The sequence below is a fragment of the Salmo salar genome, chromosome 11, assembly GCF_965601325.2.
Source record: "Salmo salar chromosome 11, fSalSal1, whole genome shotgun sequence".
NCBI lineage: Eukaryota > Metazoa > Chordata > Actinopteri > Salmoniformes > Salmonidae > Salmo > Salmo salar.
In genome coordinates this window covers 94394003-94462239 of record NC_138301.1, presented here as the reverse complement: position 1 = coordinate 94462239, position 68237 = coordinate 94394003, and the positions used below count along the sequence as shown (strand labels likewise).

Sequence of the window (68237 nt, the reverse complement as noted above, 5' to 3'; positions counted from 1 at the left end):
TAAATGGTTAAAAAAAGTAAGGCCCATGTCCGTAGAGACACATACCAGCTCTACTGGTAGTACTGCTACTACCAGCAGTACTACACCTGCACCTGTCGACGACACAAGTTGTTCTGCTTCCACAAGCACATCCAATGCTAGCATCAGTAATTCTACATTTGTTGTTAGCCCAGCTAGCATAGTATCTGTACTGATGGTGCAAAAGCCATGACAGGGAGACATAGTGTAGTGGTAACGTGCGTGCAAGCAGTTGCTCCCAACAACACTTGTGTACACTGCAGCATCCACCGAGAGGCTCTTGCTGCCAAAGGAATGCCTGACGGCTTGAAAGACGTTTTGGACACTACAGTGAAAATGGTTAACTTCATGTATTTTCTGCACTATGCAATGATATGGGCAGCGACCATGTAACGCTTTTACAACATACAGAAGTGCGCTGGTTATCAAGGGGTGAAGTATTGACAAGTTTCTTTGAATTGAGAGATGAGCTTAAAGTTTTCTTTACTGACCATAATTTTCACTTGTCTGACCACTTGCATGATGACGAGTTTCTCAAATGACTGGCCTATCTGGGTGATGTTTTTCTCGCCTGAATGAACTGAATCTAGGATTACAGGGACTCTCTGCAACTATATTCAATGTGCGAGACAAAACTGAGGCTATGATTAAGAAGTTGGAGCTCTTCTCTCTCTGCATTAACAAGGACAACACACAGGTCTTTCAATCATTGTATTATTTTTTGTGTGCAAATGAACTCAAGCTTACGGACAATATCAAATGTGATATAGCAAAGCACCTGAGTGAGTTGGGTGTGCAATTACGCAGGTACTTTCCCGTTAACGGATGACACAAACAACTGGATTCATTAACTCTTTCATGCCCTGCCTCCAGTCCACTTACCGATATCTGAACAAGAGAGCCTCATCGAAATTGCAACAAGCGGTTCTGTGAAAATTGAATTTAATCAGAAGCCACTGCCAGATTTCTGGATTGGGCTGCGCTCAGAGCATCCTGCCTTGGCAAATCGAGCTGTTAAGACACTGATGCCCTTTGCAACCACGTACCTATGTGAGAGTGGATTCTCGGCCTTCACTAGCATGAAAACGAAATATAGGCACAGACTGTGTGGAAAATTATTTAAGACTGAGACTCTCTCCAATACAACCCAACATTGCAGAGTTATGTGCATCCTTTCAAGCACACCCTTCTTATTAACCTGTGGAGAGTTATTCACCATTTTCCATGAACAAATAAAGTTTTATATGTAAGATGGCCCTATAAAGAGCAAAATTATAGATTATTATTATATTATTATTTGTGCCCTGGTCCTATAAGTGCTCTTTGTCACTTCCTACCAGCCGGGTTGTGACAAAAACTCACACTCATTCTTATGTTTAATAAATGTATCGTATAGTGTGTGTGTGGCAGGCTTACAATGATGGCAAAAAACAACATTTGCGAGTGCGCTGACCCTGGTGCTAGAGGGGGTACGCAGCTGGAGGTTGAATGTTTGAAGGGGTACGGGACTATAAAAAGTTTGGGAACCACTGCGTTAGAGGATGGAAGCCCTTCTTTTGATCCTAAAATGAACACCATTGGCACAAAATGCATCACCGCCTGGTATGGCATCTGCTCGGCATCTGACCGAAAGGCGCTACAGAGGGTAGTGCGAATGGCTCAGTACATCACTGGGGCCAAGCTTCCTGCCATCCAGGATCTATATAATAGGCGGTGTCAGAGGAAGGCCCAAAAAATTGTCAGAGACTCAAGTCACCCAAGTCATAGACTGTTTTCTCTGCTACCGCACGGCAAGCGGTACCGGAGCGCCAAGTCTAGGACCAAAAGGCTCCTCAAAAGCTTCTACCCCCAAGCCATAAGACTGCTGAACAATTAATAAAATCGCCACCGGACAATTTACATTGACCCACCCTCCCTTTTGTACACTGCTGTTACTCACTGTTTATCATCTATGCATAGTCACTTCACCCCCACCTATATGTACAAATTACCTCAACTAACCTCTACCCCCGCACACTGATTCGGTACCGGTGCCCCCTGTATATAGCTTCATTATTGTTATTGTTATTGTGTTTTTTTTTTAAACTTTTTATTTTAGTCTACTTGGTAAATATTTTTCTTAACTCTTCTTGAACTGTACTGTTAAGGGTTTGTAAGTAAGCATTTCACGGGTAAAGTCTACACTTGTTGTATTCGGCACATGTGACAAATAAAGTCTGATTTGATTTGATAGGCTAACTTTTAAACGAATAACCTATCAATTTATATTCCCGTGTCTATTCTCTTCCTTAGTTGTCTGTCAATGTTGTGCAATGTTATAACTATAGTACATGTTTATGAATCAATGATTTGCGTATAGGCCTGCAGTTGGATCAAGACATGATTGTAGGCCTATGCTGCGGATTGCGAACTAAACCATAATGATGCAATGCATTGGACTTGACTGTTGATGATTGAATGTGTTAATGTTTAAAATAAATACATTGTTTTAATGTATGTATTTACAGTGGAAGTCGGAAGTTTACATACACTTAGGTTGGAGTCATTAAAACTAGTTTTTCAACCACTCGACAAATTTCTTGTTACAAACTATAGTTTTGGCAAGTCGGTTAGGACATCGACTTTGTGCATGACACATCATTCCGCTCAGGAAGGAGACGTGTTCTGTCTCCTAGAGATGAATGTACTTTGGTGCGAAAAGTGCAAATCAATCCCAGAACAACAGCAAAGGACCTTGTGAAGATGCTGGAGGAAACAGGTACAAAAGTATATCGACATAACCTGAAAGGCCGCTCAGCAAGGAAGAAGCCACTGCTCCAAAACCGCCATAAAAAAAGCCAGACTACGGTTTGCAACTGCACATGTGGACAAAGATCATACTTTTTGGAGAAATGTCCTCTGGTCTGATGAAACAAAAATAGAACTGTTTGGCCATAATGACCATCATTATGTTTGGAGGAAAAAGGGGGAGGCTTGCAATCTGAAGAACACCATCCCAATCATGAAGCATGGTGGTGGTGGCAGCATCATGTTGTGGGGGTGCTTTGCTGCCTGAGGGTCTGGTGCACTTCACAAAATAGATAGCATCATGAGGCAGGAAAATTATGTGGATATATTGAAGCAACATCTCAAGACATCAGTCAGGAAGTTAAAGCTTGGTCGCATATGAGTCTACAAAGTCAAGGTATTGGAGTGGCCATCACAAAGCCCTGACCTCAATCCCATAGAAAATGTGTGGGCAGAACTGAAAAAGTGTGTGTGAGCAAGGAGGCCTACAAACCTGACTCAGTTACACTAGCTCTGTCAGGAGGAATGGGTCAAAATTCACCCAACTTATTGTGGGAAGCTTGTGGAAGGCTACCCAAAATGTTTGACCCAAGTTAAACAGTTTAAAGGCAATGCTACCAAATACTAAACTTCTGATGTACTGGGAATGTGATGAAAAAAACAAAAGCTTAAATAAATCATTCTCTCTACCATTATTCTGACATTTCACATTCTTAAAATAAAGTGTTGATCCTAACTGACCTAAAACAGGGAAGTTTTACTAGGATTAAATGTCAGGAATTGTAAAAAAATTTGTTTAAATGTATTTGGCTGAGGTGTACGTAAACTTCCGACTTCAACTGTATTTGTTAGGGACAGATACAATGATTCAATGTTTTAATTGTAGGCTATCCCAAACAGATTCCGCAATTCTTATCTAGGCTACTTAGCCTTTCTATTATTATTAACTCCACTGCCTAAAACTCTTATAGGCCTAAACCATTGTAATACAAATTAAAAATGTAACAGTTTTAGTTAAAAGCCCATCTTTTATTTAAGGAGACTTTAACATCTCCACACTAGCAGTGGTTGGGAGGGAGAAACGGGAGTGGTTAGGTCAGTTAGGTTACTCGGCCTGTCTAACTCTATCTGCGGCCTCCTCCTCTGCGATGCCAGGACAACCTGGGTCGGCGGCGCCTGCGGACAGGGCGGCTGGTGGATGTTCTGCGTCTTCTGGGCATTATGATGGATAAGACTATGTATGACTTTTAGATGGACAGGGGGCACCTTTTATAGGCCTGGAGGGGGCGGGAAAGACGTCATGTGATTAAATGAATAAATAATTACTCATGACAGTTTAAATTTTTAAAACTACTGTCTTCAGTGATGTCATAGTAGCTTTGGCAGGATGATGCAAAGCTATATATATATATATATATATATACACACAGTGGGGAGAACAAGTATTTGATACACTGCCAATTTTGCAGGTTTTCGTACTTACAAAGCATGTAGAGGTCTGTAATTTTTATCATAGGTACACTTCAACTGTGAGAGACGGAATCTAAAACAAAAATCCAGAAAATCACATAGTATGATTTATAAGTAATTCATTTGCTTTTTATTGCATGACATAAGTATTTGATACATCAGAAAAGCAGAACTTAATATTTAGTACAGAAACCTTTGTTTGCAATTACAGAGATCATATGTTTCCTGTAGTTCTTGACCAGGTTTGCACACACTGCAGCAGGGATTTTGGCCTACTCCTCCATACAGACCTTCTCCAGATCCTTCAGGTTTCGGGGCTGTCGCTGGGCAATACGGACTTTCAGCTCCCTCCAAAGATTTTCTATTGGGTTCAGGTCTGGAGACTGGCTAGGCCACTCCAGGACCTTGAGATGCTTCTTACGGAGCCAATCCTTAGTTGCCCTGGCTGTGTGTTTCAGGTTATTGTCATGCTGGAAGACCCAGCCACGACCCATCTTCAATGCTCTTACTGAGGGAAGGAGGTTGTTGGCCAAGATCTCGCGATACATGGCCCCATCCATCCTCCCCTCAATACGGTGCAGTCGTACTGTCCCCTTTGCAGAAAAGCATCCCCAAAGAATGATGTTTCCACCACCATGCTTCACGGTTGGGATGGTGTTCTTGAGGTTGTACTCATCCTTCTTCCTCCAAACACGGCGAGTGGAGTTTAGACCAAAAAGCTCTATTTTTGTCTGATCAGACCACATGACCTTCTCCCATTCCTCCTCTGGATCATCCAGATGGTCATTGGCAAACTTCAGATGGGCCTGGACATGCGCTGGCTTGAGCAGGGGGACCTTGCGTGCGCTGCAGGATTTTAATCCATGACGGCGTAGTGTGTTACTAATGGTTTTCTTTGAGACTGTGGTCCCAGCTCTCTTCAGGTCATTGACCAGGTCCTGCCGTGTAGTTCTGGGCTGATCCCTCACCTTCCTCATGATCATTGATGCCCCACGAGGTGAAAACTTGCTTGGAGCCCCAGACCAAGGGAGATTGACCGTTACCTTGAACTTCTTCCATTTTCTAATAATTGCGCCAACAGTTGTTTCCTTCTCACCAAGCTGCTTGCCTATTGTCCTGTAGCCCATCCCAGCCTTGTGCAGGTCTACAATTTTATCCCTGATATCCTTACACAGCTCTCTGGTCTTGGCCATTGTGGAGAGGTTGGAGTCTGTTTGATTGAGTGTGTGGACAGGTGTCTTTTATACAGGTAACGAGTTCAAACAGGTGCAGTTAATACAGGTAATGAGTGGAGAACAGGAGGGCTTCTTAATGAAAAACTAACAGGTCTGTGAGAGCCGGAATTCTTACTGGTTGGTAGGTGATCAAATACTTATGTCATGCAATAAAATGCAAATGAATTACTTAAAAATCATACAATGTGATTTTCTGGATTTTTGTTTTAGATTCCGTCTCTCACAGTTGAAGTGTACCTATGATAAAAATTACAGACCTCTACATGCTTTGTAAGTAGGAAAACCTGCAAAATTGGCAGTGTATCAAATACTTGTTCTCCCCACTGTATGTATGTGTGTGTGTGTGTGTTTAAGTAGTGTTCTGTTTCTTTGGCCAACCCATTGAACCCTTATCACTCAGGGCTTTATTTAATGGTAATTTGGAATGTCAAGTCAATGAGCAAGATGGATTAAAATAAATACATAACACAGCGGAATATAAAGTGGCCAGCCGGATGTAAGAGGACCACGTACTTCTTTTGAGCCAGAAATGAAGAAAATCACGCAAAATTGTAGGAGGAGATTCTCCCACAGCTTAAAATGCTTAGCGTAGGCTATTATAACATAGATTTGTAGGGTCTGAAATCATGGTGACTTTTGTAGTTGTATTCAAATCCAAGGCTTTACTTGTAGACTACTTTAGGTGGGTATCTCAATGAGTATAAGAAAGGTATGAATTCCTTGAGTTTATTTTTTTCCTTCACTTCATCCTTCATTACGCCTAATTAAGGAATGACAGCGCTCAATGCCATCATAACTGCTTCAATTCCTTGATCCATCATTCATCCTTCCAGTGCCTAACTTACTTAGCTACTGTGTTGTGTTTGTTGTATTTTGGTATGTGCTTTTGTATATGCAATGCAGCTTTTAGCTGCCATGTATAGAAGACATTTTCTTTTACAAAAAAACAACAAGGAATGCACTGCAGCCACAATGACTGCTTCCTCCATCATACAGAGAATAAATCAAATCAAACTGTTAAGCTAGAGAGCATTTTCTCAAATATCCCAAAGGTTTTAGTGCAATAAAATCTTGAATGCTAGCTTGAGCCAGTGATTTTAATGCTCTGAACAGTGAAGATCTTTCCAGCACTCCTGAAGCACTTATTTCAGAGCAGAGAGCTAGCTTTTAAATTGGCAATGTCATCCCTTCGCTCTTGGCTTTGTTGTAGAATATGTTGATTTTCCACAGTGTTTCTACTGTGTATACCTTCAGCTGGACTTCCCAGAAATTAGAGAGAAGCAGATCAGCAGGAGAGCATAAATACCCCACACTTTCTTAAAATATGCAATGCTTGTTTCATCATGTTTTTAAACCTGGACTGAGGGCTGGGTATATTCTGGATTTGCCTGTCTGTTTTAGTCAGAGCCAGCTCAACCATCGCTGCCTTGTTTGGCATTACAACGACAATAGTCCTGGCTAATGCTGAATCAAATTGGAAGCCAGTCTATGCTGTTCTTTAGCTTTTATGACACATGGACATTACAAAAGGCCTGTTATGAACCAGGCTCCCACTGGGCACAGACATCATTTCAACTTCTAGTTTCGATTTACATTTGGTTGAGTTTAACTAACATGAATTCAACGTCAAATTAACAAAACATTTCACCATGTCATTGGATTTAGGTTACAAGTTGGCTGAAAAAAAGATGAAATTCCCTTACATTGATAATTTTTTGCAAATCCATTCAGTATTCCATGTTGATTCAACATCATCACAATTGTTTTTAAATGACATGGAAGCAACGTTCATTCAACCAGTTTTTGCTCAGTGGGCTAGTTTGAATCTTATTGATGAGTGGTCAATAGCTGTTGCAATCCTGAGAAGACAAGTCGATGGGCCTCTCAAAAGTGTCTCTTGAAGGTAGATGAGTTTCTCTGAGCTGTGGGATAAAACATACTGTCAAATGGATGATTTCAATCAGTCGATTCTCAAATTCTGTGTCGAGCACAAGAATGTTTACTTTATATGTGTGCTATTATGAATGCTATTTTATGGGTAATAACCTACATTTATTCTGTCTGGGCTTAGCCACTTACAACCCTGTTGATGTAGCACTTATAGAACAGGCTGAATAAAACCGATGTTGTCAGATGCCCTCTGTAATCTCCATCTGAGATGTATTGTTTTTTTTTATATTAAATAAATGGTCACAAGTTCCCTTTATTGCAGTCCAAGACTGGAATATGAAATATCAATTCAGATTTCACTGTCATTCATCTCCCCATAAATGGCCCTCTTTGTGACAAAAGCTTTAAAATCCAGTAACATTTTCCCATTCTCTCGTCTGACCGAATTAAACGGGGTTACATAACTTTTCAACTGACACCTCGACAGTCCTTCATTCATGTCCTGGACATCGGTTGTAATGATACGACCTAAGGGAGTTGAATGCCCATCTCTAAAGACTGCTCCAGGATACTGTGGCGGGGAGTGTTCTACAGCTGGATCAATCATTCAGTTTCAGTGTCAGGTGCCCTTGTCTGGCTCCACGGGGCTGTGTGACATCATCGCCCACCGCCCGCCCATCTCTAAAGGAGGCATCGGCTGGTGAAGGGGCTCGTGAATAATTTAGGAGCTCTAGTGCACTTTATAACCTGGCCTGCAAGGCTGCTTGGGGCATTCACTGTAAGTGCATTAGTATGATAGTAGTAGGGGAAAACAAGCCTTTATTGACTAATTTAATCAATAGCACCACTTCTGTTGAAAAGGACTGGGGGTGCGCTGGACAGATGATTATATGGGCTAAGATTAACTACAGAGCATTGGTGAATTAGTTTCCCATATTCTGTTGAATAGGCCTACCAATGAACAGACAATAAGAAAAGTTATTTGTGTTGATTCACACTGAGTCATTTACCATTCATTTCCTTGTCTGAGCGAAGAGCCATCTGTGACAATATCCACACACAACATCCTCATGGCAACGAGATTACTTTTCCAACAAGATAAAACTCCCGAGTGGCGCAGCGGTCTAAGACACTGCATCTCAGTGCAAGAGTCACTACAGTCCCTGGTTCAAATCCACGCTGTATCACATCTGGCTGTGATTGGGAGTCCCATAGGGCTGTGCACAATTAGCCCAGGTTTAGCCGGGGTAGGCTGTCATTTAAAATAAGAATTTGTTCTTAACTAGTTAAATAAAAGTTAAAATTAAAAATGATAAAAAAATGTGCCGAATACAAAAATACATACAAAAATATTTACAAAATAAACTAAAGTAAAAAATAGGTAACACAATTAAATAACAATAACGACGCTATATACAGAGGGTACTGGTACCGAGTCAATGTGCAGGGGTACGGGTTAGTCGAGGTAATTTGTTCATGTACGTAGGGGTAAAGTGACTATGCATACATAATAATACAGTGAGTAGCAGCAGTGATAAAAGCAAAGGGGCGGGAGTGTCAATGCATATAGTCCGGGTGGCCATTTGATGAATTGTTCAGCAGTATTATGGCTTGGAGGTAGAATATGTTAAGGAGCCTTTTGGACCTAGACTTGGGGCTCCGGTACCGCAGAGAGAATAGTCCATGACTTGGGTGACTGGAGTCTTTGACAATTTTTTGGGCCTTCCTCTGACACCACTTAGTATAAAGATCCTGGATGGCAGGGAGCTTGGACCCAGTGATGTACCGGGCTGTACGCACCACCCTCTGTAGGGCCTTATGGTCGGATGCTGAGCAGTTGCTATACTAGGCGGTGATGCACCACACTGCCAAGTCTCTGACCTCCTCCATATAGGCTATCTCATCGTTGTCGGTGATCAGGCCTACCACCGTTGTGTTGTCAGCAAACTTAATGATGGTGTTGGAGTTGTGCTTGGCCACGCAGTTGTGGGTGAACAGGGAGTTCAGGAGGGGACTAAGCACGTACCCCTGAAGGGTACCCCTGGGGGCGCCCCGTCAGGAAGTCCAGGATCCAGTTGCAGAGGGAGATGTTTAGTCCCAGGGTCCTTAGCTTAGTGATGAGCTTTGTGGGCACTATGGTTTTGAACGCTGAGCTGTAGTCAATGAACAGTATTCTCACATAGGTGTTCCTTTTGTCCAGGTGGGAAAGGGCAGTGTGGAGTGAGATTGAAATTGCGTCATCTGTGGATCTGTTGGGGCGGTATGCGAATTGGAGTGGGTCTAGGGTTTCCGGGATGATGGTGTTGATGTGAGCCAGGTCCAGCCTTTCAAAGCACATCATGGCTACCAACGTGCCAGGGGTCGGTAGGCATTTAGGCAGGTTACCTTTGCTTTCTTGGGCACAGGGACTATGGTGGTCTGCTTGAAACAGGTATTACAGACTTGGTCAGGGAGAGGTTGAAAATGTCAATGAAGACACTTGCCAGTTGGTCTGCGCCTGCTCTGAGTACATGTCCTGGTAATCCATCTGGCCCCGCGGCCTTGTGAATGTTGACCTGTTTAAAGTTCATGCTCATATTGGCTACGGAGAGCGTGATCACACAGTCGTCCGGAGCAGCTGGTGCTCTCATGCATGCTTCAGTGTTGCTTGCCTCGAAGCGAGCATAAAAGTATTTTAGCACGTCTGGTAGGCTCAGGTCACTGGGCAGCTCGCAGCTGGGTACATGATAGTTTGCAAGCCCTGCCACATCCGACGAGCGTCAGAGCTGGTGTAGTAGGATTCAATCCTAGTCCTGTATTGACGCTTTGCCTGTTTGATGGTTCATCTGAGGGCATAGCGGGATTTCTTATAAGCGCCCGGATTAGTATCCTGCTCCTTGAAAGTGGCAGCTCTAGCCTTTAGCTCGGTGTGGATGTTGCTTGCAATCCATGGCTTCTGGTTGGGATATGTACATACGGTCACTGTGGGGACGAGTCGTCGATGCACTTATTGATGAATCCGGTGACTGAGGTGGTATACTCCTCAGTGCCATTGGATGAATCCCGGAACATATATATTTTTTTAATGTATTTCACCTTTATTTAACCAGGTAGGCCAGTTGAGGACAAGTTCTCATTTACAACTGCAACATGGCTAAGATAAATCAATGCAGTGCAACAAAAAACAACAACACAGAGTTACACATGGGATAAACAAAAGTACAATCAATAACACAATAGAAAAATCTATATACAGTGCGTGCAAATGGAGTAAGGAGGTAAGGCAATAAATAGGCCATAGTACCGAAGTAATTACAATTTAGCAAATTAACACTGGTGCTAGATGTGCAGATGATGATGCGCAAGTAGAAATACTGGTGTGCAAAAGAGCAAAAAAGTAAATAAAAACAATATGGAGATGAGGTAGGTAGTTGGATGGGCTATTTACTGATGGGCTATGTACAGCTGCAGCGATCGGTAAGCTGCTCAGATAGCTGATGCTTAAAGTTACATTTTTGCAATTCATTCCAGTCATTGGCAGCAGAGAACTGGAAGGAAAGGTGGCCAAAGGAGGTGTTGGCGTTGGGGATGACCAGTGAGATAAACCTGCTGGAGCGCGTGCTACAGCTTTCCAATCTTTAGGAATTTCGGACGATATGAAAGAGAGGTTGAAAAGACTAGTAATAGGGGTTGCAACAATGGTGGCAGATAATTTTAGAAAGAGACGGTCCAGAATGTCTAGCCCAGCTGATTTGTACGGGTCCAGGTTTTGCAGCTCTTTCAGAACATCTGCTATCTGGATTTGGGTGAAGGAGAAGCTGGGGAGGCTTGGGCAAGTAGCTGCGGGGGGTGCAGAGCTGTTGGCCGGGGTTGGGGTAGCCAGGAGGAAAGCATGGCCAGCCGTAGAGAAATGCATTTTGAAATTTTCAGTTATCGTGGATTTATCGGTGGTGACAGTGTTTCCTAGCCTCAGTGCAGTGGGCAGCTGGGAGGAGGTGATGTTATTCTTAATGGACTTTACAGTGTCCCAGAACTTTTTGGAGTTAGAGCTACAGGATGCAAATTTCTGTTTGAAAAAGCTAGCCTTTGCTTTCCTAAGTGACTGTGTGTATTGGTTCCTGACTTCCCTGAAAAGTTGCATACCGCGGGGACTATTCGATGCTAGCGCAGTACGCCACAGGATGTTTTTGTGCTGGTCGAGGGCAGTCAGGTATGGAGTGAACCAAGGGCTATATCTGTTCTTAGTTCTACATTTTTTGATAGGGGCATGCTTATTTAAGATAGTGAGGAAATTACTTTTAAAGAACAACCAGGCATCCTCTACTGACGGGATGGGGTCAATATCCTTCCAGGATACCCGGAAAGGTTGATTAGAAAGGTCTGCTCGCGGAAGTGTTTTAGGGAGCGTTTGACAGTGATGAGGGGTGGTCATTTGACCATCCTGATTGAAAACAGCAGAGGTGTATTTGGAGGGCAAGTTGGTCAGGATAATATCTATGAGGGTGCCCATGTTTACGTATTTATGGTTGTACCTGGTGGGTTCCTTGATGATTTGTGTGAGATTGAGGGCATCTAGCTTAGATTGTAGGACGGCCGGGGTGTTAAGCATATCCCAGTTTAGGTCACCTAACAGAACAAACTCTGAAGATAGATGGGGGACAATCAATTCACATATGGTGTCCAGGGCATAGCTGGGAGCTGAGGGCGGTCTATAACAGGCGGCAACAGTGAGAGACTTATTTCTGGAGAGATTCATTTTTAAAATTAGAAGCTCGAACTGTTTGGGCATAGACCTGGAAAGTATGACAGAACTTTGCAGGCTATCAATGCAGTAGATTGCAACTCCTCCCCCTTTGGCAGTTCTATCTTGACGGAAAATGTTGTAGTTGGGGATGGAAATCTCCGAATTTTTGGTGGCCTTCCTAAGCCAGGATTCAGACACGGCAAGGACATCAGGGTTGGCGGAGTGTGCTAAAGCAGTGAGTAAAACAAGGGAGAAGGCTTCTGATGTTAACATGCATGAAACCAAGGCTTTTACGGTTACAGAAGTCAACAAATGAGAGTGCCTGGGACACACAGGGCCTGGGTTAACCTCCACATCACCCAAGGAACAGAGGAGTGGGATGAGGGTACGGCTAAAGGCTATCAAAACTGGTCTAGTGCGTTGGGGAGAGAAAATAAAAGGAGCAGATTTCTGGGCGTGGTAGAATAGATTCAGGGCATAATGTACAGACAGGGGTATGGTAGGGTGCGGGTACAGTGGAGGTAAACGTAGGCATTGAGTGACGATAAGAGAGGTTGCATCTCTGGAGGCACTAGTTATGCTAGGTGACGTCACCCCATGTGTGGGAGATGGGACAAAATAGGTATCTGAGGCATGTTGAGTGGGGCTAGGGGCCCCGCAGTAAAATAAAACAATGATAACTACCCTAAACAACAGTATACAAGGCATATTGACATTAGAGAGAGACATAAAGCGAGGCATAAAGCAATCACAGGAGTTGATTGGGAGAGCTAGCTAAGACCACAACGTGTAAGACAGCAACAGCTAATCAGCTAAGACAACAACAGGTAAAATGGCGATGAATGGGCAGAGAGGGTCAGTTAACTACACACAGGGCCTGAGTTCGAAGGCTGGGGCCAACAGATAAACAAAATAAACAAAATGGAATACCGTGATTAATGAACAGTCCAGCAGGCATCATCTATGTAGCCAGGTGATCATAGGGTCCAGTGAACAGCAATAGATGAAACAGGGAAGTCGTTACTACACTAGCTAGCGGGAGACACGGCGTTCATAAAGTTAGCAGGCCGGGGCTAGCAGAAGCGTCTTCACCGACATCCGACAAAGGCCGGTTGAGGGCACATTGGACAGAATTACGTCGGCAGACCAGATGTGATGGATCGGCGGGGCTCCATGTCGACAAAGGGTCCAGGCCAATTGGCAAACAAGGTATTGTAGCTGGAGTAATTTTGTTTGCTAGCCGGGAGATGCGCCTGGTTCGAGGCTAACTGGTGCCAGCTTCAGGACAAGGGCGTTAGCCACTATAGACACTCGGTAGCAGCTAGATAGTTGCGATGATCGGATGCAAAGGGCCAGAGCTTACGGCAGGAATCCGGCGGTGTAGTGGCTTCTAGTCGTGTTAGTGAAGAGTCCAGGAGGCATCAGCTGTGTAGCCGAGTGATCATAGGGTTCACTGAGCAAGCCGGGAGATGGGCCTGCCTCAAAGGCTAGCTTTGGGGCTGGGTCACTCGGTAGCAGCTAGCTAGCTGTGATGATCTGGAGTAATGGTGGAGAAAAGCAGTCCGAAATTCTCAGGGTTGATATCGCACTGTGCAGACTGGCGGGTATTATCCAGGGTAAAAGAGGCTGGTGTCTGAGCTAGAGGTAAAGGCCACTAACAATGACTAAATAGCTAGTAACTAATTAGCTGGTTAGCATCTGATGGCTAGCTTCTGATGGAGGTTTTAGCTACAAGGTCTAAAAAATAGCAGATCAGCATCACATTGGGTGAGGCGGGTTGCCGGAAGGTATATTTCATTTAAACATGGAAAAAGAGATTGAAATATATACAAAAAAAGAATGAAAAAAGACAATTTACACAGGACAACGACAAACACGTCTGCACTGCTACGCCATCTTGGATAGGGTATTCAAGTCTGTGCTAGCAAAATAGTCCTGTGGCGTAGCATCCGTGTCATCTGACCACTTCCGCATTGAGCGAGTCACTGGTACTTCCTGCTTTAGTTTTTGCTTGTAAGCAGGAATCAGGAGGATGTAATTATGTTCAGATTTTCCAAATGGAGGGCGAGAGAGAGCTCTGTACGCATATCGGTGTGTGGAGTAAAGGTGGTTTAGAGTTTGTTTTCCTATAGTTGCACATGTGACATGCTGGTAGAAATGAGGTAAAACGGATTTAAGTTTGCCTGCATTGAGGTCCCCGGACACAAGGAGTGCCGCTTCTGGATGAACATTTTCTTGTTTGGTTATGGACTTATACAGCTCGTTGAGTGCCGTTTTAGTGTCAGCGTCGGTTTGTGGAGGTAAATAGAGGGCTGAAATGAAAACTCTCTTGGTAGATAGTGTGGTCTACAGCTTATTATGAGGTACTCTATCTGAGATGAGCAATACCATGAGACTACCTTAATATTAGACATCATGCACCAGCTGTTATCGACAAATAGACACACACCCCCACCCCTTAGCTATCATGTCCTGCCGATGCACAGAAAACACAGCCAACTGTATATTATCTGTATCGTCGTTCAGCCACGACTCGGTGAAACATAAGATATTACAGTTTTAATGTCCCGTTGCTAGGATAGTCTCGAACGGAGCTCATCCAGTTTATGCTCCAGTGACTGCACGTTGGTTAGTAGAACGGATGGCAGAGGTGGGTTACCCGCTCACCGACGAATTCTCACAAGGCACCATTCTCACAAGGCACCCATCTCCTTTTTTCATGTGAATGACGGGGATTTGGGCCTTGAATTTCCATCTTTTCTTCAAGCGAATGATGGGGATTTGGGCCTGGTCTCGGAGAAGCAGTATATCCTTCGCGTCCGACTCATTAAATAAAAAATCTTAGTCTAGTTTGAGGTGAGTAATCGCTGTTCTGATATCCAGAAGCTCTTGGTTGTCAGACAGAGAAATCCCGAAAATCAGTCTTCTCACAAAATCATCTGTAGCACCCGAACGGTTTGGCCTACAAACTATTATGACCCCTCTACGGAAAGATGAGACTCTCAGGAACACCATGGTGTACTCGTCTGAAGTCGGTACAGCTGATCTGCCAACTTCTGTCTGTAGCGTTTGAACAGTTTGGGTTACACACTAATATGACCCCTCTATGGAAAGGTGAGACTCTCACAAACACATACCCAAGGCATCACAAGACTTGTCTTAAGATTCTTGGTACCAGTTTAAAAAAATGAATGGAAGTATATATGGAGACAGTTTAGTGCCAAGAAAATAAAATAAAAATCCTGATCTTTCATACAGCTCTCAGATATAGGACAGACACTTCGGAACAAACTTCCTTTAGATTTTTTGCGAGGGTGTCACGTCCTGACCATAGAGAGTCCTTATTTTCTATGGTGGAGTAGGTCAGGGCGTGACTGGGGGTTGATCTAGTTTATTTATTTCTATGTGGGGTTCTAGGTTTGATTTTCTATGTTGGTGATTTGTATGATTCCCAATTAGAGGCAGCTGTGTTATGGGATATTGTTTTGAGTTAGTGCATGTTGCATTCTCTGTAGTCACAGTTCGTTGTTAGTTTATTGTTTATTTGTTTTTGTCTATGCTTAGTTTTACTTTCTAATAAATCATGTGGAACTCAACATTCGCTGCGCCTTGGTCCGTTTCTACAAACGAACGTGACAGGGAACTGTTTTTCTATATAGTTCATCAGTGACTCAATGCGTTTGTATGAGCTAATAGCAGTAAAATAAAATGTAAAAAGTATCAAATAATTGCTGGAAATATTATTTTATACTTTAGGGTCTTAAAATTCAAAATCAAATAGCTAAATGATCATTGATTGCTATGAACTTCTTAAAACAATTCCATATAGTCCATATATATAAGCTAGAGCTGCCCCGGTCAACTGTAAGTGCTGTTATTGTGAAGTGGAAACACTAGTGGCCCTAGTGTTGTACTGGGCTGTCAGCACCACCCTCTGTAGCGCCTTGTGATTGAGGGCGGTGCTATTACCATATACCAAGCAGTGATGCAGCCAGTCAAGATACTGTCAATGGCACAGCTGTGAACTTTTTGAGGATTTGATGGCCCATGCCAAACCTTTTCAACCTCCTGAGGGGGAAGAGGTGGTGTCTTCACGACCTGTTTGGACCATTTTAAGTTCTTAGTGATTTGGACACTAAGGAACTTGAAGCTCTTGACCTGCTCCACTGCAGCCCCATCGATGTGGGTGTGCTCATCCCTGTTTCCTGTAGTCCACGATCAGCTCCTTGGTAATACTGACGTTGAGGGAGAGGTTGTTGTTCCGGCCCCACACTGCAAGGTCATTGACCTCCTCCCTGTAGGCTGTCTCATCATCGCTGGTGATCAGGCCTACCTTCCTCGTGTCGTAAGCAAACTTGATGATGGTGTTGGAGTCTTGCGTGGCCACGCAGTCGTGGGTGAACAGGGGGTACAGGAGGGAACTAAGCCCGCACCCCTGTGGGGCCCCATGTTGAGGATCAGCGTGGCGGAGGTGATGTTGCCTACCCTCACCACCTGGGGTCTTGTCGGCCGGTCAGGAAGTCCAGGATCCAGTTGCAGAGGGAGGAGTTCAGTCCCAGGGTCCTAAGCTTAGTGACGAGCTTGGATGGGACAATGGTGTTGAACGCTGAGCTGTAGTCAAAGAACAGCATTCTCACATAGGAATTCCTCTATAGGTGGGTGAGGGCACTGTGGAGTGCACTTGAGATTGCGTTGTGTATGGATCAGTTGTGGCGATGTACGCAGGAGTACGGAGATCTGATTTACAGAATGGCGGACGAGGGAGGGCCTTGTATGCTTGCTTGTGGGTAGAATAACAATAATCTAGGATGCTATCGCCCCTAGTAGTGAGAGAAATGTGTTGATGGAAGAAAAGCATCCTCTGGATATAAGTTTTTCTGCTTGGTTATAGCCTCGTACAGTTCGTTAAGTGCCAGCCTGTTCTTGTCCTGAGGTGGAATGTATACAACAGTTACGATAACAGCTGAAAACTCCCTCGGGAGGTAAAAGGGTCGGCATTTGACCATCAGGTATTCGAAGACGGTTGAACAATGGGTTGGCACTTCCACTAAGTTCGAGTCAGCACACCAGTTGCGGTTTGAGGCTAACCCCTCCCCCCCTCGATTTCCCCGACTCCACTGTCCTGTTGGCATGGTGAATGGAGAGTCTATCGAGTTGGACCACCATGTGGTGTATCTTGTCCGAGAGCCATGTTTCAGAAAAGCAGAGAATATTGCAGTTTCGAGAGTCCCGTTGGTAGAAAATCCGCAAATGGAGGGAAGAGGTGGTCGGTTTTCCCTTCAACTTAATCTCGCCAGCGTCCCCCTCTCTTGCCTCTGTAAAGTCGGCGTTTCCTCTTGGGTAGCCCGAAAATTAGCCGGAATTACAGAAAGAGCCCAGGGCAGATGAGTTGAAGTTGAAGCCAGAATTGAGGTAAGTAACTGCCGATCTGATGTTCAAAGGTTCTTGTCGGTTGTAAGAAATAATAGAGGATACATTTTGAGAAAATAAAGTAAAAATACACAACAAAAGAATTACAAAATAGCTAAGTTGCTAAGGAGCTTGCATAACAACGGCCATCCAGTATGGCTCCAGTTATTTATTTACTCGCATTCCAGTGTTCGAACTTGTAAAAAAGGCTGCATGGGATTTCTATCAGTGTGACTATTTGCACCCAATGGCAATGTCCGGTTTAGGTATAATGCCGGGAGCCACTTATGGATTTGTAAGGTCTAATGCAATTCCACCTCCGACACAGCCTAAACAACCACCTTGCGGATGTCGGCTGAAGCAGATCTGATTGAATGGAGACCATAGTAGGCTACCTCTATACTGTCCACTGCAAACCCAGAGTCATTGAGGGAAATGTTTATTAGTTTATTTATTTTTTATTTTCACCTTTGTTTAACCAGGTAGGCCAGTTGAGAACAGGTTCTCATTTACAACTGCGACCTGGCCAAGATAAAGCAAAGCAGTGTGACAAAAACAACAACAGCACAGAGTTAGTGGGACGTATTGGGATAGAAGCTCAAGGTAATTTCTAAGAGAACGATGAGAGATGTACAATATAGAAAATCTCAAGAGCTTAATCATGTTGATAGTAATGGGTTGTCTCTTGAAGGGAATTGCCTACTGTTCTTGTAAGGTGAAAGTAAAAGAAAAGTGAGGCTCCATGCCATTCTAATTTATGGATATGCTTACTCGGCAATGTGCGTCCACACGGTGTTTTGGCGAACTCTGCGTTACAAATGCACTACACAAACACACTGCTCTTACAATTAGGTCATCCCAGCTGATGCTAGTAAACTTTTACTGACTTTTTTTTTACATCGACATATTCATCAATTGAATTCTCCATCATGTCAGGTAAGGAAACAGGTAACGGACAGGCATGTGTTATCGCATTCCGGTTAATTGAAACACAATCAAAGTCATGATTGAATTATGATGATGCATGGACAGCTGTTCTCTAAAGAATGCATTTTGGTTGGTAGAGACGTAAACACACTCACAGGAATAGTGTCCAGGTGCAATGGCCTTCTCGGGGAATCTACTGTCACACACTCACAAAAACAAAGGAGACGGCCAAGTGACCCCAGAGGTAGATTTACAATGTGTCAGCAGCAACCTCACCCTCCTCCCTACACGCCACTGAGGATTTATAACATGACTGGAGAAGTTTTGGCTTGGCTGACTGACTTACCGAGGTCAAATTACAGCATCTTGCAGCCTGCTCTAGCCACATGATGAAAGAGTAATCATACAGAGTCTTAACGTCACTCTGTAATATCTACCCATAGACTTCCGGCTACATCTGGGGACTTTTACACTATGGTTTCAATGTTGGGTAGACTTGAAATCCTACGAAGTCAGAGCCAATAGCTCCTTCGCATTGTGGTGTACGTGTCTAAGTCAGTCTGGAATATAACCAGTCTGGTATTAATAAATTGTGTATAGGGATTGGGGTGGAAATATGGTTTTGGGAATCAAGAGTGGAGCTATCTTGAGCAAAGATTACAGTACAGGACATGGTGGGGATAGACTGATAGTATAGAATGATATGTTTTGGAAATCTGCCATTTTCTGTCAGATTTTGCACTTCCTTCCTGGTTGAAGGGCATTTTCCACAGAGGGTTCTACCTGGAACCAAAAAAGGGCTCTCCAATGGGGCCTGCAAAATAACCCTTTATTTTATCCCTGTTGCTAAAAATCTTGTTGTATCCTATGTTTACATGACATGTTTATTGATGTAGTCATACTGAGAAAGCCAGTGGTTCCAAGAATGAAGGGGCAAAAATGTTGGTTTAAAAATAACTAAATAAAACAGGACTTACGGGCAATCTTGGTCTCATTATTTCACATATCGTAAACTCAAAACATCAACAAAGTACATTGGCATTAATCCCTCAAAAATGTGACTATTACTTAGAAGGGTTTGATTCAACTCATGATAATAATGGAGTAAAATGTTAACTTACAAAACAGGCTCTAGCACAACAACACAGTGTCAATGTACCACATTTCTATGGATAGAAATGCAAAAAAAAGGGTATTACAATTTATCGGATTTGAATGATCAAATATAAAGCTAACTATCATCAACGTCATGCAATGGCGGCTTTGCCATTTTGACAAGGCAATTATTATACAAATACTATGTTACCAGTGTATCTTGTGTATGGTTCCAAAGTCAGATGAATTGGGAAGTTCTCAGTTCTTTGAGCAAAGCTATCCAACAAACAATTTCAACCTTTTCATTTACTGAGTGGGTTTGGTTTAGTGAGAAAATGCGCAGTATAAGGATTCATGTTGTACAGGCTGTTCAACAAATGTGAGGGTATGAACTTGGTTGGGTGAAGAAGATGAAAGAGCTGTTGCCATTCAATTCTTACATAGAGAGGTTACGTCATTTAGCAAATGCTCTTATCCACAGCAACTTGCAGTAGTGAGTGCATAAATGTTTAATACTGGTCCCCCATGGGAATCAAACCCACAACCCTGGCATTACAAACTCCATGCTCTACCAACTGAGCCACACTGGACCTGTGTGTGCTGTTCAGTAAATTGGAATGAACCAATGAGTGATTCCTTTTCACACCTGGTTGAAACAGACCAGTGTTCAGGCCACAATAGGAGCCTTTCTTTCCTTCATGTGCCATTGAGCAGCAAAGGTTGGTAAAGTTCAGGAAGCACACCAATTTTTATTTGAAAATCTATAAATTGTGAAAATGAATGCCCCTGTGTTTATTTGTGCTTCACTTTCAGGGCCAGAGACTTCAGTCCGGTTGCCAGCTGCAGACCTATTAGTACCCCACAAAAACCCTAACATCACAGCTGTGGCGTTGTGTTTGTTTGACTTTGTCATTATTGAATTGAGACATGCAGGCACAGTGGATGTGAATTGAGAATGTGTATTGACTCATTTTGAAGGGTGCACTTGTTAAGTCCTGACCATCTCGGATAATGTTTAGACTGAGAAACACTTCCAAACTGTTGACTCTGGTCTTGGACAATTCAACTTTGGTTGAGTTATGTATCTCAGAAATTTGAAAGGTGTTTCTGAGGCCAAGTTTTCCATTCTTTCTGGACCTCAATGCTGACTCTTGAATTCATTTATTGAGGGCTTGAAAAACACAGAATATGGCATGAGCTTTTGTGCCTTAGTGTTGATTGAATATGTTTGAATAAGGATTTTCCCAAAGTTGCCTTTAAGCTGTCATCAGAGAGTGTGTAATTTGATGTAATTCTTTACGAATCATGAATCCAGTTTTGACATATGGAATATGGTTGTTATTCAATATTCAAACAATAGCACACAGGGTATTGAGAGAGCGGTCATTCAACACTACGGTTGAGTGGTCACTCCTCTTTTCTATCTGCTATTCCACTATGTCATACGACCGGTTTCCATGAAACTTCCACAAAAAAACGAAAGGCTAAAAATCCAGTGTTCCAGGCTGCTTCACCGTACGGCTTCAAGCTCCACAGGAGGAATCTGTCTTGTAAACTGATCTGGCTGGCCAGTCATGACCTCAGTCTTCAAGCATGAGTTCTCAGCATGGGTCTGGGTTTAAAAGAACAGCTTTCCAGTGTAACTGAGACTAATTAGCATCTGTCCCTATGGAGAGCAGCAGAAGGTACAGTAGAGCTGAAAAGATGAACCTATAGACACTCTTTAAGTAACATCCCCTTGTGCCTATGATGACAGAAGGTAGGCTAAAGAAAATCGGCTGAGGAGCCATTTGTTTTCTGAAGGAGATCATTTGATTTGATTTTTCCCCACTTTGCATTTGTGCTCTTAAAGCAATGTTGTTTTTTAATTCTGCAACAGATTCATATTTCTCTGAGTGCTGCAATGTTAACTCGCATGTGAACTGTACAACAAACTAAGTTTTCAATGCCAAATAAAAATGTCTTTGTAATATTGCACATTTGGTGACAGCTTAATCACAGTATGTTGCCAAGCTGGTGTCCAACAAACAGGTTGAGAGCTGTCAGATCTGTGAATGATGGTCTGGGATCATCATGACGGATACAGAGAAGGACCTCTGTGATGACAGGTGGCCGTGAACAGCATTAGCTCTCTGAGAATCCTCTTGGGGGTCTCATGGAACAATGTCCCCTTGGCCCTCAGCTGCAGATGGGCTAAAGTGATAACTTTTGCCTCTGCTGTGTCCATTAGCTTGATGTGATCAATTGTAATTGACGCTGCTTGCTCCAGGACAGGTTGAGTCCTGTTCTTTTAAAGGGATCCTCATATTCCTCTTGAGAATACACAAGGTCTTATTCTACAGCTTTGCCTGCAATGGAGCCCCTGAGCAAAAATATTCACTACAGTGCCTGACATTGTTCCTAAACCAGAATGTGGGTTCAGAGGGTAGGCTAAACTCATTAGAATGGCTGTTAGGCTAACTGGAAGTGTAGGAAATGTTCTTAAGGTTGAACTACAAAATGAATGTAATTGCAGAGGATACAGATCAATATCCTCTAGGAATAAAGATTCATGAACCGTGAAGACTACAGGTGGTTAGTGTTGGGCCAGTAAGCAAAAAGTTGTTTGAATACCTGAGAAGATATGGTGAAAATGGGCAATGTACCCTTGAGCAAGGCACTTAACACCAACTTGCTCCAGGGGTGCTGTTCTATGGCTATCCCTGTAAAACACATCACCCATCTGGTGTGACAACACATTTGGAATTACCAGGTCATTGTTACCTTGGGTTCAGATCCCCCCAAAATGGAGGGGTCTGGGTTACAAAAGCAGAGGACTTAAATGAAATGGACCAGAGGCTGGCCAACAGCAGAATGGATCTGACCTGAATGTCTGTGCAGATGCTCCTTAGAGTGCAGTGAGAGGCCTTGAAAAGGAGCAGCTCTGAGCAACTGGGTCAGCCCAGCCATGTTGTCCCAAAAAAATAAAATAGCAGCCTTACAGCATGAGTGTCTTGAAAACATGTGAACACCAGCCATGCTCAGTTGCCATTTCCCACCTAAGCCAGTCAAAATGTCATTACTCAAGCAGTTGAATGCATGCTCTTTGGCCTATGTACAAGTGGTAGCTAGAAAATGGCCAGTTGTAAATGTGCCATGCATGCACCTAAAGGAAACTAGCTGCACTTCACATAAAATTGCCAAGCAGCAACTAAAGCACTAGCTCCTTCTAGTGGACAAGACCAAGTATTACAGTAAGAATACCAAAATAAAAATCAGGATTTAAAAGTTAAAATGTTTATTGGCATTACATGAATAAACAGTCTTTATCATACATGCAAGTTACATTGATGGCCAGGTAGAGCGTACCTACTTTAGGTCAATGCATTTAATTACCAGGAAGTCCAACACCCAGGTGTTGGAACACAAGCTGCTTCCCAACACTAACATTTCTCCCACAACTGTTAAGACTTTACTAAAAAATTTAAATCACATGAATCATACATTCTGTACAGTACAAGCAGCATATAGCGCCAGCAGGCATCTCATAGGGCGAGTTGTTTTGCAAGGTCCTTGATCAGCGAAGACTTCAGCTGTGAAATAGTGGCAATTCTCATCTGCTTCTGACTAGAGTACTTGTTCTTAACCGTCTGAAACAAAGACACGTTAGATATCAGGGGGACATTTTGTAGAATCATTTGAACGCTAATCATTGGTGCCTGTAAAGTGATAAAACAGTGGCAGTTCTGTATGATACTCACCATATGCTTAGTTTGTCCCTCGTTCACCTTCAGAACATTTTTAGCGATATGCTGCATGGCAGGGACCAGGCTGTCTTCTGTGTAGTTCATGTAATGCTGTAGTGTGGAGCTCTGAGGTGAGGACACAAACAGCAAGTAAGAAGACTAAGCAACAGCGAACAACGGCCTCCTTTCACTGGTCAGAAAAGCTTACTAAATGGTGGATGCCATTCAGAGAATTGAACAAACTGACGACATCTTACCCATTCACCGCAGTTGAAGACCTTCAGGGTGAGGGCAAAGGCTGCACTGGCCACCTGCGAGGGAGGGAAGTGCACCATCTCGTAATCGACCATGGTGAGCTCCACAAAGTACTTTGCCAGGGTGTGGTGCTCAGCAGTCACCTGGAGAGATTTTAATTGGTGTGAATACAAGCCAGGGCTGTCCAACCCTCTTCTAAAGAGCTATAGTCCTATAGATTTTTGCATTACAGCTAATCTAGTGCACCAGATTCTAATAATTAGCTGGTTGATAAACTAAGTTACAACTGTGGTTGGAGCAAAAACCTACAGGAAGGTAGCGCTTCGGGAGCAGGGTTGGAGAGCAATACAAATCGAGGTGTCAGTGTTGAAGGGGGTTGGCATACCTCGCCAATCTTTGAGGCCCTTCTGAGGAACTGGAGGGGGAGAGGGCGGCCAAAGCTGAACTTCAGCACCCTTAGGATCTTCATCTCCATGTCCCTGATTTGTGCAGTGGTGTAGGCCTGGTCGGTAACAAAGGCAAAGTCTACGATCTCCGGAGGGTACATCTCCTCGTATTTGGAAGCAATGAACATGGCTGTCACACCAACAAGCTGGAGCTGCTTTTTGGGCACTGGGTTATCCTGGTGAATGAAATGTCAATCAATTGGGACCTTTCACACACACAGTAATGGGGGCAAGTTATTTGTGGTTGTGTCCCCAAACCATTTTGTTGCTCTGCCCCAATTTCAAATCCTGGATTGGCAAGAAATAAAATAAGCCTACTAGCGGGTTAAATGACATGTGCCTCCTGAGTGGCACAGTGGTCTAAGGTACTGCCAGCAGTGCCACTAGAGATTCTGGGTTCGAGTGCAGGCTCTGTCGCAGCCGGCCGCGACCAGGAGGCCCATTATCAGCGCACAATTGGCCCAACGTCATCCGGGTTAGGGGAGGGTTTGGCCGGCAGGGATATCCTTGTCTCGTCACACACTAGCGACTCCTGTGGCAGGCCGGGTGCAATGCACGCTGACAGTAACCAGGTCTACAGTGTTTCCTCCGACACATTGGTGCGGCTGGCTTCCAGGTTGGATGGGTATTGTGTCAAGAAGCAGTGCAGCTAGGTTGGGTTTGAGGATGCATGGCTCTCGACCTTTGCAGCGATGAGACAAGACTAACTACCAACTGGATATCACAAAATTGGGGAGGAGAAAAAAAAAAAAAAAAAGTGAACATAAATTCCCACCACACTTTAAATAGTTTCAGATCAGGATGTAGTTGGGCTAGGGAAAGTTGCCACTGGCTTATTACCTGAAGGAAGCGATCAATGATTCCCACAGTCATGAACATGGTCTCCTGCAGCAGGCGGAACTTTATTTGGACCTGGACGAGCCAATCGATGAGGATAGCACGCATGTTGCCTGTAATTTCCTGTCCCTCCAGATATTTGGGTTTGACAGCCTGATCGATCTGCAAGGGGAGAAGACAGAGGGAGGGGCATGTATGCAACAGGCACATGCAGTAATACAATGCATTTGCTGGACATAGTTACTCCGGTTCAAGACACCAACCTCAAGTTTCTGGAGATATTTGTAGATGTCCTTCACATAGTCACTGCAGAGCATGGGATTGTCGTAGTCATCAGCGTCGACATCCTTGATATTAAGTAGGACATCTGAGAAGGCCTGGCACAGCTCGTTGGGAGCACAGCCAGAGGTCTCCATTGGTGTGGGAGACATTGGCTCAGGCAAAACCTGTCAGATAAACACCAACGTTTGTATTCAATATGGGGTATAGCGGTGAACAAAGTCTAAAACGTGAATGGAGAGTTGAGTATACTGAAGGCTAACAAAAATGTGAAGCAGACAAATTGCCCATCACCCCAGAAGTCTCACCTGAACAGGGGCAAAAACTACGATTTTTGGTTGTTGAACCACCTGTGCCTTTTCAGCCCGTGTGTTGGTCTTCCTGTCAACCACCTTTGTGGTTTCTGCCTTTGCATTCTGTAGAAGAATTGAAGCGCAGCATTTTAGTAAAAAAAAATAAAAAAAGGACAAAAAAAATCGTAAACCATACATTGAGAATACGTTTCCGGAATCTCACCTTTTTCAGAGTCTGTCTGGGGACTCCAACATTTCCGATTTCGCCGAGCGCAGCTCGTTGTCTCAATGTAGGCTTGGTTCCCAGAACAGCCTTGCCCGGCAGAGTAGTTTGGTTCTCTGAGGAAGCCAGGCGACTCTACAGCAATAAAGGAAACCATGTAGCTAGATTTATTTGACTGTGAATCAAAGGGATATCGATTTCTGAATGACTATGTAAGCAAGAATGCCACGAGAAGGAAACATTTTTGCAGATGCACGAGGCGATTCACTCATCGCCATTTGAGCTCCAAAAATTCTAAACGAAAGAATAGGGGAAAAATGCAAATGCCACGACTACATTAAAACAAAAATAAATTCTGATTTTTTTTTTTTTCACTTACTCTGGTCATAGGGAGAGCCATTTCGAAAGCTGAGTTGATTTGCTTAAGACAGAATACACTGCACTGCACAATACCAAAGGGTGAATTACCGTGGTTTAAATGCAGGCTTGCTCGAATCTCATTCGCTGCGTTCCCAAATTCGTTGTCATCTGATTGGACGATACGCAGCCGCTTAGAATGCGTTCCTAGGACAACCAGTAATGACGACAGGATTCATCTTTTTTTAAGACTTCCGCCTCCTTATAAGAAAAATACGTTTTGGTTCAGTTGAAAACAAAGGCACTTTATTGTACTTAATTACGGTTTATCAACTCGTTTTTTTGTTTGTTGATGTTTTCTACTATGTAATGAATGTGTTTGCAAAGATCTTTTTATTTATTTTACTAGGCAAGTCAGTGAAGAACAGATTCTTATTTACAATGACGGCCTACCGGGGAACAGTGGGTTAACGGCCTTGTTCAGGGGCAGAATGACAGATTTTTACCTTGTCAGCTCGGGGATTCGATCCAGCAACTGGCCCAACTCTCTAACCACTAGGTTACGTGCCGCCCCTAGGAGCACCATCAGCTGCTAATTTCCCCAAAGATTCTTAAAAACCTTTGATTTTGGCTCTGCTTTTCTTTGATAACTCCACCATCACAGTTGCGTTTTATGTAATAAAGTGTACACTTGTACTGCACTGTTATTTGACTATTTACGGTCTTCTTATTACTGCATTTGTGCTAGTCATGTAGGAAACAGGACATCATGACCATACAACACACATTTATTATATTGTGTTAACCTCTGATCCCATAAATGTGCTCAGGAGGCACATCAGGCTCTGCAGTAGACAAATATCTAGTGCATAATTACTCTTCTGAAAAAATGGAGGTGGAATAATCAAAGAACATAATAAAGACAGTGGTTGTGGTCCAACTTTGATAAAAGTTATATATTCAATTTTTATTTCACATGAACCGCACACACACATAAATGCAAAAAAAATAAAATCAAAAATGTGATTTGGTACCACAGAATAAGTTACATGATACATGTTCCATCTTTCAGATAATTCATGGACTCCATTTGTTGTGTCATTGCCAGAACATCATGGAATCCAGTAGTGAGGCCAGACATGTGCTGGAAATAGGCCTCCTTCTCCACCTGGACAGATAGATTATTCACCCCGGCATCTTTCAGAATAGCAGTCACCTATAAAGGACAACATGAAAATGGTTTGAGATGTATTATTCATGAAAAACACAATTAACTTAACCCCCAAAATAATCCAGAACATTTTCCCCCCCACTCGCCTGCTGTATGATCCTCTGCTCTACAACGTCTGACATCAGCTGCAGGTGAATCGTTCCTGCGATGACACTGGCTGAGTGTCTCCAAAAGTGAGGGTCGCGGTAAGACAGCACACCTTCTACTTTCTCAATCTGAAAGAACACAAAAATACCCAACATAATCATTCATTGTATGGTATGGTCCGCTCTTCAAACAATATCAATCAACCCAACATGATTATTCATTGTATGGTATGGTCCGCTCTTCAAACACTATCAATCAACTGAACACAAATCTAATGTATTTAATTACAATCTTTCAATTTTGATTTACTTTACTATGTTAGTAGAGGTTTTGCTATCCAACCTTTTCCAGGGCGATGTTGAGGTCCTTCTCATGTTCAGGAGGCGTCCTCAAGAGGAGGACCTCGGCTGCATCTGTCAGCAGCGGGATGACACTGAGGAAGATGAGGGTGGAGATGAAGAGGGAACAGATGGGGTCAGCGATCAACCAGCCAAACTGACGAATGAGGATTGTGGAGATGATCACACCAACACTGCCCAGGGTGTCAGCCAGCACGTGCAGAAAGACACCTGGAAAAAAAATACGTATTTATAGCCGTGATTAAACACTGATTGTGGTCCGTCATACAGTTGAAAACAACGAAGAGCAAATGAGCACCTAATTTAGACGTACATTCATAACACCTCTCTTCAGCTCAGCTCTACAAGGAATTATGAACAGTTTTTAGAATGTGGATCACTCACCTCTCATATTGGCATTCATGCCCCCGCCATGGGAGTGGCCATGGCTGCTTCCATGACTGTGTCCATGACTGCTCTGCCCATGCCCGTTTCCACCGTGCCCATGTCCCCCATGAGAGTGCCCGTGCTCGCTGTGCCCATGCCCGTGGGAGTGGCCATGATCATGTGATGAACAGTTGCTTTTAGCGGCACCGTGGGAGTGGGCGTGGCTGAAGGCACAGATACCCACTAGGTTGACGAGGAGCCCTCCAACTGACACAGGCTGGAGAAAACACAGATGCTATGTTATCAGGGTTACCAGACAAACATTTGTTTAAACTCTTTTGGACAACCTACATATTATTAAGTAGAGAAACTTGAATATGTTTGATACAAATGTTATAACATGATGAACATAAAAACAGGCATTATGAGAAGCTGTAGACATGGTTAACTTACTGTCAACATGTCTGTGTTAATGTTGGGAGGGTCTACGAGTCGTGTGACCGACTCCACAAAGACAAAGAAAGCTATGACCATGAGGAACAAGCCATTGATGAATCCAGAGAGAATTTCAACTCGGCCATATCTGCAAATTGAAACAGAACATTGATCAATCACATTTGAATTTCTCAACTTGACAATAATAGCTCCAGATAAGAATGAAGATGTCCAATTAGGGCTGGGCGATATGACGATATATATCGTGCGACGATAGAAAAACGTATATCATTTCATATTATGCTCTATCGTTTATTTCTTTGTGTCGCAAATCACACTCTTTACGTCAATATTTTTAATTGGACGATGCTTTGCGTTCTTCCACTTGTGCGGAAGGAAATTTACAACACAAACATGGAGGAGAGTGAACGTGACACAGAGCACGTAGACACGGAGCTCGTACCTAAAAGAGGAGCTACTTCGGTCGCTTGGACGTGGTTTGGGTATCAAAAGTCTGACGCGGGCGAGAAAACCGTCCTCTGCAAAATATTCTGCAAGCCGGTCCCGACAACAGGCTCAAACACCACTAACCTCTTTTACCACCTACGCAAGAATCATGTGAAACAGTACAGAGAGTGTCTACGGACGAGACCCCAAAAAGTACAGTTGAGTGCTCAAAACCACCGACTCAGACGTTGCAAGAGGCTTTTGCCCGCGGCACACCATATGGCAAAGAATCACAAAGATGGAAGGAGATAACAGCTGCCGTTACAACTTACATCTGCAAAGACATGGCCCCAATTTACACGGTCGAGAAACGGGGGTTTCGTGAGTTGGTGCTAACACTCGACCCAAATGCAAATTGATAAGTGACAAGTATTAATGCCCAAATAACATGCAAAACAGGCAATATAAAAAATTGGGGGGAGGCTTGCCTGTTTTGCATGTTATTTGGGCATTAATACTCGTCACTTATCAATTTTATATATATATATATATATATATATATATATATATATATATATATATATTATTTATTTTTTTTGCAACTGTAGTTGAAGTGTTCTCTATTTACATTTTTAGATTTCATAAATTTTGTTACATTATTAATTCAAAATTTGCACAATGGTTTTAAATAAAAGGAGAAATAATAATTTAAGTACGTTTTATTTGTTGAGTATAACTCAAAATGTATTAAGAAATAGGCCTTTACATGTGGTCATTTTATATAAACTATTTATTCATTGAATTTACAGAAAATGTGCTACATCGTGATACGTTTTGTTATATGACATTACTTATATCGGGATATGAGATTTTGGCCATATCGCCCAGCCCTACGTCCAATACCTCTTAGAGCAGCTTATTTCCATTACTGAGCTTACCCATAAGAGAATATCCTGGTTGCTTTCCAGCGTGTCATGAGAGCTGCGAAGAGGCCCAGCACTAGAGCAGAGCAGTCAAACAACATGTGGAAGCCATCAGAGATCAGGCCCAGGCTGTTGGTCCACACACCGTAGAAGAGCTCCACAAACGTGAAAGCCTAGAACGTGGAAAACAAGAAGTAACAAGCAATTTAGTAAACTAATTCATTTTTAGCCACCACAAAAAGCTCTGTAGATAAGACATGGTACTGAAATTCTCAAGTCTAGATCACCCAGTCCAGTCATCTGATATTCAGTCCTGTGTATTCTCATACCTGAGGACCTGCTTACCAGATTGAGACAGAGGAAGTAGAAGATCTGTCTGGAATCATACTCCTCCAGGATCTGTTTGAGGGAGTCTTTGATGAAGCGGGGCAGAGACTGGGACGTGTGCTGCAGGGCGTCCCCCATGAAGTTATACAGAGGGGTTCCCTCGGGGGAATACCCCACCAAGGTCCCCTTCTGACCCTTCTTCGATGGTGACGACAAGATGCTGTCCGCTGAAAACAGTGAGAGATGGGGATTTACGCTATATGACATGCTCAATGAATGCCACCTGAAAGTTAGACTACTTAATGTCACAGTCCTTACTCTGACGAAAACTGTCTAGCCACCGTGAAGTCAGTCATTACTACTGCCGGTACTCTCACTCACCCATGATGAAGAAGACTGCACTGACCAGCACCCCCCCAGAGAGCACGTGCTCCGTCTCTGTGCTCTCTTGCTGGGGGGTCTTGCTCATGGTCCGGAGCTGTTCCGTCAGCGGGTGAGTCCAGAAGTTGGCCAGCAGCAGCCCGCTGAGGAAGAGAAAGATGGAGCCGTAGCGGGCACACCTGGGAGCCTCCATCTTGGTGATGCAGATGGACTCTACATAGAACTCCAGGATCATCACAGAGAAGATGATCATCCCAAATGGCAGGATTAGAGCCGACCATGACTCTACCTTGCTCTGGAGATTTAGAATCACAATTTAGGCACTTTGTACTGTTTATGCAGTAACAAATACCCAATGGTTTGGGCTCTTAACCTTACTGAGACAAAATATTTGTAAAAAATCTGATAACCTGCATTATAGATGCCTTAGAACTGTGCTTTCCCATATTCTCCATCTCTTACCTCTGTGGTGGCTGAGAGCACTATGACCCAGGGCAGCAGGACTATGGAGGAGACCAGGTTATCCAGGGCGTAGAGGCGTTTGGCTCCCCCGATCTCCACAGACAACTTCCTGGAAGCTGTGTGGAAGCCAATCTTCAGGCAGAGAGACACCACCAGCAACACAACCCCACCCTGAGAGAAAGAGCATTAGTGGCTTAACATTTCTCAAAGTGTGAAGAAAGGAGAGAAGATGGAGTTGAGGCACAGGGAAGATTACATCCACTAGACAAGCAAATACTGTACTTGTGATTGATTTCCTTACCTTGTGATCTGCTACCCCCAAGAATGCAATAGCAGTATAGAGAGCATGAGTGAGGGCACTGTCATGGTGTCCTTCAGCTGGAAGAGCATATTATTAAGGGAAAGACTATAGAGGTTAGACATTATGATCACCCATTCAGAGAATAAAAATGCACTTGTATACCCCTATTCTATCATGCATTTCAGAAAGGATACGATGTTCCGCCATCTTTGCCATGAGGTCATCATTGTCAAAGAGAAGGAGACAGATGACAGCGATAATGAAGAGAGCAGCACCTCTGGTCTACAACACAAACAGACATGTTGTCATTCACAACATCCACAGGGGTTTGGAAGACATTGAAATGAAGATCGATAAGAGTGTTTAGAAAGAACATTAAAAAACAGATGCACATGTGTGCTTACCTTGGAGGGGCCCCCTCCTGAGCTTGTGAATAGAACACTGAGGAGTGCGATGACCACCACATCGCTGTGCTCAAACAGTAACAACGTCCTGAGCAAGAAGGGAAAAAATAGGATCTTATCAAGGAGTGTCTGAGGTCGTACAAGTAATGACATCAAGAAACCAAACCCTCCATTCAATCGGACGGTCACACGGATGACATGACATCTTACCTTAAAGGTCCACAGAGAGTGAGACCAAAGAAACCCAGGAGGGAAATGATGCAGCTGATGACCGAATGTTTGAGAAGCTTGATCCACTGCAATAAAGATGGGTGAGGGTCACGTGATTACTCCTGGAGTGCACATGCTGTCTATGACACATTATTTGTGTCTCTGAGTAAGACCTGAAAGCAAGGCAAAAACATACCTGTCTCTTTGAAATTGCTTTCCCAGAAGAAAATGGTTTTTGGAAGAAAACCAAAATCACTGCACACCTACACAGGAACAAGAGACAGATGTATTTTCCATACATAAGACTAAACTCATATTTTAATCGGAGGAGAAAAGGGTAACCAGGAGCTACTCACCCCAATTTTAGTATGAAGATGAACTGAACAATATGGACAACTTTGAGGAGGTCATATGATTCAAAGATCCCAAGTGCCTTCAACACCTTGGACACAAGCAGTAACACTATGTACCTGGTTAGCCTGAAAGACAGAATAACAAATGCAATCTCAGAACATGATCTTGCCCACCTAGCTAGGGAAGACTAGTGATGACAATCAGTGACATAAACACAGCCATGATGTAAACAACAGCCTCACTTCTACCGTAGGCTAGCATTGAACAGAACATACAAGCAAATACTCTGAATTCATCAACTAATCTGGTACAATCGTCACAGGATATATAGTTAATCAACGCTCAACTCTTTTCTCTCTTGAGTATTCCTCAGCTACAGCTAACCTAAGCTGCCTAACCACAACAATTTAACGTTACTAGAAAACTAGAGGGCTTACCTGGCATTCGGTACTTCAACCCTGCCAAGCTGTCCACTGGAAAGTACATTGCTGCTGTATTTGTCATCCATTTTTATAGCTAGGCTGAAATTCAACAAATGTAATGATCCATGCGACCAGGCTGGTGGTTGCTAGCGAACGGTGGCCTGGTAAAGTTGTGTCAAAGAGATTACTATAGTAGCTGTTGTTAGCCAGCTAGCCGGCTAGCTTATCATATAATTCAACAAGACATCGTAGCTAGCTAGTTAGCAAGACCTCCCTCTTACAATACAGATGCAGACCATGTCCATTCAAATATCCGGCATAATTAAGAATATGGTATCATAAACTATTTGTAAAATTGCTTCCAAAGGAAAGAATACCATCCCAGATGGTCGCGGCCACACTTCCGGATACTGTAAACGTTTCCACGTCACAAATTCCCGAACCTAATGCCGCGTTCAGAACAACTTGGAACTCGGAAAAATACGAGGTATAATCATGACTTTAGTGATCTTCAGGTGGGAAAGTCGGAGCTCTAGGCATAGGCCCGAGTTCCCAAATTGAATTCCGATTTGGATGACCGTTCAAATCGATGTTTCTCAGTCGGAGCTTGTTTTTTCCGAGTTCCCAGGGGTTTTGAACGTACTAGAGTTCCCAGGTCCGAGTTCACATCAGTTCTGCTTTGTGCAGCCAAAGCGAAATTATAGCCTTTCCCCAAAACGTTTTATATTTAGACTTTGGATTACATATTTTATACTATTGTAGGATACCTAAAAAGATAAATTGATTACTGCTCTTACAAAGAGTTTTATGAATACATAATTCCAATATACTTATTTAGTAAACAAACCACATATGAAGGCAGCACAAGTTGTCATGCTCTTATCTATGCTTTATGTATGCAGCTATTTTTAAACAGGTAGGCCTTCAATATTTTCAATATGTTTTATTTATTTTAGTAATGCAAGAACATTTGATATGTACAGTCTTCAGAGAGGTCCGCACAGTAAAAGCAGGATTTTCTCATAATATCCCTTGTGTCCTCCTGTTTCACAAAGGAAACAGGGTAATGAGTTAATGTCAACATCATTTTATAAAAAATCAATCTCCAACTTTCTCCTGATTCTCACTCAGTGTTGTGTTGTGTAATTCACCAGGGTGTGCTCCTGTAGGGTTCTTTTGTACATGGTCTCAAACTCTTCCATCACCTTCTTCAGGTCCACCTCAGAGCGGCTCAGCAGCACCCTGATCAGAGTTTCATCACACGTACCGTAGCCCTGGAGAGTTTTATATCTTTATATTTCTTTACCAAATACACCATCTAATACAGGTAAGCACCAACGCATGAACACACACACACACACACACACACACACACACACACACACACACACACACACACACACACACACACACACACACACACACACACACACACACACACACACACACACACACACACACCACACACACACACACACACAGACGAAGAAAGCAGGCTTGCAGCAGACACTTTACTACACTATCATACAGATCAGTTTAATATAAATCACAGAAATGGAGTACAATGTGTCAATCATGATAGTGGAGATGATCTCACCAATGCCTATGAGGCAGTCCTCAATCTTCAGCTCCAGGTCGAGTGCTTTAGGAAAAGCCACATCACTGAAATCAGAATACTTCTGGAATGCTAGGAGAAAAAATAGACATTGATTCATTCATGATTAAGCACAGAGTCTTGAGAATCTTTCTTTCTGTGTGTCCGTTTTATGTGTGACCTGTTTGTGTGTGGTTACATTACACCTGTTTGTCTGGGTGTGTTTGGACCTCTGTTGTGTGTTGGAACCTATGTAGTGATTTTGTACCTGGCTATTTTGGAGACTCTGCAGGCCTTCTGTGTGTTTGTGTGTGTTTGTACTCATTAATATGCCTTACCTTTGGCAAGCTGTGGGCCGCTCCTGCTGCGGGAATGTCAATGAAGACGGCGACATCAGTCCCTTTGGTATTCTCTCCTGCCTCAAAGAGAGCCTAGGAAACAATTGTACCCCATTAGAGACTGACTATGTGCCCAGACATTATCATGGAGTTATATTATTGCATCTACTATGTTGTTAAAGGTTGTGATGAGCGCAATCCCACCCGTGCACCATTTTTGTCAAGATCGGATGTCCACGTCACTGTCTTCACTCCTGTCAGCCTTTAGAAGGGCCAGAATTGCTGGGGTGAAGTTTCCACTGGTCTCACATTTAATGATCTTGTCCAAGTCCTTCTGGTATTCTGTAGAAGAAAGCGAGAGAGGCATTTATAACACTTCAATACATCCTTACACTCGATCTTGAAATGAACACATATTCACACTATCCATGAAGGTCCTCTTGATCTGACGAATCTCCTCGTTTGACCTTGATGCCAGAATTTCAACCAGAATATCCTAATTTGTGCCCAAACGCTATTGAACAAAACAAGAACAATATCGAATAGCAATTGAGCATAGACCTGTCCTACAGTACATGATAATATCCTGAATGTTTCACAATACAATGCTCACAATACCTTTCATATGATTATCTTCTTATTTGTTTATATACATTTGACCATCACTTAATCCGATTGCGCTTAATGGTTAATCACTTAACTGTTTGGTAAACCAATATATTTTAAACCAGATAGTCTACTATATATGGATTTTGAGAACTACAGAAATTAAATAAAAGGGTGTGTGTGAACATTTGCAATTTCTTTCAACATGGAGCAGGAAAGACAGCAAGGGAGGAAGAAATCAAAGAGCTCATAGACAAGGTGTGGTAGAACGTAGGTCATTACTTGGATCCTACAACGCTGCACACTTCATTGTTTCTCAATGAAATTGACCAGGACTGTCAAGGTGGAGGTGTCACCGATGACATTGTGTGGGACAATTTCAGGTTCCACCATGCAGAGGGGGTTCAGGCATGGTTTTGGGGCCCATCCCCGATATGTGACCCTGTTCCTGCCCCCATACTCTTCTGTCCTCAACCCTATTAAGGATTTTTTTTGTTTTCAGTATGGATGATCACCATCCCCAGGAGCTTGCCACCTTCCTTCTGGCAATAGACGAGGCTTATGACAACATCAATGCAGACCAACGTCAAGCATGGATTCGCCAAGTCAAAAGGTTTTTCCCGCGATGCATGAACAATGAGATTCACAGTGATGTGAATGATAATGTATGGCCAAATGCTCAAGACAGGCTTGATGCAAATTAATGCGTGCTAATTTAATTTTCATTTAAACACGTAACGGATGAACATTGGATGAACTGGTAGTTAAAATGACTAAATTGAAAATATAGAATTGTTGTGCTTTGGTGATTAAACCAATGTTCTCATTACATTTCACAATAAAATTAAATTTGTAATCAATGGTTGTGTGGTGAGATGTTTACAATCCAAATGACTGCACAAGGACAAGTTTTGAATGAAAGACTGGCTGTGTGACTAGTTTGGAGTTTTTTACTAAGAGTTGTAAAAATATACCAAAAAACTGTATTGCTGTTTACCTTAGTAGCTTGTCTGAGCTGGTGGGCATCAAATTAGTCAGGGGTCATCAGCAGGGCCAAAACCACATCCTTCAGAGCTGAATTCAGGTCATCAGTCAGAGCCTGAAACAAGTTAGAGGGGGGGGAACGAGATGTGTAAGGGGCAGTTAGGAGTGGGGATTGGCTGAGGGGACAATGTTGTGACTCAAATGCCCAGAAGACTGCTCATAGACTATTTTGATTTGTCTCTGCCCATTGCTCCTCTTCACCAGAACTGTCATAGTCACATCCTCATCCACTCCTGTAGAGGCGATATTGATGATTAATAAAAACGCAACAAAACCGACTGAGTGAATAGTTAAAGGTTAAAACATTTAAATGAAATAAAAATAGAAGCCCATTGGACAGAAACTGAATCAACATTGTTTCCACATTTGAACCAAAAAATGTAAGGTGATATTGAATCAACGTGAATGTGGAATTTGTCATTGTTGAATTCACGTTAGTTGACAACGCAACCAAATGTAAATCAAAATCAGACGATGAACTGACGTCTGTGCCCAGCGGGAGGGGGGCTTGGAGGTTGGAGTATTCTGATACATGGTGTTTTTACCTTTGGCTTCAATGGCTTTCTCAAGCTGCTGCATGGCCACTAGCACTTAAGTGTGGATATGGGGCTACTGTTCCATAATATACAGGCTTTAATTTACCAAGCATTTGTGAGGTGACTTCCATCTTTCCAGGTGTTATGTCTGTTTCCATCTCTACAGCTGATGCGACGGATTCCATCTCTACTGTTTGCGACTGTTTCCATCTTTACAGCTCGGAATTTAGTTATATCTGGGAAAAGAATTCCTGTAAGTACAGTGTAACAGGTGTTGTAATTACTGATTGTTACACTGTACTTCTCAATCAACTTAACCCTATCACTAGTCCTCACCCTAATCCTAAGTAATAGCAGTATAATTACAGTGTACTTGTTACACTGTACTAAGTAAACAGTAAACAGTAATAAGGGCAACTGTAATGTAAAGTGGTACCAACAACTTCATAAACAGAATTATAATTAAAGCTTCAATATGTAACTTTTTTTGTGACTTGACCAAATTCACATAGAAATATGAGTTATAGATATGTTATTCTCATTGAAAGCAAGTCTAAGAAGCGGTAGATCAGCTGAAAATACAATATTTTGGGTTCTGGAAAATATATTTTGCAGATGGTACAATGACTATCTACACTGTACTTGCTTGTTTTGTCACATAAACTGAAATTAGGCAAACTATTAGAATTTTAGCAACCAGGAAATGACGGAACGATTTCTGCATAGTGCACCTTTAAAGAGAATGAGCACAAGTGCATCAATACTTCTTATACGTTCCTTATGGTCACAAGGCCACAGAGCCAGACGGATTACCAGGACATTGGTCAGCATGCGCTGACCAATTGGCAAGTGTCTTCCCTGACATTTTCAACCTCTCCCTGTCCGAGTCTGTAATGCCAACATGTTTTAAGAAGACCACCATAGTCCCTGTGCCCAAGAACACTAAGGTAACCTGCCTAAATGACTACTGACCCGTAGCACTCACGTCTGTAGCCATGAAGTGCTTTGAAAAACTGGTCACGTCTCACATCAACACTATTATCCCAGAAACCCTAGACCCACTCCAATTTGCATACCGCCCTAACAGATCCACAGATGATGCAATCTTTATTGCACTCCACACTGCCCTTTCCCACCTGGACAAAAGGAACACCTATGTGAGAATGCTATTCATTGACTAAAGCTCAGTGTTCAACACCATAGTGCCCTCAAAGCTCATCAATAAGCTAAGGACCCTTGGACTAAACACCTCCCTTTGCAACTGGATCCTGGACTTCCTGACGGGCCGCCACCAGGTGGTAAGGGTAGGTAACAACACATCCGCCATGCTGATCCTCAACACAGGGGAGGTCAGAGACCTGGCCGTGTGGTGCCAGGACAACAACCTCTCCCTCAACGTGATCAAGACAAAGGAGATGATTGTGGACTACAGGAAAAGGAGGACCGAGCACGCCCCCATTCTCATCGACGGGGCTGTAGTGGAGCAGGTTGAGAGCTTCGAGTTCCTTAGTGTCCACATCACCAACAAACTAACATGATCCAAGCACACCAAGACAGTCATGAATAGCACACAACAAAACCTATTCCCCCTCAGGAGACTGAAAAGATTTGGCATGGGTCTTCAGATCCTCAAAAGGTTCTACAGTTGCACCATCGAGAGCATCCTGACTGGTTGCATCACTGCCTGGTATGGCAACTGCTCGGCCTCCAGCCGCAAGGCACTACAGAGGGTAATGCGTACGGCCCAGTACATGGGGCAAAGCTTCCTGCCATCCAGGACCTCTATACCAGGCGGTGTCATGCACCCAAAAACTGTCAAAGACTCCAGCCACCCTTTTTGTTTGCATTTTTTAAATATTTTTTTTATTTAAGTGCATTGTTGGTTAGAGGCTTGTAAGTAAGCATTTCACTGTAAGGTCTACACCGGTTGTATACGGCGCATGTGACTAATACAATTTCATTTTATTTGATTGATTTGAATGTTAGAAAATCTCACCTGTTCACCTGAAGAGATTGTCCTGAGCCGCAGTTGTCTTGATTGTGTTGTTCACTACTCAACAACACACCTTGCAGTGTCTCCACCATTCACTTCTCAAACCCCTTAGAGCCTGACAACATTTTATCCCTCAAGCGAACCTTGTTCAACCACAACAGATTTAGCATACTAGTGCCTCTGTTAAAGATTACAGTAAGAAGCAGAAATGCTGCAAATCAGTGGTTATGTAGTGGGTTTGATTGCGGTGATGTCTGATGTTCTCCTCCAACACAATAAAAGTGATGAGCATTTCACAACATACCATGAAGACGTGTTGTGTTAACAAAATGTTACGTCAAAGTCAGATTCATTGAGTGAAATACAAAGCCAGGAGGCATGTACAGTATGTGAATAAAAGGTTGAAATGTGTTTTCCCAAAGCGTTCCAAAAACAACCGTTCCAAATCTGTTATTCCAAACCGTTTCAAACACGAGGCAAACTCAATAAAGACACAATAGCAGTTGAATAATTGTATATCTCTTTATACACTGAGTGTACAAAACATTAAGAACACATTCCTAATATTGAGTTGCACACATGGATGTTGGCCCATGTTGTCTCCAATGCTTGTTGTCTCCAATGCTACCCACAGTTGTGTCAAGTTGGCTGGATGTCCTTTGGGTGGTGGACACAGGAAACTGTTGAGAGTGAAAAACCCAGCAGAAAAACCCAGTTCTTGACACAAACCAGTGCGCCTGGCACCTACTACCATACCCCATTCAAAGGCACTTAAATCTTTTGTCTTACCCATTCAACATCTGAGTGGCACACATACACAATCCATGTCTCAACTGACTCAAGTCTTAAAAATCCTTCTTCAACCTGTCTTCTCCCCTTCATCTACACTGATTGAAGTGGATTGAACAAGTGACATCAATAAAGGATCATAGCTTTCACCTGGATTCACCTGGTCAGTCTATGTCATGGAAAGAGCAAGTGTCCTTCATGTTTTGTACACTCAGTGTACAGTCCCCAACCTAATCCAAAACGTGAATTTGTTCTTAAGCAATTAGTAGCTCAAATCCAACACTTTCTTGTACAATTCAATACATTTGCAAATTATTTAGTTAAACAATTGTTAGATTTATAAAAAATCTTGACTTTTATTTTTCTTCTGGGTGCTAGCGTCTTGGAGGTGGCTGTCCTCTCCCCCGTCCCCGCCCTGGTCCCCCTCCTGGCCCCTGCTGACCATTTCCAGGCAGAGGTCCAGGCCCCCGGGGACCCGGTGGGCGGGTCACTGCGCCTCGAGCGTTGGGATTTGGTGATGACAGGGACACGTCTTTCTGCAGGTTCACATCCTTGCCTGCAGTTCCTGGCCTCACCTTTGTAGACTTTCCACCTTGTTCTGCTTTATTGTCTGGTCAGGGAAGACATAGGGGGGAGTGCATTGCTTCAAAGTCTAAACAAGTACAACCATATTTTTGCTCATGCAACCTGGACGTACCATAGTAAATCCAGGACACTCCATTTAGTATGATATGTTATGTTTCGTATGGTATGTATTCATTTGTGGATGTCCATCATACATTTCGTATGATATGTTACGAATTACAACTTGCACATTGTACAATATGTTACGAATTTGCTAAACTTATGATATGATACGAATTCCAATTTGTTGTGGCTAACATTATCTAGGTGGCTAGGTGGTTACCGCTAACGTTGTCTAGGTGGCTATCGTTAGCTATGGTTTAAGGATTAAGGTTAAGGGTAGGAGTTAAGTTAAAGGGTTAAGGTTAGGGAAATGGCTAGCTAACATGCTAAGTAGTTGCAAAGTAGACAACAGTTGTAAGTAGTTGCAAAGTTGCTAATTAGCTAAAATGCTAAATTTGTCCGTGATGAGATTCGAACACGGAACCTTTGGGTTGCTAGATGTTTGCATTATAAACCTACCCATCCACCCCAACCAACCAACCAACCAACCAACCACCCTATTTTGTTTTTTCCTTAAGTAACTTTCTGTTTATGTAACCACACCAAACAGAACATATCATATTAATTTGAGTGTCCCCGGAGTTACGTTTACCATGTTACGTCTAGTCTATGAGACCAGGCGGGCTCAATATCGTTGATTTCAGCCATATTTAACATCAGGTCAAACAAGATCACCTGTGTTGCACTATCGGAGCTAAGGTTTCATACACATTTGAAGTGAAGGTATGATGCTCACCTCCACCTGTCTCTGGTGGGGGAGCTGGGGGCAAGAGAGAGCGGTTGGGGAGCAGGTCCTCCAGGTCCTTCATGACCTGGTCTGTGCTTTCAGTGTTGTTCCTCCTGTTCTTCTCCTCATCTCTTGCCTAAAGAGTGACAGAGTGTGTGTGTGTGTGTGTGTGTGTGTGTGTGTGTGTGTGTGTGTGTGTGTGTGTGTGTGTGTGATAGATGAAAGATAGATATATACATGTAGATAGATAGATGATAACGAGCAAGAGCAAGTGAATATTATTTAAATACCGGTCAAAAGTTTTAGAACACCTACTCATTAAAGTTTTTTTTAATTAATTTTTTTACTATTTTCTACATTGTAGAATAATAGTGAAGACATCAAAACTATAAAACTGTTGGAAAAGCATTCCAGGTGAAGCTGGTTGAGAGAATGCCAAGAGTGTGCAAAGCTATCATCAAGGCAAAGGGTGGCTATTTGAAGAATTTCAAATATAAAATATATTTTGATTTCTTTAACACTTTTTGGTGACTACATGATTCCATATGTGTTATTGCATAGTTTTGATGTCTTCACTATTATTCTACAATGTAGGAAATAGTAAAAAAAATAAAGACCATTGAATGAGTAGGTGTTTGTCACGTTCGCTGGAATAATGAATGTCGGACCAAGGCGCAGCGAATGTCGAGTTCCACATTATTTACTAGAAAGTGAAACTTAGCAACGACAAAAACAAATAAACAATAAACTAATAACAAACCGTGACTAACAGAGAATGCTACGTGCATTTACTCAAAATACAATATCCCATAAACACAGGTGAGAAAAACAGCTACTTAAATATGATCCCCAATTAGAGACAACGATTACCAGCTGCCTCTAATTGGGAATCATACAAATCACCAACATAGAAAATCAAACCTAGAACCACACATAGAAATAAATAAACAAGATCAACCCCCCCAGTCACACCCTGACCTACTCTACCATAGAAAATAAGAGCTCTCTATGGTCAGGACATAACAGTGTTCTAACACTTTTGACCGGTAGTGTATATATTAACCACATAACATTTATAAGTGAGCCAGAATTAATTTGAAAAACCCTCAGACTAACCATCTGCATCTTCTTCTTCAGCTCCGCGTTGGCATGTTGGTACGCCTCAGATACCGAGTTCAGATAGTAGATAGCCAGTCTGTGGGGAAGTACATATCCATCTGTTTACAAATGTAGATATGTAGTATCCTAATAGATATCTATATCTATATATATATATATATATATATATCTATATATATATATATATATATATATATATATATATATATGTGTGTGTGTGTGTGTGTGTGTGTGTGTGTGTGTGTGTGTGTGTGTGTGTGTGTGTGTGTGTGTGTGTGTGTGTACGTATGTGTAGCTATATACTTTTCTACTCACACCATCAGTAGCACAGCTGGTATAATGAGGCCAGGATTGGCTGCGTAGCCCATCAGTGTTCCCAGAAAGGCAGGCAGGTCCAGGTCTATCGTCTCCATGATGACATCAAACATCTTGGCCTTCCCACTGTGGAGATCACAGATTGTGTGAGTCTGTATTTGTGTTTTTTTGTTGTTGTTGTGAGTATGTAGCTACAGGTATGTGTCCTTACATATTGTATATTGTTTGTCTGTGTTTATGTGTAGAGACGTGAGTGCATTTGCAGGGATTCTCCTCTGTGAATGTGTATGTCCTACAGAACAGTAAACATGCATGTGTGTATGTGTGTGTTACCTGAATGGCCCACAGTCAAAGGAGGGTGGCAAAGTCATGATGGTGTAGACCACAGGCAGTAGACTGAGAAAGAGGATGAGAAGGAGGAGGCCCATGTAGAAGTTGTTGGATTTGGAGGCTTTGAAGACCCTCTCATGGGGCACGTTAGTGGCCATTACGGCCCAGCACTGGTAGTACATGGAGGAGAGGAGACGCAGGACGTTTATCCCCACCAGCCCTGGAGCATAGAATGCACCCATCCTGAAAGACCCCCACACACACACACACACACACACACACACACACACACACACACACACACACACACACACACACACACACACACACACACACACACACACACACACACACACCCGGGTCAGCGAAGGGAATATGGAATACACTGCATGAGTTCTATAGTTCTACAACCAGAATAGAAATATCTCTTACCAGATCATTCCTTGGTTGAAGACCAGACCAAGAACGTTGCCACTGATGTCAAACTCTCCATACGATGGCTACAGAGGGAGAGACAATCCATATCACAAACAGTGGTTCAAACTTCTGCCTGGCAACAAAAATGTAGACCTCTAGAACATCCCCGCCAATAGACAAGATAAGACATTTGTAACAATGACCAGTGGAGCACGTACATATGTGGCTTCGAGGTCCCAGCACCAGCAGTAGTTGAGGAACCTGACAATGACAGCCCGCGCAAAGTCACCAATCAGGATGGTCAGGTAGGTCACCTGGATGTCTGACACGGTCAGCTTCACAAACTCCTGTCACATGATGAACATCACAGACAGGGCTTCACAAAGGTACATTGCATACAACAGAAACAATGACCATATCACACCAGAGATGAGGATATCAGTAAGGTGTCAGTACTATGCCGACGGCGGTCTCCCAGCATGGCCCCCTGATGACATCAGAGGGGTCCATGGGGGGCGGGGTGGTGTCCGTGTCATTGTTGTAGAGGGTGAAGTTAGCGTAGTATTCCTTCTGGGCCCAGATGGACGCATTCCTAATGGACACCTCCTCCTCAAGCTGAGTGGAAGGAAGGAAGCCATCGAGTCACAGGTCATCCATTGCAATGCACTACCCATTCATCCCAATGACAATGCATCTCTCAGAGGAACATCAGTCCTAAGAGTGTGAAACCAATCCCTCACTACAGGATGCACTGCGTTGTTTACCGAATATGTAACTCAACCGTCCCAGTATTAAACCTTATCCTTCTCGTTGACGCTTTCCTATTATCCCAAAAAGGATCCTGTGATCCCGCTCTCAATGTAGATTTAAGATGAACAAGAAGGAGGTAACGTCTGGTAGTGGCCTAAAGTAGTGTGAGGCAGCCTTACAGTACCTTGTTGTTGACCTCATCGAACAGGGCAAACAGGAAAGTGTAGAGGTTTCCCAGAAAGAGGGCAAAGATGCGCCCCAGCTGCCATTTGAGGGCGATCCGGGGGTGGTACTCCTCCAGCTCAGCGATGGTCTCAAACAGGGGAGGACACACCAGGCCCAACAGGGACATGATGAGCTCCAACTACACAGTGGGACAATGGGAGGAATCATACCATCTCTCCACTACACCACCACTTTACACAACACCATATGATCAGACATATTTCAGTGATGAACTAGAGAGGGAAGTTTGTTGAGTCATTAATGAATGAGATAATAAAAAATGCTACACTGTTATGACATAATATCACTATAATTGATTCCAAATAGAAACAGATTCCATTGGTTTCAAAGGATGTACTTGGCATCAACACCGTTCTCCAAGCATTACCTCGTTTTTCTCGTACCAGCTCAGGTCGTCCCTGTTGGCAAATTCCTGGGACCTCTTCACCACAAAGAAGATGAGGTAGCCACTTCCTCCCAGGCAGCAGATGATCATGAAGTTGGCCAGCACACGCAGGAACCTCCTCAGGTGGATGTTCTCATCCTTTTGGTTCTCCTGCTCATCCACGATGGACTCCTGCACTCAGTCAGACAGAAAGGCACGTAGCTTATGGGCCACTAACATGTTTAAGTGGTGCTGTGTAGTTAGTGGGAAATAATATATGTAATTATACTGGATTGAATACAGTAACAAATACTCAGAAGAACATCATTCAAAAGATCAGACATTGTGATGAAGTTGCTAAAATAGTACACACGTCTCCATGGTTACCTTGAAGCTGGTGGTGATGGAGGCGTACTTGTTGTCAGCCGTCTCGGCGTTGCCGATGAGGTAATCCCAGCTGGTGAACATCTTCCAGGCAAAGGTGAACTCCCCATCATCTCCATCCCCTCCCCCCACGTCAGCATTCTTAGCCATTCTATCAAAACATACATGAACCACAGTGGCGAAGTGACAAGGCCGTCATCCATTTTCAGATCAAACAGAATGATTTATATTTATTTCCTTATTTTGATCCCCATTAGCTTTCGCAGAAGCAGCAGCTACTCTTCCTGGGGTCTATCTTGATGTGTTAAGCTGTGTTTGACGTACGTGTGACATGGGATCATATTTTATGGGTGGGGGATTGGGTGGTGACTCACGTTCGTATCACCACCATCAGGCTGTAGCCAAAAGTCCCCACTCCTACCATGAGGTAAGACAGCGGGAGGCGGAACTTCAGCAGCCCAATGGTCCTCTGGTTGTTGTAGTAACCATAGAAGAGGACTGAGTATTTGCAATACCCCTGAGAGAGAAAGAAGTGACCGCAAGTGATGAACTGCGCTCTTCTAGTGTACCGATAAACGGTGTCTTCTGATCTTCACGGGTGTCTACAGACCCATGCTGATTATTTAAATAGTACAATATGAAATATCCTCACATCATATGAGCCTGAACTCTTTGACATGGTAATATTTGATAGGCTTTCATGCAGAGTAAATAGAGGGTAGCCTATCTTGACTGCATGTTTTAACCCACGTTGAAGTCCATGAGGACAGAGTAGTCTTGAGCAGTGGGCTGCTCAGCTCTGGGCACTGTCTTTCTGGGAATGGATCCATACGGAAGTCCCATCAGAACCTGGAGCCATAAAACATTTAAATAATGATTGATAGACTGCTAGAGTATACATTAGAGTTGTATCTATGTGTTAAAACTCTTTGTGAGGCGGTTTTACCTCTGGGATCACAACCAGTCCGAAGGTTAAGCCAAAGAGGACCATGTTCATGCCATACATCCAGCGCAGGAAGATGAAGTAGGAAGCAACTGAGGACCCAAAGTGACCTGAGAGGAGAGAAGTGACCTATAGGGTTTCTTCACTAGGTTGTAGCACTCAGCTGTCATTCAACTGGCCTTTGACAATCAGCTCAGTATATTACTTTTATCTTGTGTTGTGACCTGTGTTCAGGAATATTTTCAGTATTTTGGTGTTTCTAAAGTGCGGAGTATCAGGTAACTCACTTTCAACCTCTTTTATCTTTCGTTCCCATGGTATGCAAGTCGTTTTGAAATTTTCAAAATCTCTTTGGAATTTGATCCATTTCTGGCGAAAAAGAAAGACAATCATTATTATAGCCTCGTATTTTGACAACCACAAAAAGCTAAGTGTCAGAAAATCATATATTGTGCTCATGGTTCCATACCTTCGTCATCATGACTTTATAGGCATAAAACTTCCTGCCTTTTCCTTTTCCCAGAGCCCCTTCAAATTTATCCACAAATTCTTGACATTCTCTGAGAACAAATCATAAGGTTAGCAACAGAACAGCTACAGTCAAGCTCAAATAAATGTATAAAATTAACAAAATAGGAAAAGAATCCTGACAGGAGGTGTAGAAAAAACTTTAAAATGGGGTAAAATAAACACAGCTATGATCAATGAATAGAGCTAATTATTATCTGAAAGTGTATCTCAACTTCATCCTGACAGCATATGTCATTTTTCCAGTAGCCTATGCGAGTGCAATCAGTCAACTCGTTCATTACTTCAGATGTACCAGCCTCCTCTTCATTCGCCAGGGCTTGTTCCTCATAATAGCTATGACCTTCTTCTTCTCCTCCACCTCCTCCTTCAGTCGTTCCATCTCTCCCTCTGACATGGACTCTTCCTCTGAGTCTGTGTTAGAGTCTGTGTCTGAGCTGGGAGTTAGATAGAAGATAGAGGAAGGGAGACAGAGTGGAACAGAGAGAGCGGAAGACAGATTGTTAGGAGAGAGCGATCAAAGGGAAAGAGAGGTTAGTGATGGAGAGAGACAGAGAGAGAGAGATAGTTGGAAGACGGTTAGAAAGGATGTCCCTCTATTTCTCTTGGTGCAAGGGTAGCAAATATTGTATAATACAGTTAAATAAGGTATTTGACCGATTATTTCGATTCCTGTGCTGTTTAGTACTACGTTTAGAATCTTGGGCCCTGACTTCCACTCAAGATACCTGCTCTCTTTCTTCTTCTTCTTCTTCTTCTTGTCCTTCTCGTCTTCCTTCTCCTTTCCTTTGCCCTTCCCTTTGGCGTCTCCTTTCTTATCTTTGGTCTCCTCTTCTTTCCCCTTCTTTCCCGTGGCTCCCTTCTTGTTTCTCTTGTTCCCCTTCTCCTCCTCGCTGTCCTCGTCATTGTCCTGGGCCTTTCCTCCTTTCTTTTTGTTTGCTGCTCCTTTATTTGCTGCTCTTCCTTGTCTTCTCTTGGGGGTGTCATCCTCACTTTCATCGTCGGTGTCATGTGACTTAGCAGCCTTCTTCTTATTGGCTCCTCTGCGGTTTCTGGGGGCCTCCTCTTCCTCCTCGTCCTCATCATCCTCATCGGCTGGCTTTTTGCCCCTGCCGCGGGCTCCTCCTCTGCCAGCTGCTGGTCTTCTGTTCCCTCTCCTTCGACTGGTGTCATCTGTATATATATATATACACACACACACACACACACACACACACAAAAATGTATGCGCGAGAACACACACACACAATAGCTCAACACATGAAAAAATATACACTTTTAGTACAATGTAAAAAAACACACTAGTACAGATAGAGCTGAAGCTTTTTAAATATCAGGTCATTCTAACAACCGGTGTAAGTAGCCGTCCTCCTCCTTCACAGAGAAAGACACCTCTATAAGCTCTGTTTTATACGGGTCAGGTGAGAGCTCATCTCCGCTTACCCTCACTGTCACTCACGTCCCCATCGATCTCGATTCCAACTGAATGACAACGCAAACAAATAAATGTCCACCACTCATTCAAACATCTCTAAAATGGCCCAGCATGAATCTATAAAGGAATTTTGCATTTGCATGTCATATAAAGTCTTCATATCACCTCAAAGCCAGAGCATAAAAACATTAACAACTGAGATTCGGAATCCCAACTCACCATCCTCAATCTTCGCCGCCACGTCACTCTTCCTAGGCATGGCAGTTGGCGTGAGATATTCTCTGAAGGTTCTGGGACTTTAACTGGACTGAATGCACCAACCCCTCCCCAGGTACACAGAGCCAGAGCTCTACTGGGACTTGTACCTCGCTCTAGTAACTAACTCCCCATCACTATGACAACTACAGCATGTGACCTGCCTCCATAGGTGTTATATTGTTTCTGGAAACAATAACATGATATCATAGCTTCAGACATCAAGGAGTGTGTAACTTAATCACAGCAACAACAACAAAAAAGTTCCAGCATGATCTGGTGTTGGTTTTCTTAAATAAGGGAACCTAAGGAACCATTTCAGTGGACAGCATCTGTGTCAGACAGAAGGTTAAGGGAGTAGACCTTCTCTACGGTCCGTATAGCAGCAGAAGGACAAGGACATTTAAACAGTTAGAGACACTCTCACTCGTCTGGACATCAGACACCATGACCACACACAGACCAAGACGAACAGCCTTAAAGATTTAATGAAGGTTTAGGTTTCCTTTTCAAGACCCATTAGGCAAACCTCAAACACATTAGACACATATTACATTTGCTATTGATACAATGCCTCCAGAATATTGGAGAGCTATTGCCCACAATGACGGAGTGAGAATGTACAGCGGTATGTGTAGTAACACATACAGTACACATACAAAGATACAGAGCGCACACCTCGGAGCTTGTCGGCCCCCATTAAATAATGAAGAGGAGCTCATCTTCCACAGCCAAAACTACACCATCACACGCTCCTCCACCCTGTCAAGTAGAAAACACATGCATAAAACATAGCAACCAGTATCTTTTTTTTTTTTAAAGTGCAATCATAATATTACAATCTCATTTTTTCCAACCAATACTATTCCAGAAAGGATTCCACCTTCAATGATAAAAGTAAACCCCCAGGTCATCATCAACAGCTTTCATGCCAATGTAGTCATCATTCTAAGTCTGAAAACTTCCGTGCTTCAAAATTACTCAGATGATTTTAAATCAATATTTAATGCATTTCTGCCGTGAATTGTGCATGAGTATTTAATGTTAATGCTTCTAGTCTGGAGGATGCACTAATATCACTTTAAGGGGAAGTTTACCCGTTTTTTGTTTTGTTACAGAGAAAATAGTTTTTTTTTAAATATTTTGCTGAGTCATGTTTGAATTATGCTGTTTACAACATCAATAACAACAACAACAAAAATAGTATTGAAATATGGATTTATGGGACAGTGGAACCTTTAAAAAAAAAAAATTGTGCAGAAACATTCAGAATGGCATTCTGATGTAGTAGGAGTTGGTTTGGAGTGTTTTCAAACATACTTTGGACACATTTTCATAATGCATTGTAATCAATGGGCAAGTTATGACTAATGGAGAAAAAAAAAAAATATATATATATATATAAAATAAAAAGTGGTTTCGGGATGAACTACAATCACAAAAACTGTGAAAAAAGTATATATGTAAAAATGTCAGACAGGACAGAAGGAATGTATAGTCTGTGCTGAAAAAAACACTACAATCATGTAAAGCCACTCAGTCAATGGATATCACAAGATCTTGAAAATACAAACAAATACAAGGTTTGTATGCCCGTTTTGCGGGGGAATACAGCTACATGTCACCTTGACTTGTGCACAAATCAGCAAGGAACATAAAACGAAAAACAAATGATCAGTCAGAGCAGTCTCCAGCCTGCCACCTACTGGACAAGAAGGATATTATCATTGGGTTTGTGATAATCTCCCGTGGGCACCCAGTTGACCAAATGACTCTGTCATGTTTATACTCTGTCAGCATTGGTGTAAAATACTTAAGTAAACATACTTGAAAGTACTACGGAAGTAGTTTTTTGGGGTATCTGTACTTTATTTGACTATTTATATTTTTGACAACTTTTACTTTTACTTCACTACATTCCGAAAGAAAATGTAATTTTTACTTCATACATTTTCCCTGACACCCAAAAGTACTCGTTACATTTTGAATGCATAGCAGGACAGGAAAATTGTCTAATTCACACACTTATCAAGAGAACATCCCTGGTGATCCCTACTGCCTCTGATCTGGCAAACTCACTAAGCACAAGCTTTGTTTGTAAATTATATCTTAGTGTTAGAGCATGCCCCTGGCTATCCGTAAATTTAAAAAAATACAAATTATGCCGTCTGGTTTGCTTCATATAAGGAATTTTAGCAATTAAATTTACTTTTGATACTTAATTATTATTAAAGCAAATACTTTTAGACTTTTACTCAAGTAGTATTTTACTGGGTGACATTTTCCATTAAGGTATCTTTAGTTTTACTTAAGTATGAAAATTGGGTACTTTTTACACCACCGTCTGTCAGAGAACTGGCAATCACAAGAGGTCCAACTCATTGCCCAGAGATTTCTCTCTCCCGCACGGTGTTTGGGGGGCTTTTATAGTAATCCACATGGTGCCTGCTGTGTCTGTGACCCCTGGGTTGTTCTGTAGCTGAACACGTGCAGCTTGTTTTAGGCTGATTATGCCTGCCTGCCCAACAGTGTGCATCTAAACATACTGTACTGGTGGAAGCTGAGGGTGAGTATTTCATGTGAGAGAAGGCCACGCAGCTGCAAATCAGGTTGCCAGTCTCTATATTTACCCATTAGCAGAGACACACAGTGGTGTTGTCAGTCAAAATATAAGTAACTTAATGTATGTTCCTCTGAATGACTCTGTCAAGCTGACAGTTATTGTCAGCAGTAATCATGCGCCTATGAACCTGAGTTACACTGTTACCACTGAGACGGTTTTCCCTAGCAGGAAGCCCACTGTGAACAGTTCACCCTGGACTATCAGATCAAATACAAATATCACTGTCATGTCTACCTCCGATAAGCCTCTCAGTAAAGCAATTAAAAACAATCAAGCAACCAGAAAAGTGTGAAAATAGGTCACATTAACATACACTGCCTTCAGAAAGTACTCAGACCCCTTGATTTGTTCCACATTTTGTTAAGTTACAGCCTTATTCAACAATGGATAAAGAAAATAAAATCTTCAGCAATCTACATACAACACCCCCATAATGCATTTTCTTTTGCAAATTTATAAAATATAAAAAAACAGAAATACCTTATTTACATAAGTATTCAGACCCTTTCCTATGAGACTCGAAATTGAGCTCAGATGCATTCTGTTTCCATTTTCCATCCTTGAGATGTTTCTACGACTTGATTGGAGTCCACCTGTGGTGAATTCAATTAGACATGATTTGGAAAGGCACACACCTGTCTATATAAGGTCCCAAAGTTGACAGTGCATGTCAGAGGAAAAACCAAGCCATGATGTCCAAGGAATTGTCTGTAGAGCTCCGAGACATGATTGTGTCGAGGCACAGATCTAGGGATGGGTTCCAAAAAATGTATGCAGTACTGAAGGTCCCCAAGAACACACTGGCCTCCATCATTCTTAAATGGAAGAAGTTTGGAACCACCAAGACTCTTCCTAGAGCTGGCTGTCCAGCCAAACTGAGCAATCGGGGTAGAAGGGCCTTGATCAGGAAGGTGACCAAGAGCCCTAGAGTTCCTCTGTGGAGATGGGAGAATCATCTCTGCAGCACTCCACCACTCAGGCCTTTATGATAGCGTGGCCAGACGGAAGCCACTCCTCAGTAAAAGGCACATTCCAGCCCACTTGGAGTTTTCCAAAAGGCACCTAAAGACTCTCAGACCATGAAAAACAATATTGTCTTGTCTGATGAAACCAAGATTGAACTCTTTGGCCTGAATGCCAAGCGTCACGTCTGGTGGAAACCTGACACCATCCCTACGGTGAAGAATGGTGGTGGCAGCATCATGCTGTGGGGATGTTTTTCAGCAGCAGGGACTAGGAGACTAGTCAGGATCGAGGCAAAGATGAACAGAGCAAAGTACAGAGAGATCCTTGATGAAAACCTGCTCCAGAGCATTCAGGACCTCAGACTGGGGTGAAGGTTCACCTTCCAACAGGACAACGACTCTAAGCACACAACCAAGATAACAAAGGAGTGGCTTTAGGACAAGTCTCTGAATGTCCCTGAGTGGCCCAGCCAGAGCCCGGACTTGAACCCGATCGAACATCTTTGGAGACCTGAAAATAGCTGTGCAGCGACGCACCCTATCCAACCTGACAGAGCTTGAGAGGATCTGCAGAGAAGAATGGGAGAAACTCCCCAAATACTGGTGAACGTTTGATATATAGGACACTTTAGTAATGCAGTTATTGAACAGTTGTCAGTAATTTTGGTTTAGATTCATACTTATCAATTATCTTCCTTCACCTACAGATTTTCTGTTTGTGTGACAGAATGAAGTGAAATACAGACAATGTCTTTCACAAAATACCATGCACTTTAAAATGTTGTTTGCTTTTTTTCGTATCCAGAACAATTACTTTTATTCATGTAAACTGTCCACATTTTAAAAGGAAATGTATTTTGATTTAAATAGCGCCTGATGTGCTTTCTTTCATACAAGTATGGTCTAATGAACAAGGGAGTCTCTTCAAATCATTTACAAGACCTAACCCACAGCAGGCAGAAAGCCATTACCAAAAGGGACTTGAGTTGGACTCTACCTCAAAGACTAGTGAACATCTCTGATATACACAGAGCGCTAACATCAATAACATGCATGTCAATATCTCTGGCTCAAAGTAGGAGGTTGACAGTATCACTACTTATCTTTGTGAGAGGTATTGACAAGAAGCGGCAGCAATTGGGGATCCTTAATAAATACAAATACAGACTTAAAAAGCAGCACCTCCACAGTTGCCATAGCAGGAGGGAGAAAATGACACTCAATCGAGTTTTGCCCCTCTGCATAGTAAAATACCATGGGCAGTGCAGCAAGCCAATGCAATTATGTACTGATACTTGCAAAGACATTGAATTCTTAGAGACATGGGTAAATGCATCACTTTCACTGTTGCGACATGTTAAAAGCTTCAACGTGAAAACAGATTACAATAGCTGATGGCATCAACATTAAATAAAATGGCCACGGGTTACATGATTCTATATCTCTGTACATCATTTTATTTACATGATACAATTTTGCAGTAATGTTGTGTAACAAGATTATATGCGCAGTACATAAATATAATGGTTTGTACAAACTTGCATAACTAAAAAGGGTTAAAAAGGTTAAAACATAGATATTAAAGTGAAATCTCACAGCCCTACAGCGTGAACAGCAGGACCAAATAAAACAGAAAAACGAAAAGAATCTAAATCAAGAGTGAGTCCACTGGACCAGTTCTGACTACTGAGGAACACAAGCACTTACTTGCACACATACACAATACTCATCCACCATCCATCCAAGTCTACTGGACTACACTTGTGTTTAATAGATAGCATGTGACACGCACTCCACAATATAATCAAACATATCAGCACACATACATTAAAAATAAAAAATTAACAAAACACAGAAGTGAAACATTGATCAAAAGATTAGTGGACCTAACCCTTCCAACCTCAGCAATCTGGTTCATTTAGGCTTTTTGTCATTGATACAACAACCCATGCAAAACACCCCATATCCTCATAAAAACATGGACACGAGAAGGGAGGAAAAAAAGAACACAGAAAGGGCATCAACACTGTCACATGACCTGAGTGGCTGGATGAGTGAGGTCAAATGACCCGACCTTGATCACATTGCAGGAAGTCTTCCTCCAATTTCCCATCCACCCAGTCAGAGGCAGCGCCAAGTTTCCCCTTCAAATGAGCATCACAGCATCAAACCTAAATACTTCTTTAGGAAATAATCTTTAACGGATACAAGTAAACCTAAGCAATGTTTTTTTAGTGCAGCACACATTGCCTGAAGAATGAACCAGTGGAGCAGGCTTGTATGACACAATGATATTCGGTTTGATTCAGATGCACCTCTGATGAGAGCCAATAAGGTTGGAATAGAACACATCCATCCAGCCATCGTCCAAGTGTCAGGGGTCTGGCTGCTTTCCCCATGCCTACTGGATGATAACTTCATCAATTCAGATTCATAAGCTCCTCCAAGATGTTCTTTAGTTGACTAATAAATCAAGCTTTTTTTTTGCGTCACTACTTCACATCTTATCTCACAATAGGGAAATGTGCTTGAGGACCTCCCCTGAACCGAGGCCCCATGCAGCACAGAAACAAACATGTCTGGTAGTACATATAAAACAGACTCCACGAGGACACCATGACACATTATGAGATAAGTTGAGCAAAAACAGCTATTTCCAACATATGCCAGCTGTGACCAGCCACTGCGGGAGTGATCCAGTCAGGGCTGTAACAGTCTCATAGGCAAGTGTCCCCCCCCATCCTCAGAAATCTCAACAATACACAGAGATAGCCAGTCACAAAAGTAGTTAACACATCAGATCGCCTACTTGACAACAATCAGACTCCCCCATAAACAGTGAGAATTAAGCCAGGTCCAGGCGTAACCGGAAAAGCAACATTTCTAGTCTGTAGTATATATATATTTTTTAACATTTTTGATCTTTCTCATTTTCTTTAATCATAAGCACAGACACCGACAGAATACAAAAGAAAAAATGTGATCGTTCATGCATTGCAGGAAACTGGACCCCCTCCATACTGTAATTTAAAAAACTAGTCCTTTAGAACGCAGGTCAGCACGAGTCCTTTTTTTGAATCCATTCACTCAATGTTCAAGGTCAAAGTGAGAAAAGGTCTTATATTCTCTGGATCTTGTCGGCCACCACCACAGGGTTCTCCTTGCGGATCTTGGCGGCGGCCTCTGCTTTGTAGTCATACGGGCAGTTGTGTTTGTCTGAGTAACGGTGGAGTCCACAGAACAGGTTCCCACAGCGGCAGTCAAAACCTGGCAGATTAAAAAAGGTACAGTGAGTCACACTAATAGACCTGGCTCATATCAACTCATAGAATTATATGATAAGCCACAGCCTTCTTCAGGTGTAACTGACTGAATAAGCAGTAATGGAATGTTTGTCATCACCTGTAAGGCCAACCTTCTTGCGGCACATGAAACACCTGTTCTTCTTCGGTTTGGGGGGTTCGGGTAATTTGGATTCGTTACTTCCAGCCGCACTGGGAGGGGAAGCGGAGGCGATGGGCTGAGTGACCACTGGAAAAATAGGGGAAAGCAAAATAAGACCTCAAAACTGGCCCAAAGAATATTCACAACCACCTCCCATCACAGGCCTGTAACCACTCACACGTGACCCCCCCCCCCCCCCCCCCCCCCATGAGGCTCTGAACACCCATATGAGTCAGACACCCACCAGGTTCTGCAAGCTCTGCTTTAGGCGATACTTCTTCCTCCACACAGGAAATGCTCATCTCGGTCATCTGTTGGGTAACAGGAAGAGCTGCTCCTGCCCCACTACAGCGAGAGAAAGAGAAGCTACAAAGTTTTACTCCAAATCGTCCACTTCATTCTAGCCGTCTCACTCAGATGTAATGATATAACAAACGTGGTGCAAGATAAGCGACAGTCATTTGGTGTGGATTGGTCTTAAAGAATTGTTTCCATGGTGATTTCTAAGTAGCAACAGACAATCACCTGGCAGCTTCGGCATCAGCTTCAGCGGCAGCAGCGGCAGCATTATTCAATGTGGCCTCAATTCTCTGGATGGCAGAGGCCTCCATTGTGGGGCTACTGGAGACACTGCCACCTAAATGAGAAACTATTGGATTTACTAGGAGAAAAAGGTCATGACCACAAACCTGAGTCTTAAGGCATCTACTTCTCAAACAGATAAAAATGACCAAAAACGATGAACAGTTTATGGAGGAATGGCAGATCTTACCCATTGCACTCAGGGGGCTCACTCCTCCATTGTTCTGTCTGGTCAGGTGGTCCTTATAGCAGACAGAGCACATGCCACTGGTCCTGGGGTTTCCAAAGAAACCACAGCCGGTAGCACAAAGCATGGGTGCTTGGCTCTGATTGGTCTCCTGTGCCATCTCTGCTGGGTAAATTGCCCTGGACAGAATCAAACAGACACGCTCATTAGAGAGTGAGACGTGTGGCCTACAAAAAGTCAGGCAGAATTTCATCCGTCAAAAACAGAGATACGATGGTTCTCTTATTTGGGGGGGGGGGGGGCATATGGCTGGCTGAGCCCCTTCTAATGATTCTAGTACAGTTATTAGCCTATCATTTGACAAAATGTCTAAACATAACCAATTGTTAGTGAGACAAAGCTGTATACAGTATTTGTCCAGTCACGCATCAGACAACATTCAGTACACAGATTACCGATAGAAGATAATGAACCCTTAACGAAGAAGCAATATTATATTCCAGCATTTTAATCTCTCTGGCCTTGAACTGCTTACCGCCATTCTAAAAGCACTGCCACTTCAACAGTTGAACCTGAATGATCTCGCTCGCCCTGTACATCAGGGTCTCAGTGGGTTTATTTTGAGCCACATTGAAAGTTCTCTAAATCAGAGATTTTATCTCCACCTTTTGATAGCCTCACTGTCCGCAGTTCAGTTTTTTACATCTTCATACGTTTAATCACCATCTGTTTCAAGTCACTCTTTCTGCACTGAGTGAATCAGTGCGGTCTAAGCCTAGTTAAGAGTTAAACATCGAGATAACGTCGCCGGTGGGCTCATCGCAGTCAATATGCAGCTGCCTGCATTGTTATCGTCAACACAAGGTCAACAGACAAGACAGGACTCTTTAAACAGCGGGTGGGATGTGCAGTCTTCAATCATAGGCAAGAAACAACTTGTCCCTCTGGTTGAATCACTCACTATCACAGCCAGAGACAAAATAAAGTGACGTATGAGACTCGGCCCAACCAATCAGCTAACGATTTTCAACTGGACACAAAATTAACAGTCAGTTAGCATTAGCCAAGCTATAGCCCACTAATATTTTCATGGGAAGATTAACTTTCAAGCAAGAGTGGGGGGCGGGCCACAGAAATAATGAATTAAATTACTATGGCTGGGGCAGTTGTATCACTCAGAACCAAATGGGCCCCATGCAAAAAAACAAAAGCCAACAGTATACGCCATGCTTTTTTTGCGAAATGCGTTGGACGGTTTCCCCGGAAATGCACTGCTATCGCCCCATCACGTGTTACTGCTGACTACAGTGTTGTTCACCGTCCCATGCTGCGTTCCTAACCAAGTGGGACGTGGGAATTTACCACCATAGAGTTAAATAGGAATCTAGATGGATAAAACCCATTTGGTATGGAGGGCTTCTACCGTTTTAAATGTAGTCAACTGGGTGGGACCTCCTATGGGTGAAGGAAGGATCACATGATTCCATCCAGGGTCATCAGGAGGAATCAGACAATTAATTATACTTGTGCGCAAACATTCAATAAGTGTAGGAGGCAGTAAATCGCCATCATTGGCTTCATACCGGATTAAAACAACACACTTGTAGAAGTAAATTGACTACTTCAAAATTGATATGTTTTCAACGGTGCTGCTGGTGCGTTCAGACGCAATAATGGGACACACAATATCTATGTTTACCACATACGACTGGGAAAAATCTATTTCAACGGCCCTCCAACTGATAATTATTAGGACTGTGACGGAATTTTACACCAAATCCAAACCGTTAAAAACCTGCTGTATGTATGCATGCATGTAAGGCGTGTGCTATAGCTTGGAAAATACACCGAACAAAAATATAAAAAAAAGCAGCATGTAAAGTGTTGGCCCCATGTTTCATGAGCTGAAATAAAAGATCCCAGAAATGTTACGAATGCACACAAAAAAACCAATTTCTCTCAGATGTTGTGCACAAGTTTGTTTAGATCCCTGTTAGTGCGCATTTTGCCTTAGTCAAGATTATCCAGCCAATGACAGGTGAGGTGCGGGGGGCTGCCTTAAACCGACATCCACGTCTTCGGCGCCTGGGGAACAGTGGGTTAAATCTATTGGTCATGGGTTGTAGGTTTATGGGCTATTTCTCTTAAAATATATATTTCACTGACTTGCTCCAGACTGGTCAGGTAGATGCTGAGTGAGTGGTGGGGAGGGCCTGATGGGTGTGTGTGGTTGAAAAACCACTACAGTTATTGACTGAATCACGTGAGCGAGAGGAGAGCGAGCAGCACGCGCGCATGTCGTGACATCTATTTACCAGTTGTAGGTAGGCTATTTAGATTGTCATTATGGAGACACCCATTTCCAACCCCTTTTCCAGAAAGCATTAAAACTCTACAACTGATGCACATCAAGAAATAATGGAGACAAAGCACTGGAAAATGATTTTGGGCACATGACAAATCCACTCAGAGGAGGTTTAAAATGCATTCTAATGTTGACTGCTGTCAAGCGCAGTGATTCATGCATGCTCAATTCTTGGAGGTTGCCAGAGTGGAAATCTAAAATGGAAGTTGTGGAACTCCCTCGCGTGGTTCTTTTTTTTTTGTGGGGGAGGGAGTCCTAAATGTAGACTAAATGTGGATAATTATACATTTGCCTCTGTTGGCCATCAAGTAGCCTATTAACGTATACACCGTTGAAATTACAATATCAATGGAGTCAAATCAATTTGTGCCACCTGTATAGCCTACCTGGAGCCGGCAAACCAATGTAATAAATAGTCTATAACTTCAGTTTATTGTAGCCTGATGTTCTTATGAACGCATTAGATTGATGTAACAGTAGTCAGATTAGGCTACAGAAAAAAATAAAACATAGGAACATTGGCTGTTGACAGCATATTGAGTTAGTCTGTTCATTTTAACTAAGTAAGCTGCTAAATCGTTCAGTTTACATCTAGTCTACATCTTGTCTAGGCTACTGTAGACTGAAATGAGATGTGGTCCTATAGGCAACCTGACTTTATCTAAGCAAACTATGGCATTTAATTAGAATCATAAACCCAGATTTTAGTCTGTGTCCTACGCCTATTGAAATGACAAGTAAATCTGGCAAATGGGCCATTTATAAGAGTTCAGTCTTAACATCTAGCGCATAAGAACAATTGCCAGAAAATAGCCTAACATTAGTTTATGTTCATCCAAGTGTTTCTTGCTCAGAGATTGAGATTCTCTGTCCAACTTTCATATGTCAAACTCCTGACAGATTTATCTATAGTTATGCACATGCTCAAAGGGGATTTATTTACAAATATAAACCTGGTTTGAGCCCCGAATGCAGATTGGCTGAAAACAGTGGTATATCAGACCATATACCACAAGTATATCAAAACGGTACTTATTACTGTTCTAATTACATTGGTAACCAGTTCATAATAGCAATAAGGCACCTCGGGGGTTTGTGGTATATGGCCAATATAACACAGCTAAATGGCTGTATACAGGCACTCTGCGTTGCGCTTAACAGTCCTTAACCGAGGTATATTGGCAATATACCATACCTCCTTGTGCCTTATTGATTAATCACAACAATCAAGCGAGTTAATAAATCGACATTCATTGATGGAAAATGATCTGGCAAGTTTAATAAGGGCAAATTCTTTGCCATAGCTTGCAATAATTATTTTGAGGAACCCCAAATTTTGCTTCTAATGTCTTCACAAGTTAATATGATATTCCTTCTTCATTACCTCGATAACGGTATGAAAAAAATTGCTTATTGTATAGATATGGCAACTCCTCCCTTGCTGTAAAAAAATAAAATAGGCCTAGTTTTCAGGTCATTTGGGCAGGTTTTTTGTTGTAGAATGACGTAGAAACAAAGTTGATTCAACCAGTTAGTGTAACAGTGGTGTTACTCTTCTACACAACTCTTCAATGAAAATATATTACAAAAATAAAGTATTACCTATACCAATTAAAAGAGTGTTGCAGGGTGAGGCCCATTGAAACTATGCATTAACAAATTCCATGACAGGTTTTTAAATATGTTAATGGTAGCTCTTTAGAATACTTTGGTTTAAGCAAATATTTGCGCTCGCTCTCTTACAATGCTGTTACACAAGTTCTCTGAACATTTAAATGAGGGATATCACCTTTTGCTGTGACAGATCTTTCAACATCTCATAAATGTCTGTCTTTTCAGTCCAGCTCTCACAAACACAGCCTGATTAAACACATACGTTCCTCAATGAATTAGTCATTGTGATTACTTGGGCTAAGCTTTAGTTTGTGTTGTACCTCACCAGACTGATCAAACTCTAAAGTGCCTGCTTGTCATCTCTGTAACCACTTCAAAACACAGTACCAGCCAAAAGTTGACACCTACTTATTCAACGCGTTCTAAAACCCTTGAATGAGTAGGTGTGTGTCCAAACTTGACGAACTGTACTTTGAAAACAGCCACTGCGCATTTTTCTAATAGAAATCGCAACTCGCACGTACTCAACTTTTTATTCGCACATGTAATGCTCGCATTAGAGCCCTGCAAATTGACCGCCCGCCAATGTGGCTGGTAAAATCTGCATTCGTAGCCTCCAATACCTAAATCTACTCTCATTTGGCAGGTGTTCATTTTATGCCCTGCTAGACTGCCATTTTTAAGTGTTGCCATATATTTTCAAGCAGATTTAAGTCAACACCAACTAGGCCACTCAGGAACGTTCAATGTTGTCTTGGTAAGCAACTCCTGTCTATATTTGCCTTGTGTTTTAGGTTATCGTCCTGCTGAAATGTTATTGTCCATGCTGATGACAAGCATAGCCATAACATGATGCAGCCTCCACCATGCTTGAAAATACTATGAGTGTTACTCGCTTTCTATTCAGGACTAAAATAATCTCCACATTTTGCAAGCCATTGGAAAACCTCGCTTGGTCGTTGTGGTTGAATCTGTGAAATTCACTGGTCAACTGAGGGACCTTACAGATAATTGTATGTGTGGGGTACAGAGATGAGGTAGTCATTTATAAATCATATGAAACAGTTGTTGCACAGAGTGAGTCCATGCAACTTGTGACTTAAGCAAACAACTTATTTAGGCTGGCCATAAAAGGGGTTGAATATTGTCATTTGAACATTTTTAAACATATCTATAAAAAAAAAAAATCCACTTTGACATTATGGGGTAGTATTTGACATCCATTTTAAATGCAGGCTGTAATCACAAAATGTGGAAAAAGTCAAGGGGTGTGAATACACGTCCCATTGTGGAGTCTGAGCATGCAGGCATCGACATTGAGGCCATCTCCAGTTTGAAGTAGTCAATTTTCTTTCTACTACTTCTTAGTTGGCAAACAAACTGAAAGGGTGCATACTGCCAGCTAGAGTGTTTGAACTGGTATAAAGCCAAGGTTGGCGATTGACTGCCACCTATAGTTATGGAATGTTTACTCACAAGTATAATTCCTTGACTGATCACTCCTGATGACCCAGGTTGAATCATGTAATCCCTCTTCGCCCATAGGAAGGCCCACCCAGTTGGCTACTTTAAAATCGTGTGGAAGCCCTCAATGGCAATGCCAAAACAGGTTTTATCCATCTAGAGCCCTCGAACTCTGGTGGCAAATTCCCACCACACTGACTCACATGGACAGGGGTATTCGCTTTCGCCTGTTACAAGCAGGGTTGACACGCTGATCTCAAACAACCTCGCTAGCCAACAGCTCGGGTGACTATTTTTAGGCAACCCTGGAAGCACCACTAAGGTTTGGTTACATCACAAAAAGCCGGCTGGCACAGCAAGACTGTGCATTGGTTGTTTATTTATACAGGAACGAATGTAGGGCGTTTAAATTTTGTAATATATTTCTCAGTCAATCTTTAGCTACATACCAGCCGATTAAACTCAACTCCACAATACTATGGAGTTGCGCGGCGACTAGTGTGGGCGGACTGGAGATCCGGCTTAACATAAAAAGAATAGCACCCAATTACAACATTATACTGTATAATGCCACGTTCAAAACAACTGGCGAAAAATTGTTTTGAACGGTCATCCATCTCCAGACCTGAAGCTCATCAACGTCATGAACACGGCATAATTGGGTGGTATTCTTTGTGTGCTAAAAATCAGTAGTTTGATAGAATGTCGCTCAACTCCATTGTAAATCGTGGAGTTCGTTAGCTACATACCTACAAGCTGCAAACCCACATGCATATGTCTTGCATTGATAGGAAATGTGTGTTGCTAGCTAACTGATAAGCCAACAGTCCTATGATGTTTAGCTATAAATAATATATATTATATGAAAATCAACATGAAGGAAAATGTGCTGCCTGCCTACTGCCACGACCACCACCCCCCTACATTAGGGTCCAAGGACAAAGTTTACTTTATATCGAAATAACGTTAGCCAACTGACAACGTTATATAGACAATAACACTATAATGCATCTCAACATATAATAAATCCATACAAACAGACTGGCGAGCAAGCTGGAACGAAAGCTCAGGCCAACGATTCAGACACTGCAGCCAGTGGAGGCCTCGACTGCTCTGTAAATCCACTGAGTCATGCTAGCTAACGTTAGCTAGGGAAGATTGCCATTCCGACATCTAGCTAGGTAGCTAACGTACTGTACTAGATATAGCAATAAAGCTACGGCGTTGTTTCCTAACTATACATGACATGATTATATTGCAGTAGCTAACTACCTACTGATGAATAATATATGATTCAACAATATATCCAACGTTAGCTAGCGAAATGTGGTTATTCGCAAATCACCATTATTATATCTTACTAGTTAGCTAACGTTAGCACTTTGTCATGTCTTTGTTCCTGCCAGACTCTTCCTGTTTTGGCAGTTTAAGATGAACAAATACTTTCGGTACACCAATGACTAATTACATACATCTAACGTACGTTAAATAAAATGGATGCCCATTTCGACAGACGTTGGTTGCTAGCTACGTTAACCATATAAAATATTCGAGGTTGAGGTTGCCTCGAGATGATCTGCACATCACACTCTCGTCAACCATCATCGACCACGATGATGGAACTCAAATGGTTGCCGTTTTAGGTAGCTAGTTAACGTTAGTTAGCTGGCCAGTTCTGTGATGGTTACAGTAACTCCAATGTTCCCTAACGGTTGTTTTCCGTGGTGAAACTGTTCTGACCCCCCCGAAGAAAAAGCTAGATATACGTGACGCCAACTAGCCATTTTCACTTCGTGGACAAAAACAGTAAGTTATCTAGCTAACGACGGTAGGTAGCCAGCCGTTTGCCCTTAATACTTCACCATACATTAATTAAACTGGATAAAAATTGCTTAGACTGACCTGCATAGTTATGACATTTTACCTTAACTTGTAAAAGTAAAAACTAGCTGGTTGTAACGTTAGCTAGCTAATACAATTTCGATATCCTTTCAAACTCACAGTAAACAACTGTTAGTTAGCTAACATTGGCTGGAAAATATTTTTAAAGGCATTTCACTTACCTTATTATTGGTGTAGTTTTATAGTAGCTTAATTGAATAAGAGGGTTCTTGCTCCGTGGGTCGTTCGGTGTTAGAAAAGCCCTGGCAGACTCTCCGTTTCCCCTTTCTGCGTTACTAAGGGCTCCGTCAGAGTTTAATCCCACCAGCTGGCTAACCTAGCTACTGTTTTCCATCAGTTGTGCGTTTGTTGCCTTAGTAAGAGGAGGCGTGGCAATACACGTCATGGAAGATAGCGACCCTATGGTTGGAGGAGAGAAAGGTAGGGACACCCCTTTTCGGTCGTCGCGAATATTTTAAACACATACAGGACAAGTGTTAGGTACAATGTAACCATTGTGAAGACCGGCAGTGGATGTTTTGGAAATCAGTGAATTTGAGCAGTCAACGCCCCCAAAAACCATCGGTAATCATTCGTCATCGTTTTTGCATCAATCGTGGCTTGGACACGGTGTAACAGCAAAACAACCGAGTAAACAATGACTGTATATTAGGTAAGTAAATCATGTCGAACTTGAGTAATACCTTGTTGACGTTACACAATGTCATACTAATGTTAGCACTGACTCTTGTAAAGAAAATATTGGGTATAGTTTAATTTCAGTAATGGCAATGAACAATCATTTGAACAATATAAGACCACAAGAAAAGGAAAAAGCACAGAACAAGACAATATAAAATATGAGGGTTATCAGGGCCCTAGCCTTTTGGGGGACCTAAGCGAGAGAACATTTTTTAAGTATTACAGCTAATTTCCTGTAATTCTACCCATTCTGCCACAGGTTGAGATAAGTTAAGCAAATTTCCTGCAAATCTACACATTTTGACTGGTAAATGAGTGTCACAGAGGCTCTCCACACGGCCAAAACTGACTCGCTCCTTTGTTCTCATCCTGCTAGATCTATCCGCTGTCTTCAACACCGTGAACCATCAGATCCTCCTCTCCACCCTTTTAGGACTGGGTGTCTCAGGCTCTGCTAACTCTTGGATTGCATCCTGCCTGGCAGGCCGCTCCTACCTGGTGATGTGGAGAAGATCTGTGTCTGCATCAAATACTCGCACTACTGGTGTCCCTGAGGGCTCGGTTCTAGGCCCGCTCCCTCTGTCTATACACCAAGTCACTCGGACTCTGTCATATCCTCACATCAGGGATGGGCAATTTTGATGGGGGTGGGGGCCACAAACAAATCTGAACTCCTCATGAGGGTCTGCAATTGCACACTGGTCTAGGTACCCAGATCCATACCCCCCACATTGCAAGCAAAACATGTGTCCCCACTCTTGACAGCAGATAAATAAATACAACATTGTTTGCAATCTACACATTTTGCCATGGGGTGGAGAGAAATTGATCAGTTTTACAGCAAATTTTCTGCCATTCTACACATTTTGCCATGGGGTGGAGACAATGTTACAGTTTTAAAGCAAGTTTGCTACCATTCTACATATTTTGCCATAGGGTGGAGAGAAATGTTTACAGTTTTTAATATATCTGAGTGAGACAGACTAACAGAATCAATGGGGGCCTCCCCGCAGGCAATTTGACCATGATAAGTTTAGATAGTTGAGCGGCCAGCTAATTAGCAATAAAAAAAAAATGCAAGTGACCTTGGACAACACCTTGTCATTCTCTGCAAACATCAAAGCGGTGGCTCCTGCAGGGTCATGCTCTACAACATCCATAAAGTATGACCCTACCTCACACAGGAAACAGCACAGGTCCTAATCCAGGCACTTGTCATCTCCCGTCTGGACTACTGGCTGGGCTCCCTGCTTGTGCCATCAAAGCCCTGTAACTTATCCAGAATGGATTCCCCCCCCCCCCAAAAAAAAAAAAAACCTTTAGTGAACTAACGCTCTCACATGACTTCCTCGCCCACCCACCCACATACATAACTTAATCAAGGCTTTTCCGGCTCTTTTGCACTATAATGTGATCAGAGGTGATGAGCGCAACAAAATGATTACATTTTCACTCTGGTTTATAGACAAAAGGTATCCAAGTTGATTAAGAGACCATTGATACAATGGGAGGGGGTGAGAAAAAAGCTTGGTGATTTCAGTGTCTGATGTCCTAAGCACTCAGCAAAAACCATTAGCTAACATACTAACATGTATTAAAAATAATCCAGAAAATGTGTCTTTTGCCATGCTGAATGCTAGATGTCACTGAAATGTAAAAATAATCCATTATTCATTTGTTTGACCCAACATTTAACAGCGCTTGTGCAGCAGATAGCTTAGCAGTTACAGCTTTGGGACAATAAGGGGGGGGGGTCGTGTTAAATGTGTTATACACATTTTGGTTTAATGCATAGTTGTGCAACTGACTAGGTATCCCCTTCCCCACTTGCATCTAAACAATTGACAATTTACTTTTCTTAGTCCTATAAATCTGAAAGAAAACATTTCGAACAGTGTTTCGAACAGTATTTACAAAATATCTATTAATTTGATGAGAGTATATAAAAACAAACAAATAAGTTGTGCAAATGTGTAAGGGGATGTCAAAATTAAGTGATTGTGCATACTTTTTTTCTGTCAAACCCAAAATTAGGGCACCAGGCGGCCTTCCCTGTGGCTCAGTTGGTAGAGCATGGTGTTTGCAACGCCAGCATGGTGTGTGCAACGCCAGGGTTGTGGGTTCGATTCCCACGGGGGGCCAGTACAAAAAAAAAATGCATGAAATGTATGCATTCACTACTGTAAGTCGCTCTGGATAAGAGCGTCTGCTAAATGACTAAAATGTAAAATGTAAATGCGTTAACTGGTGATTTCACTACTTGACCTTGCGGCGGACACAGCGTCCGTTATGGACACACAGGACGGTCATCTCATCTGCATACTGGAGGTTCTGCAGGAGCTGGAAAGAGAGAAACACACACACACACTGGGTGCGTTCGACCAGATCCATTTGGTCTAGTCGGTGACGCAAATGAAAAGGGACATGAGACTTCTCTCTAACCATTGAATCGTACACACGTTATGTTATCAGTTTGTGAGTATGAGATACGGGGGTACAGAGAGTTTTCCAACATTTTAAGAAAAACTTTTAGAAACAGTAGCAGCTACTGTTTGTTGACATTGCCATATTGATCGGAGCCTTGCTATCAGAAAACCACTGCTGTGTCTGACATTCGGCTGTCGCAGAGGCACCTCCCTCTAAGGATGGGCATGAGTAATCAAACAGGTGTCAAAACTATCTTTAACCAGAGATCTACATTTTGTATTGAAGACAACATTCATTTGCTTTGACTTTAGTGTTCCATTTGTACGTACGCATTCGCAGGGCATAGCAAAAAAGAAACCCAGCCAACCCTCACTCAATTGCGTTCTGACCACTCCCTCAACATGCGTGCTGAGTGCGCACACAAGCTCCCGTTAGGCCTACAGAAATAAATGCCTAGAAAAACATATCTAACTGACAGGATACACAAGTGTCATCCCTTGCCAAATGACAGTTTTATCACACATTCTAAATGGACTGGTTGATTGAAGTAGGGAAATGTGTTCAACAACAAGCTGCAGTTTTGGAATAATTGGGTCCCTCTAGGCTACTTTTCTAAATGGCACTAGCAGTTTGCATTAGTTAGCCTAGGCTATAACCTCTCTAAACATAACACTGAAAATATGCAAAAACATTTGTTTAATAAAGACAAACAGCGTATTTATCAGAATCATTAAGCCTAGGCCTACTCACCAAACAGATGCCGTGGTCGTAATTCATCCCCATGCAGTGTTTAATGTGGAATTGTTACATTTTGAAAATCCCAAAGTACAGGCAGAATAAACTAAATCTCTCGTTGAGAATAAGTTCCAGACGCGAGATGCACAGCACAAAAATATTCTGTTACATTTTTATCCTGTTATATATTACATGTGTTTTTGTTTTACTATAAAATAGGTGTCTTGACTGTGATAAGGGCTTGGGAAATAATAGCGTCTTGTCTGCTAGATAAACAAAACAAGGCTATGCCATTGCACAGCCATAGGATTTTACAAGCAAGTGCCACTGCTGAGGTTACTGCCTTTTTGAAGATTGTTTTCTAACATATAAAATAGTTGTTATTACAGCTTCAAAAAATGAATCTTAAAAATTGCCCTTTTTTTATTGACTGGATAGAGATATATATTTCTATGGGCAATTTGGTTATGATAAATGGTTATGACAAATTTTTTCCAATGAGGGCCTTGTCTAAAAGTAGCTCTTTTTATTTTATTTGAGTATTTGAAGAAGAAAAAATAATGCAAAAAAAATTCCACCCTAGACTTCCCTCAACTTTTGTCTAGTCTACAGTCCGTTTCTTTAGCCACACTTGTCGCAACACACCCACTCACTAAACAGTAAGTCACCACCTAAGCAGTGTGATACTTACCTTAGGTGTGATGAAAAAGTACTGGGAGGTAGTCTCCTTGCAGGCTGTCCGTATCACAATGTCAAAGACTCTCCTCTCATTGACTGGGTCCATACCCTGGTTGGAAAAGGAAGAAAAAGCCTGTGTGAATACAGTTTGGATATTTAGGTGATTTAGCACTCTTAGCGGCAAGTTGGTGTTAGGGATGGGAATTGCCAGGACCGTACGATACATGGGAGCCGATACGATATGTATTGCGATTCTATACAGTACCAGTCAAATGTTTGGACACACCTACTCATTCAAGGGTTTCTTTTTTTTATTACTATTATCTACATAATAGAAGACATCAAACCTGAAATAACACATATGGAAACATGTAGTAACCAAAAAAGCGTTAAACAAATCAAAATATATTTTAGATTTGAGATTCTTCAAATAGCCACCCTTTGCCTTGATGACAGCTTTGCACACTCTTGGCATTCTCTCAACCAGCTTCA

The 68237-nt window shown here is 42.5% G+C and overlaps 4 protein-coding genes and 2 pseudogenes across 5 annotated transcripts; all 6 read right to left on the bottom strand.

Annotated features, from left to right (window-relative positions):
* Positions 1-22814: 22814 nt before the first annotated feature.
* On the bottom strand, positions 22815-26150 carry ccnb1 (cyclin B1). Its single transcript, XM_014128823.2, has 9 exons — positions 25992-26150; positions 25613-25747; positions 25405-25512; positions 25081-25263; positions 24821-24979; positions 23920-24156; positions 23537-23677; positions 23295-23405; positions 22815-23183 (listed from the first exon to the last, which is right to left on the bottom strand). The coding sequence occupies exons 1-9, from the start codon at positions 26010-26012 to the stop codon at positions 23079-23081; spliced, it is 1200 nt and encodes a 399-aa protein (XP_013984298.1). The 5' UTR covers positions 26013-26150; the 3' UTR covers positions 22815-23078.
* Positions 26151-26898: 748 nt separating this feature from the next.
* slc30a5 (solute carrier family 30 member 5) lies at positions 26899-33051 on the bottom strand. The gene is made up of 16 exons (XM_014128822.3): positions 32694-33051; positions 32259-32381; positions 32099-32165; positions 31903-31988; positions 31693-31780; positions 31483-31570; positions 31289-31365; positions 30988-31158; positions 30526-30820; positions 30163-30371; positions 29833-29990; positions 28466-28595; positions 28031-28289; positions 27630-27856; positions 27287-27415; positions 26899-27185 (listed from the first exon to the last, which is right to left on the bottom strand). Exons 1-16 carry the CDS (start codon positions 32762-32764, stop codon positions 27015-27017), a joined length of 2349 nt encoding a protein of 782 aa, XP_013984297.1. The 5' UTR covers positions 32765-33051; the 3' UTR covers positions 26899-27014.
* Positions 33052-33805: 754 nt separating this feature from the next.
* Positions 33806-36927, bottom strand: LOC123725103 (annexin A1-like; annotated as a pseudogene).
* Positions 36928-39297: 2370 nt separating this feature from the next.
* Positions 39298-48082, bottom strand: tmc2a (transmembrane channel-like 2a). The gene is made up of 20 exons (XM_082957567.1): positions 48043-48082; positions 47832-47870; positions 47117-47663; positions 46673-46825; positions 46330-46420; positions 46148-46229; positions 45864-45970; positions 45668-45766; positions 45292-45434; positions 44921-45068; positions 44537-44725; positions 44108-44287; positions 43630-43788; positions 43392-43520; positions 43189-43256; positions 42760-42999; positions 42427-42552; positions 42109-42187; positions 41002-41128; positions 39298-40188 (listed from the first exon to the last, which is right to left on the bottom strand). Exons 1-20 carry the CDS (start codon positions 48080-48082, stop codon positions 39953-39955), a joined length of 2982 nt encoding a protein of 993 aa, XP_082813693.1. The 3' UTR covers positions 39298-39952.
* Positions 48083-53100: 5018 nt separating this feature from the next.
* LOC106563319 (AN1-type zinc finger protein 5) lies at positions 53101-63548 on the bottom strand. 2 transcript variants are annotated; one of them, XM_014128826.3, is made up of 6 exons: positions 63386-63548; positions 55883-56058; positions 55636-55747; positions 55355-55455; positions 55069-55197; positions 53101-54933 (listed from the first exon to the last, which is right to left on the bottom strand). In XM_014128826.3, the coding sequence occupies exons 2-6, from the start codon at positions 56037-56039 to the stop codon at positions 54785-54787; spliced, it is 648 nt and encodes a 215-aa protein (XP_013984301.1). In that variant the 5' UTR covers positions 56040-56058; positions 63386-63548; the 3' UTR covers positions 53101-54784. The 2 variants fall into 2 exon arrangements, with proteins under 2 accessions (XP_013984301.1, XP_013984300.1); XM_014128825.3 differs by having other exon boundaries at positions 53314-54933; positions 55636-55759.
* A 2613-nt stretch (positions 63549-66161) lies between these two features.
* LOC106563348 (structural maintenance of chromosomes protein 5-like) overlaps positions 66162-68237 on the bottom strand; it is a 15367-nt pseudogene continuing 13291 nt past the window's right edge.

Excerpts from the sequence above, each read along its gene's own strand:
- LOC106563319 (XM_014128825.3), bottom strand. The coding sequence starts at position 56,039 with ATGGCACAGGAGACCAATCAGAGCCAAGCACCCATGCTTTGTGCTACC. Across the intron at positions 55,760-55,882 it reads GAGCCCCCTGAGTGCAATGG|TTTCTCATTTAGGTGGCAGT; the intron begins GTAAGATCTGCC and ends TAAATCCAATAG. Across the intron at positions 54,934-55,068 it reads CAAGAAGGTTGGCCTTACAG|GTTTTGACTGCCGCTGTGGG; the intron begins GTGATGACAAAC and ends TTAATCTGCCAG.
- slc30a5 (XM_014128822.3), bottom strand. The coding sequence starts at position 32,764 with ATGGATGACAAATACAGCAGCAATGTACTTTCCAGTGGACAGCTTGGC. Across the intron at positions 32,382-32,693 it reads GTTGAAGTACCGAATGCCAG|GCTAACCAGGTACATAGTGT; the intron begins GTAAGCCCTCTA and ends TCTGTCTTTCAG. Across the intron at positions 28,290-28,465 it reads TTAACACAGACATGTTGACA|CCTGTGTCAGTTGGAGGGCT; the intron begins GTAAGTTAACCA and ends TGTTTTCTCCAG.
- tmc2a (XM_082957567.1), bottom strand. The coding sequence starts at position 48,082 with ATGCCTAGGAAGAGTGACGTGGCGGCGAAGATTGAGGATG. Across the intron at positions 43,257-43,391 it reads GGGACCTCGAAGCCACATAT|CCATCGTATGGAGAGTTTGA; the intron begins GTACGTGCTCCA and ends CTCCCTCTGTAG. Across the intron at positions 43,000-43,188 it reads TTCAACCAAGGAATGATCTG|GATGGGTGCATTCTATGCTC; the intron begins GTAAGAGATATT and ends GGGGTCTTTCAG.
- ccnb1 (XM_014128823.2), bottom strand. The coding sequence starts at position 26,012 with ATGGCTCTCCCTATGACCAGA. Across the intron at positions 23,678-23,919 it reads GGGCCTCAAAGATTGGCGAG|GTGACTGCTGAGCACCACAC; the intron begins GTATGCCAACCC and ends AAATCTCTCCAG. Across the intron at positions 23,184-23,294 it reads AGGGACAAACTAAGCATATG|ACGGTTAAGAACAAGTACTC; the intron begins GTGAGTATCATA and ends TCTTTGTTTCAG.